The sequence below is a fragment of the Pinus tabuliformis genome, chromosome 9 (assembly GCF_031772625.1).
Source record: "Pinus tabuliformis cultivar Carrire ecotype Pingquan chromosome 9, CPIR1, whole genome shotgun sequence".
In the NCBI taxonomy this organism is placed as follows: domain Eukaryota; kingdom Viridiplantae; phylum Streptophyta; class Pinopsida; order Pinales; family Pinaceae; genus Pinus; species Pinus tabuliformis.
Genome location: NC_142307.1, coordinates 140,666,440 through 140,738,528, shown reverse-complemented (window position 1 = coordinate 140,738,528; position 72,089 = coordinate 140,666,440). Strand labels below are relative to the sequence as shown.

General features: G+C 38.1%; 1 protein-coding gene across 1 annotated transcript; it reads left to right on the top strand.

The window, feature by feature from the left end:
* Window positions 1–29,653: 29,653 nt before the first annotated feature.
* Window positions 29,654–30,273, top strand: LOC149147496 (early light-induced protein, chloroplastic-like). Its single transcript, XM_089441856.1, has 2 exons — window positions 29,654–29,791; window positions 29,980–30,273. The coding sequence occupies exons 1-2, from the start codon at window positions 29,654–29,656 to the stop codon at window positions 30,271–30,273; spliced, it is 432 nt and encodes a 143-aa protein (XP_089297982.1).
* Window positions 30,274–72,089: the final 41,816 nt, after the last annotated feature.

The following is a 72,089-nucleotide window of genomic DNA, read 5'->3' as shown; positions in this document are numbered from 1 at the left end:
ATATATTTTTAACAAAATACTAAAATCATAGAATAACCAATGTTAGAAACAATCATTTAAACTCAATTAAAATGAATGGATTAAAAAATCTATGGTTTATATTATATTATTAATTAATATTATTTTCTAAAGACTAAATAAAATCTATTTATAGTGTATTTTAATTTATATATGAATGGAAAATGGTGATATTTTAATTTCATATATAATCCCAATTAAAAAACAAATTTGATACATCATTCATAAAATACCCAAAGTAAAAGATAAAAGCATAGTGTGCAAAATTTAAGGAATAAAAAAAGCCATTAAATTACCCCGACCAAAAATTATTATTTTTAACTAGAATAGTACACATAACATAGAACCAAATATGCTTAAAATCATGGACCTTGGTTGGACAAATGTACTTGTATTAGTGCCTGTAGTTTCCATGTCAAATGGCTAGGCATTTGTGTATATTTTTTTTCGTTTGTTAGGAGTTGTTGTACTGTTGGAAAATGGTAAGATTTATAGATCAATTAGATGGCCACACAGTTTAGTTATGGGCTTTTATGCTAGTCCCATAGGGATGCACTGCAAGACTTTACAAGCCTCTTTTATGGTTATTTTTATCCCTGTAATTGATGGCTATGTTAGCAAGTACGAGCATTGAAACTTGAGAGTGATTCAGGTGAGAAAATGCCATTCAAAGTAAATATGAATTTATTGTCGGGCAGGACTCTAATGTTCTTCTTAGGGACATAATTCAAACTAGTTTAATTCATTATAAATTGTTGTAAATAGCTCAAATCCATTAAAATCAAGCGAGTGAAGGTCTCAGAGGCTTTAGAACCCTTGAGGCCACTCTGTTTCATCACCCATACGTTATATTTTTTGCAATTACTTGTTGAAATTTTTTCCATTTGATGATGGTAAATATTATGGAGTTACAAGAGACTTGATTCAAGTTAATGAATGACGATTTTGGATTAAGTTAAGACCTAGTGCATTTGTGACTCCCATGCCTAGATAACTAACAGGTGCATTAAGCATTTGGATAATTAACAAAAACAAATTCATGCACGCTGCTGGTGCATTTTCTTGTGATTTCCATCTCTATTTTTTATGATTCCCATCCCTGGATAAACAATTGGCAGTTTATGTATTACTCCCTCAATAAATAATAAATATGAGTTCCATCCATAACTCGTGTTTTCGATATCCCATGCCTTAATATTCCTATCATTAGTGGTGCATTTGCAATTTCCATTTCTAGGTTTTACAACCTCCTTGCAATTGAATAGTTTTGTTACGTGGAAGGAAGCCTCATGTCGAAGACACTCAGGGTTAGAAAAAACAAATGAAGTTGTATAGGTTTAAAGAAAAATATGCTTTAATTCAAAGGTCTAAAGAAAATAAATTGTCCCAAATTGCTGTGACGACTCAGGCCATACCCAAATTCATAACTATTAAATAGACATCATCATTATAAGTTGTATACACTAGCACTCAAGCTTAGGCACATATTGAACCTCCACTTCTCCATGAGGAAACCTAAATCTCTATGTGTGCATTATGAGGCATTTTAACTTCATAGACCACATCAAGTTCCATAATGTTGTCGTCCTCATTCATAATGGTGGTACTCATATTTTCATTCATAAGAGAGTGGTAGAATAAACCCATTGTTTTTAATGCCTAGGACACAAATTTTAAATCATGATCCCCAATTGAGGTATAATGAACTCTGGGGGAAAATGTGAAAATGTCAAACTCTATATCAGAGACTATCAACTCAAATCCCATTTATTTTCCATTGATATGGGTGGCTATGATATAATATTGGGGGTAGAGTGTCTATGCACATTGGGATCACTCATAATGTATTTGAAAGAAATCTATATAGATTTCTCTAAAGGGGGACATGTATACACCCTTCAATGGATTTTGGTAAGGTCCCTTGAAATAGTCAATGCCCATAGTATGGAAAAATTATTAAATAAAGGCCACTCTAGAATTATTTGCCAATTTAATTCCATATAAGTTATGGATAATCCATAATTTGCCATAAGAAATACTCTTAAATTTTCAATTGTTCCTTCGCAAAATCGTCATGTCTTTCAAACACCACAGACTAAGTCTATCCATTCTTAAAGAAAGCACTAACATAACATTCCCTTGATCCTAGGAATTCAACCACAAAATGTACGTTCTTATTAACACCCTTTTGCACAAATTGATATAAGAAAAAATATCACTCAAGAACTATTGAAGGTGGAGGTCATACAACCTACTACAAGCCCTTACTCATGAGTAGTAGTATTGATATTAAAGAAGGAAGGAACCTAGTGCAAGTGTCCTAATTATTAATGATCTTCTAGATGAAAAGCATGGAGAGAAGTTTTTCAATAATAAACATATGAAGGTCAATATGAGTTTTTTGTGATTACTTTCAATATTTATTAAACTTCGTCAAAATTCTAGAGCCTCACAAAAAAAAATTCAAAGCCTTTCTATGCAAGTTTTGCTAGTCTTCATTGACGATATTATGGTCTACAATAAAGCGTTGGAACTACACATAGAGAATGCTGATAATTCATTGAAACTCTTTCGAGATGACCAATTTTTTATGAAGCATTCCAAAGGTGCCTTTTGGGCTCCTAGGTTTGAATATCCATGATTATCTCCATCGTAAAATAGTTTGATTTTAAGGGGATTTTTAGGAAATAAATGATAATGCAAAATAATTGTGAACAATCATGGTAAACTTATAGCTCCCCTTACTGTACTTGCCAATGCTGCCTGTGTGTTTCATGACATGTCCTTAACCATCACTTGAGGATCTGTTAGCTCTAGAAATGTGTCTATTTACTAACACCTGTGAGTTCTAGTGTAACATAAATCATGATCCCAAAAATTTGTATCAGATACAGGTTCCTTTAGGAATAACTTTACCACTAAAAGGTAAATTGATAGGTCATCATGGCTAAACCAGAAAGTCAGGATGCTTATTCAAGTAAGATACCAGTACTTGATGGTACAAATTATGTATTTTGGAAAGTCAGCATGGAAGCCTATCTCATGTCCCTAGGTGTAGATGTTTGGAGTTTTGTATTAGTTTATTATATTGTCCGAGAAACCCCTCCTACAAATGAAAATGATAAAAATGTTAATGGGAACAATGAAAAGGCAAAGACTGCAATTCTCTTTGGCCTTAATCAATATGACCTTGTAAAATTAATTCAATGTAAGTCAACTAAGGAAGTATGCTACAAGCTCTAGAATAGTTATAAAGGAGATGAGAAAGTTAAGCAAGCCAAACTTCAAGCGATTAGAATGAGGTTTGAGAGCTTAAGAATGAATAAAGAAGAAAATATACCAAAATATTTTCTTAGATTAATGAGGTAGAAAATATGATTAGAGGATTTGGAGAAGAACTCATGAATGAAGTAGTTTTCTAGAATGTATTGATATCTCTTCCTATGAGATTCAATTCTAAGATCTCATCTACATAAGAGATATCAAACTTAAAGTCTCTTTTAATGAAGGCGCTACATGGAACTCTCACTTCCTATGAGATGAGAATAGAAAAAGAGAAGTTTGAGCAAAAGGAGGTAGAATTTAAACCCTCAATGAAGAATAAGGAACAAAAATATCACCAAGAATGTTCCGACTATGAATTTGATCAAGAGTTGGCTTAGTTTGCTAGAAAGCTAAAACATGGTTTAGGAAAGTATAAGGGAAATCTACCCTTCCAATTCAATGAATGTGGAAGGTTTGGGAAATTTTCCTCCAAGTTTCCTTATTGAGATAAGACAAGAGAGGAAAAGGATCAGAAGCCTAGAGATAAAGCTCAAGAATATCATAAGAAGAATCCTTTCAAGAAAAAATGGTCTCTACTCGAAAGAGGATAGTTTTTCATTAGAAGGAAATAGGAAAGAGTCTCCAAAAGATGAGGTTGATGAATTCTTACTCATGTCATTAGAATCTAAATCTAAATATAAGAACGAATCAAACCTCGAGGAAGAAGAAGATGAAAGTCTAGTAGATCTTGAAGGGGAGCTCATCAATGCCCTTGATGAATTAAAGATGACCTAAAGGAAGAAAAATAAAATAAAAGAGAAGTTGTTGTGAGATGAAGAAGGTATGAAGAGTTTGTTTACCAAAGTAAAAAGTTTGAGAAAGCTATTAAGAGTGAAGACAATCTAGCACAACAATTAGAAGAAAAGAAAAATAATTGTAAGAAGCTAGAAGATGACAGTAACCTCTCGAAACAATAATTGACCAAGAAATGGGAGAAAATGATTATAAAAATATATAAACAGGAAATTTTGTCTCTAAAACTCAAGCTTGATGATGCAAAAAGGGAAGAAGAGGTTTTGAATGGATTAATCATTGTTTGGGAAATAACTGCCATAGTTTAGAAGCAAAGATTAGCTCTGAGAACAAACCTTGATAAGTCCAAAATTGAGATGGAATTAGAAAAAACAATTGTTGAAGAAACAAAGAAACTAAACCACGTTATGAACAGTACAAGCCAAGGGAATTCGAACATGGATCTGATCTATTCTCAACATGGATTGCGCAGTAGAGGCAGGAAAAATAGTCGAGGAGATTTGAACCCGTAACTTGTTCAGATCTGAGCTAGTTTGTGTCTAGCATGTGGAGATAGTACTGAGTACTTGTGAGGTGTATTTTACTATGTATTGTTACATGTTCTCTATCATTATAATATACAGATAGTTGGGGGTTTTCAGTTATATGCTTTCCCCATTACATACTGTGTTGAAATGTGATTGATGTTTCAATGTGCGCATGCGATTTTTTTTTTAATTCCCCAAATTGATGATCAATGGTAGAGGAGGTTATGTATTATGCATGCATTGCACAAATAGTGTATAATCAATATAATCTCTGTGAATAAGTGTTATATTATTCAAATTTCTATAGAACAAATATTCTTCAATCAAAGAGTAAAAATGCAAAAAAAAGAAGTGAAAATTGAGAGAAAGAAGAAATCCTAAAAATTGCTAAAAAAAAGTTCAAAACAACAGTCACTAGGGTTCTAAATTTTTAAGCTACTCGAGTTGCCATTTGTTAGTATGAAGTTTCTTGGAAGTTGCACCAAAATCCTTCACTTATGTTAATCGTGACATATAACCCTGTTGTGCCCTACAACAACCCCCCATTTCATATCATTTTTATTGTTCAAAAAATTAACATATGGAATGGGTCCCTTTTAAAATTTTGGCATCAATGCTTGCATGTTCAAAGAAGGCCGCATAGTCAAACGAATTTTCATGTATTTAAGCCTTTTTGCGACATCAATGTTTCAAATAATAAATAATCTTTTATTAATGCGATAAAGCGATCGCAAGATCGCATATCGCAACAATATGAGAGATGCATTCAAATGACATTTTGGTTTCCGCCGATGCGATATCGCTATCGGCGATCGGCAATGTTACATGCACACCACTAACGGCACTTAACTCATGTCCCGACGCGACGCGATGTCGGCGATCGGCTATCGGCGATACCTCATGCGAAACCGCTTTATGATTTAAATCCCTACCCGATGCGATATCGCTATCAGCCATCGGCAGAATTCCACATACTTCGGTAAGGTACCCGGTTCCTACCCCCGATGCGATTTCGCTTATCGGCTGTCGGCACGATCTTTTGGTAATAATTGTGCAGCACCTACTCCCCGAAGCGATGCGATATCGCTCATCGGCCGTGAGCGATCTTAAAAGCCATCACTCAAAGCTTTAATTTTATATTCATATCCGGTTGACAAAGCGCAAATCCCAAAAAGCCGTTAATGCAAGGGATAAGGTAATGCGTGTGTATTTAAAAGATTTTACCCCTTCGATTAATGAACACCTACGTTTAACCGCCAGAATATCTGTTGCACGCTTAAGTGAGTCATTCACCCAGATAACGGTATAATCATCACATTTAATGGGTAGCAGACCTCAAATAACCATTAATTGCATCTGCAATATCCTCTCAGCAATTAGATCCGCAGCCACTTTTGGAAATTAATCTTGGCACGCTTCAAATGATATATCTATCCCACTGTGTAGCGTCATTGTTATTATGTTGTTACTATTTCTCTTGCAATTGTGTAGAATTCGTCTTTTGAGAGAAGCTTAAGCATGATGGGAAAAAGATCCAAGAGGGCTACGGGCTCTACTGTTATACCTATAGCAGGTCAAGCTGCTGCAAATAGCAAGAAAGGCCTCGTTTCAGACACTACATGCACTGGTCTTAACAAGACTACATGGCAGGGCACATATAATTTGCTAGAAGCTGAGCAACCAAAAGTTTCAGGGATAGTGGCTACTGCGGACCCACTCAAAAAGTCCGATGCAACTCTTAAAGAGTTGGCTGGTTCCTTTCTTCACAGAATAGCGGCCAGAGAACAAGTCCTTCCCTACACTGATGTAGTGCAATGGGCAATTGAGGAAATTCCAATCGTTGACAGAACGTTCCACACAACAGACGGAAGGATTTTCGGGTCGTTCAAGCCAGAGCACCTGAGGGAAATGTATCATTTGCCCGAGCCAGAGAAAATCTAAAACAAAGAATTCGTGGAGAAGTTTTCAGCTGAAAATGAAGTACCATCCGAGCCTATTCGGGATTGGAGGCAGAACCCGGCCAAACACAAGCACGAAAGCTCGGGTAAGTACTCCGTCGATTCCTTGGCTTCTCCCTATTGTTATGCGGGAATTATGAGGTGTAGGCTCTGGGGATTACATGATTCTCCCAATTTTGATATAGAAATGGTTCCCCTAATGGAAGCAGTTGTTAATGGTTTTATCATGGATTGGGCCACCATTCTTTCTGATAAATTGACTGTAGCTGTCTGGGATTTTAGAGCTAAATCTGTAGTTACCGAAAGGAAAATCCCCCCATTTTATTATAGCGCCTACATTATGGACACATTGTGCTTTAACTCTGAGTTTCCCATCCTCGGTTGGAGATGGACCACCCAAGACCCTTTGCCCATTCATTTGTATCATCAGAAATTATGGAAGTCCTCTTACAAGGACCATTTGTATCAAATTTGCAATGGTTTTATGGTTCCCATTCATTACTCCATTTTTGATCGGCCTATTCCCAAAATCTCCTATCTCGCTTCCTTCGACTTACCAGCTGTAGCAAGTTGGTTTGGAGAAGAGAACTTTACCTATATTAGGGTTTATGGAAGCCAAGCCAAACCGCATGTTCTCCCTCTATATGTTCCAGACAAACTGTTAGCCCGAGAGATCTCCTACCAGATTATGGCCGAGAGTGTAACCCAAACACTCAAGAAAGAGAAGAAAAGGGGTTGGCCCTCTTTTCCCTTAAGGATGGGTGTTTTTACTCTGCTTAATATTCAACATGCAGAAAAGGAGGCAACAAAGATGCAAGCTTTATCCCTACCCACTATGCCAGCCAGACTCTATGACCCACATAAAACTACCTACAATGCCCTAGAACAGGTCAAATTGACCAAGATTGACCATCAAGAGGACGAGTTTGATGACCTGTTCGTAGCTACTGATTCAATAGGCCAAACCAAGTAGCTTGCCAAGATGAGATACAATGATGAAGCTTTAACCGAATTCAATAAACTTAGGGAGCAGAGGTTGCAAACTCTGCCCCTAGATTTATTGTCATTAACCACAGCATCCTCCTCAAGCGAGCCAGGTCAGAAACATACAAGCCAACCTCCTGTTATAAATAAAGAACAAAAGAAACAACATGAGGAAAGGGAAGAGAAGCAGCAAGCAGAGAAGCAGAGAAAGGAGCAAATGGATAAGCAGCAGAAAGAGCAGAAGGAACAAGAACAGAGAATGCAGAAGCAGATGGAGGAACAACGGAAGGAAGAAGAAGAAGAAAAACAAAGGAAATAACTGGCAGATAGACAGAAAAAGGAATTAGCAGATAAGCAAAGAAAGGAGTCAGAAGAACAGCAACAGAAAGAGTTGGAGGAGCAAAAGAGGTTGGAACAAGAAAAGGAGAAGAGTAAATCCCAGACCTCCATAGATCCTAAATTGCTGAAACAATGGAATCAATTCGATTCCATTATCAGTGTAAAGGAAGGCTCCAAAGACACACCAGACACCACTTCTTCTCAGGTTCTAAGCGGAACCAGCGGCCCACCCATTTCAAAGGAGCTCGAGGTGATCACCAAAGACCCTTCCGATCAGATTGTGCTCCAGGTGGAAGATATTCCTCCCGTGGACGTTTTCTACAGCCCTAGGCTCAAAGCAGTTGTTAAGCGCTCAAGGAAGAGACGAAGGCTTGATCAACCTTCCATCTTTCCTGAGCATACAGTTACGGGAAATGTAGTCTGGAAGGAAGAATTGGACCCCTCCGACGATCTAACCAAGTTATCGCAGTACGCGGGAGCTTATTCTGCAGCGACTATTGATAAAGCATCGGAGGTAAGTCTTTTGTTAAAGACTAAGGACCAGGAAATTTATGCATTGCAAGCAGAAGTAGCTGAAGCACGAAACAAGGCAGCACAGGTAGAAGAACAGTTGCTTGCGCAACAGCAAGCAAACAATGTCTTAACCCAGCAACTACAGACTGAAAAACAGAGGATTGATCAGAGCGCAATCCAGAAGCAGAAAGAGTTAACAGAGGCATTGGCACAATTGAGAGCGGAAAACGAGCTAATGACGAAGTCAAAGGATGAGCAAATTGCTCGACTATTAGCACAGCTCGAAGATATCAAGGGCACTAAGAAAATCGAAGATTTCAGAGCAGAGGCAACTCGAATAAATAATGCATTAATCTCTCAGGTTAGACTCTTGTGCCAACAACTAACTGAGGCTGAGCCATTATGTGAAGCATCTGCAATGGTATGTCAGCAAATTGAAAAAGCCAGAAATGAGCTAGATCAGGCCGAAGAAACCATAACCTCATATCTTGATTGGCAAGATACTGATGAGGGAAAAGAAGCAAACTTGCCTAGGATCTATGAGCCATTCAAAGACATACTCTTCACGGAATGGAACACTCAGATGATGAAAGCGGAAAGAGCAGCTTCAAGGTGTAAAATGATTTCCAACAATATGATTGATTTGGTCAACAACACACTCTATTGGGCCAACATAATCTCTCAGTGTACACCTGGAAGCATAACTACGGCAAACATGATTGAACAAACAAGTTATCATGGTCTGGAGGAAAAGAGAAAGTTAATCACTGGAGTAAAAACTTTAACCTCCGACGCATATTGGCTCTTTCTAATCAAACCGCACACTCAAAGGTCGGCTCTTAAGTGTTTAACAGATGCTCTCAAGTGCCTAATCCCCGACTTTCAGGATGCCACATATGATGCCCAGCTCACGTCGCGTCTCAACACTCCACTGGAAGTACAGCCCATGCTTGCGATATGTTAGTTGAGGTTTAAAGGCAAAGAGCCCACCGAATGAAGCATTGCTGCCGACTGCCAGATTGCCCAGAAAGATGGAGAAATATTTATTGATGCCAATTTCATAGTTTTTCAGTTTTTCTTAGATATTTAGATTAGATATTTAGATTAGAATAGTATTTATAGACCCTTTCATTGTTTTGGAAAGGGTCGTAAAATTTTGTAATAGACTTAAAGGCTGAAGTTTGCACTACTGTGCTTCAGCCTATATTCTTTTGTGAAACTCGACCGATAGTCCTTTATTTGACGAGAAGGTTGTTTTATGCATCTGTGCACTATTGTCTCTTGTTTGGAATGCTTTCTGGTTTGAAGGAAGGACTGCGACATAGCGATTTATATAATGGAATGTTGAGCAGCTTACATGGTACTTTTATCTGCATCTGTCCTCTTTCCTTTCATATGAATTACTGTGTTATTATCTTTTTCTATTATTGAATACATGTATGCACTGTAACAGCAAATCTTCATTTCATTCCACTATTGGATGTTTTGTGATATGCTTTTCTTTTAATCATGCATGTAGCAATGATATGAATGACAATGTGTAGTAATTCGCTTTTATCGCTCTGCATAACTAATTATGCAGAGCAATTTTAAATGGTTTAAACATCTATGCTTTAGTGTTAGAGTCATCTATATGCCTGCCTTAAAGCACAGATTATCAAACGCTACGCTTTGAAAGATTGATAAGTCCCGGGATTAGATTATTAGATTATATATTTTGCTGATAGTTTTAGTTATTCACTTATCACTATCCTACCTCATAAGCTACTCGTCCATCCGACTTTTATCTATTATTGGGAAACTGGTCCCATTATCCCCAGTCGGAGCCACTATTCCAAACGGAAAAGGAGCTGCTTTCAAGGTCCGGACCGGGTGGTTTCCCCTTTGTTGTGGCAGCGAATTTCAAAGCCTCAACAAATTTGGCGCTAGAAGGAGGGCCTCAGCTGTGAATGGAACATAAGTCCAAACCTATAAGCCATTCCAAGAGCACTTCCCCCTCCGAATCCCCTCGATCTTCCCATTTGTATACTGGATCTCTGGTACCCGAACAAGAAGAAGAGGAATCAACTACCGCTGCTCAAACCCATCATACCACAGAACAATTGAGTCTTGAATCACCTGAAGTTCAGTCTCTAATCCATAAACTTCAGAGCTTCTCGATTTCACCATAGAAATCTGAGGTATCAGAAAGCAGTGCGACTTCGCAGTTCAACCTCACTCACCCTCTCACCAGACTTCAGAGCGAAAAACTCGGTATTGAACCCACTGAGTTTCCTTTACCTAAAAGGAAAAGAGCAAAGAAAGTTACTGAAGGATCTGATAGTGAAGGGCTTTCATCCACGTCCTCCATTTCATTTTCTCCACTGCAAGGTCGACCATCCACTCCCCCATTACAAATTGTCATTCACCAGGGATCACAAGCCTCAATATCCCAACCTATTCACTCCTCATCTTTAATCCCTTCCCATACCTCTGGAATCCCAACAGTAGTCTCAACCACTGTTGCTATCATAATGGCAGACCCATGGACTAGGCCAGGAGCAGTCAACATGCCTGGACCATTGCATGATCTACCCAATGATCCCGAAAAATGGCTGCCTAAATTCAATCCAGATGATGGGATCCAGTCTGAAGAACACATTAACAACTTTATGTTAGCAGTTAACCTAAAAGGAGTGACAGAGCAAGATGTTGTTGTAAGACTTTTCCCTTACACTTTACAAGGATCAGCAGGATCCTGGTATTTTTCCTTACCTTCTAGTTCCATTACCAGTTGGAATACATGCCAAGAGCAGTTTCTCACCAAATATGGAGATGACAAGTCCCTAGCAACTTTAATAAACGACCTCTCCAATTTGAGAATAGAGCACAGGGAACCAATAAAGGAGTTTAATGCCAGATTTAATAAACTACTGAATAAAATCCCTACCGCTTCTAAACCAAGTGAACAAATCCGAAGCGAATGGTATATCACTGCCCTACCTGCCAACATAGCCATTTTTGTAGATAGGGCTGGCAAACCTACCTTAGCTGAAAACATGAGAGAGGCACTTGCTGTTGAAAAGCGCATCAATGCTCTTGAAAAGAAAGCTTCTCTAGAAGATAGAAAAGCTAAAAAAGTCTCGTTTAAAGAAGATTCCAAGAAGAAAACCCCGAAGGACCCGTATGACATGGAAGGTTTACAAAAGGTCCTTAAAACATTGTCTAACGAAATGGTTGAGATAAAAAAGCAGGTGGCCGAAACTTCAAGCAAAAGACCATTTAGGACTTTTAAGAAAACCGAATCAAAGCCGCCCAATGTTATATCTAACGCTGATTCAGACCAAGAAGAAGAGGAAGAGGAAACACCTTCACAGACCGATGATGAAGAAGAAGTAGCTGAATGCCACGGAATGTGGGATTTTATACTCCCAAACTCTGATATGGAGAATGAAGAAGAAGCCTTTCTGGTTACTACAAGAAGTAAAAGTACTCCTGAACCCGCCCAGGCAACTTCAAAGAAGAGGAGTGCAGGCGCTACTACACCAAAGGAAAGAGTTCCCCCAAAGAAGCCACCTGTAGTAGTTTCTCAAAACCAGCCTTCAACTTCTAGTTCTCCTTCAACATCCAAGACTCTAGTGGTATCCGATTCAATGGAATATAACATTGTTGATGACATGAAGAAAACTAAGGCAAATATAACCATGTTTGAACTTAGTAAACTAAAACATCAACAAAAGCTACTTCTCAAAGAATTAAATGATGTTCCCTCTACTCCCCTTCCCAGTGCAAGAGCTGCCAACGATTCAGGCCAGCCTCCTGCAGGTATGGTTGAAATTACCGATTCAGTTTTAATCGGAGATAAATCAAACTCTCACACTCCACCCTTCCTGCTGACTTATGAGATTTATAATAGAAATCTGCACAACTGTTTAATTGATTCAGGAGCCTCATCTAATATAATGCCAGCTTCAGTTTGCTCTAAGCTGAACAATGAACCCCAAAAGTCTGCCATTCATATTGTACAGTTGGATAGGACTAAAGTGCAGGTTGTAGGAGAAATTAATTCTGTAACCATCAGGTTGTCAGCCGACCCCAGAATTGTTCAAAGGATTGACATCTTAATTGCTGACATACCTGAATTTTATGGTTTGATTTTAAGCATAGATTGGTCCGAAAAACTACATGGGTATATTTCCACTGACTGGTCACATATGTGGCTTCCCTACAAGGGAAAGCCAAATCAAATAAGGATCGATCGGGAGAAGCATATGACCCACACAGTTACTGAATTTGAGCAAGAAAACCAACCTGTGGCATTCAACAACAATATTTTGGGAAACTATTCGTCAGAATCATTCTTTGGCAACTTTGTTGCCCAACCATCTCCTTTTTCAGTTAATCATTTTACATCTCAGATTGAAAATTTTTCACAAACAGATAAGTCCAGATGTTTTAATGATGCTGAGAAAAATGTAAATATTTTAGTTAATACTTCTTTATTTTGGTCTTTATATTTTGATGGCTCTAAGTCCAGCGAAGGCTCTGGAGTAGGTTGCATTTTGGTTAGTCCGCAAGGAGAAAAGACAATGTTGTCTTGTAGGTTAGAATTTGAGTGTACTAATAACACAGCCGAATATGAAGCTCTGGTCCAGGGTTTATATAAAGCGATCGGCCTTGAAGTGCGATATCTAAAAGTGTTCGGTGATTCGGAAATCATTGTTAAACAAGTCAGAAATGCAATTCATTTCCTTTCGACTCACCTTAAGCATTATCAATCGCTAGTACAGGATCTTACCTCACACTTTTCAGCCTTTAACATTTCTTCCATTCCTAGGTCACAGAATTCAGCAGCCGACCTACTAGCCAATGTAGCTTCTAAGCTTCTACCTTCCGAAGACTACAGCCTTGATAGATTTTCTGTAGAATTACTTTTTAGGCCTTCAATTCCTGACAATATCACTAATTGGAGAGTATTTAACCATGACGAAGATATCTTGCAGTTTCTAACTTCGGAAAAATCCTATGACAATCAAGTCATTGAGGAAGATGATCACGATCTTCAGATGAAACAAGTGCCTCAAGAAAATTCAATTCCCAAACCCGTGGTGAAGCTTGAAGACCTTTATGATATCAAAGACAGGTTTAAACCTGTGGTTAATGCAAAGCTTCAAAGTTCCACTCTTAGGTTTGAATTAATAAATCTAGGCACTGACGATGCTCCTCAAAACATCAACTTAGGAATAGGACTTTCCCAAGAAGAAAAGGAAGCATTTATTAAACTATTGAGAAAAAACAAACAGGTCTTTGCTTGGAGATATGATGACTTAAAGACATATGATACATCTATTATCCAGCATACCATCCCTATGCTTCCTGATCAGAAACTAATTCAGCAGAAATTAAGGAAAATACATCCAAATTTGGAGACCCAGATAAAGTCGGAGCTTAATAGGCTTTTGAAAGCCAAAATTATCTTTCCGGTCCGACATTCAAATTGGGTCTCTAATATGGTGCCAGTTAGGAAGAAGAATGGCGACATTCGAATCTGTATTGATTTCAGGAACCTCAATAAAGCAAGCTTGAAAGATAATTTCCCGTTACCTACTATGGAACAAATTCTTCAATCAGTAGCAGGTTCTGAATTGATGTCCTTTCTTGATGGATTCTCCGGATATATCCAAGTTTTGGTTCATCCTGATGACCAACTTAAAACTACATTCAGAACAAAATGGGGAACGTATGCATATCAGAAAATGCCTTTTGGACTCATAAATGCAGGAGCAACATTCCAGAGAGCCATGGATATAGCCTTCAAAGGGTTGATTAATCGATCAGTAGTCGTCTACCTAGACGATATTACTGTTTATTCTAAAAAGAGATATAATCATTTGCATGACTTAAATCAAATCTTTCAGCGATGCAAAAGATATGGTATTTCTCTAAACCCAAAGAAGTCTTTCTTCGCTCTTGACCACGGAAAACTCTTAGGCTTTATAGTATCCAAAGATGGCATTTATATTGATCCTGATTGGATAAAGGAAATTTTCGAAATCCCTTTCCCACACAATAAAAAATCAATGCAGTCATTCTTGGGTCAGATTAATTTTGTCAAACGATTTGTTCCAGATTTCTCTCAAATTGTATTACCACTTCAGACAATGATCAAGAAAAATTCAGTCTTCAAATGGGGACCAGAAGAAAAGCAAGCTTTTGATGTTATCAAGCAATCAATAATCAATGCCCCAGCCCTGAATACTCCCAATTTTTCTAATCATTTTACATTATATACCATTGCGTCCGATGTATCCTATGCTGCAGTTCTCACGCAGCCAAATGCTCACAACTTGGAAGCACCCATTTCATTTTTTAGCTCAAATCTTCAGGGTGCCGAACTAAATTATTCCGATGTGGAGAAACAAGCCTTTGCTGTGTTCAAAGCAGTTAAACATTACAGGCCCTTTCTTTTGAAAACTCACACGAAAGTAATAGTCCCTTTCCCAGCGGTAAGGCAACTATTAATTCAAAAAGAACTGGGTGAAAGAAGAGCCAATTGGGTCACAGCACTTCAAGAATATGACCTAGAAATAAAGCCAGCAAAGATTGTTAGAGGTCAAGGTTTTTGCAGGATATTGGCAGGAGCATCAAACATTCCTGAATCAAGCGACATCGATCAGACTCAATCAATCAATTAGATAAGTGTCAATGATTCTGAATCTCAATATGCAGATTTAATATTTTATTTGAAGAATGGTTATGCTCCTCCAAAATTATCTTAAAAAAATAAAAGGGCCATTAGGTTAAAAGCGAAGAATTTCACTCTCATTGATGATGTGCTTTTTAGACAAAACTATGATTCTATCCTGTTAAGATGTCTTGAGAAACCTGAAGCTCAAAAGGTGTTACAGGAACTACATGATGGGCCAGCGGGAGGACATTTTGGGGCGGACACAACAGCCCACAAAGTCATCCATGCTGGATATTATTGGCCTACTCTGTTTAGAGATGCTCATGAATATGTAAGAAAATGCTTCAATTGCCAAACTGCTAGTGGAAGACAACGGAAATCAGCTTTCCCCCTGCAACCTGTCAACATTGAACAACCATTTGAACAATGGGGATTAGATATCATTGGAGAGATTACTCCACCATCTTCCAAACAACACAGGTATATCCTCACCGCTACCGATTATTTTACCAAATGGGTAGAGGCTATTCCTTTAAAGGCGGCAAATTCAGAGGCAATCATCGAGTTCATAGACCAATTCATCATTACCAGGTTTGGTGTTCCAAACGCTCTCGTTTTTTATAATGCTTCCTATTTCTCAGGAAATGCTATATATGATTTTGCTATTAAGAGGGGGTTTAAACTGAAATATTCTGCTAATTATTATCCCCAGGGAAATGGTTTAGCAGAATCTACTAATAAAAATCTCATCAAAATCATTAAGCGAACTGTTGAACAGAATCATAGAAACTGGCACAAATCTCTAGTGTTTGCATTATGGGTTGATAGGGTTACACAAAAAGCTTCTATAGGTTCCTCCCCATTTAATCTAGTTTATGGAAAAGAAGCAGTATTGCCTACCAATCTTGTTCTACCCTCTTTAGCCCTAATACAGTACATCGAAGAGACTCCTTCTTCCTCTATTCAACTTAGACATGACCAGATCCTCAAATTAGAAGAAGAAAGGGAGAAAGCGAAAATCACCCACGCCAAACATCAACAAATGATCAAAGCATCCTTTGACTTAACCTCATCCGATTCCAAACACTTTCAAGTTGGTGACTTAGTTCTCAAATGGGACAAGGCCCATGAAGATAAAGGTAAGCATACCAAATTTCAGAAAATGTGGCTTGGACCATTTCAGATCTATGAAAAGATAGGCCATTCGACCTTTTTATTGCAAGACTTATCAGGGGTGAGAGATTCTCTCCCTGTTAATGGCCTGGTCTTGAAAAAATTCTTTAATTGAGAAGGTGATCCCTTCTCCTTTTTGTAGATTTGTCTAGTTTGTAGGATCGATAGAAAATAAAACTGTAGAGTATCTCCATTGACCTTTAGCTTGGTTTTAAAAAGCTGTCTCACAAAATAATACAAATATTTGCTTTTAGATGGTAGAACCCTCAATCAAAAAGAATAATTTCTAGGGAACTAGATATCTGTTTGTTCTGAAATTACCACCTAACGTTTTGAAGACTCTTCTCGAAAGGTAAAAGGTCTGTAAATCATTCTCGGTTTTCAAAAATGGTCTCCAAAGGTTATTCATTTTAAGATAAAAAACTAACCCATTTTCAGCATCTTCAACTCTGCAACCTGTCATCCATTTACTCTTAAGGAGAAAATTGTTCACCCCATTCACTAAAGTTTATGGTTACTCAGAGTGTAATTCTAAAATATAGAAGATTAAAGATAAGAGGTCTTATTACAAGCCTGCTTACCATGTTCATAGGAAAGTAGTTTGACTGACATTACCAATACTGCCTATCATAACAGGGTAATGGCTTGAAATTTCAAGACAAGAGGTCTCATCACGAGCCGGCTTGTTCAGTTAAATTATTACCAGTGAATGGCATTGTCAATAGCTGGCCACCAAACCACGACAATGGCTTTTTATCTTATCAATGACAAAGAATGAAAAAACAGATAAAAAAAAAAATATGAGAACATATTTTAGTTTCATTCTGTTAACTACAAGCTTATGTGAATGGAAAAGCGAATAATACTATGGCTAAAAGGTATCCTTGTCGAGACTATAAACGTTTGCTGGCAACAGAGGCTCTACCTATGACAGAGGGGTTAATTATAAAAGCTGATATGGGAAAGTTTTTGTTTTATCATTATAAACCAATAAAGGCCTATTTTAAAGACTTAGAATGTATTTATTTTTCTCGAAACCAAAAGGAAAGAAGTTAACAGAATTCACTTGGTTCAGGACGCGCGAATATCCAGTTAAATTAGAAGTTTTCTCTTTCTGATTGGGTTTCTAGTTTTGAAAAGCTTAAGTGTTTGCATTACTTTCAGAGATAACTGGTTCTTCCAGCGAATCGCCAATTGTTGTGCCCTACAACAACCCCCCATTTCATATCATTTTTATTGTTCAAAAAATTAACATATGGAATGGGTCCCTTTTAAAATTTTGGCGTCAATGCTTGCATGTTTAAAGAAGGCCGCATAGTCAAATGAATTTTCATGTATTTAAGCCTTTTTGCGACATCAATGTTTCAAATAATAAATAATCTTTTATTAATGCGATAAAGCGATCGCAAGATCGCATATCGCAACAATATGAGAGATGCATTCAAATGACATTTTGGTTTCTGCCGATGCGATATCGCTATCGGCGATCGACAATGTTACATGCACACCACTAACGGCACTTAACTCATGTCCCGACGCGACGCGATGTCGGCGATCGGCTATCGGCGATACCTCATGCGAAACCGCTTTATGATTTAAATCCCTACCCAATGCGATATCGCTATCGGCCGTAGGCAGAATTCCACATACTTCGGTAAGGTACCCGGTTCCTACCCCCAATGCGATATCGCTTATCGGCTGTCGGCACGATCTTTTGGTAATAATTGTGCAGCACCTACTCCCCGAAGCGATGCGATATCGCTCATCGGCCGTCAGCGATCTTAAAAGCCATCACTCAAAGCTTTAATTTTATATTCATATCCGGTTGACAAAGCGCAAATCCCAAAAAGTCGTTAATGCAAGGGATAAGGTAATGCGTGTGTATTTAAAAGATTTTACCCCTTCGATTAATGAACACCTACGTTTAACCGCCAGAATATCTGTTGCACGCTTAAGTGAGTCATTCACCCAGATAACGGTATAATCATCACATTTAATGGGTAGCAGACCTCAAATCACCATTAATTGCATCTGTAATATCCTCTCAGCAATTAGATCCGCAGCCACTTTTGGAAATTAATCTTGGCATGCTTCAAATGATATATCTATCCCACTGTGTAGCGTCATTGTCATTATGTTGTTACGATTTCTCTTGCAATTGTGTAGAATTCGTCTTTTGAGAGAAGCTTAAGCATGATGGGAAAAAGATCCAAGAGGGCTACGGGCTCTACTGTTATACCTATAGCAGGTCAAGCTGCTGCAAATAGCAAGAAAGGCCTCGTTTCAGACACTACATGCACTGGTCTTAACAAGACTACATGGCAGGGCACATATAATTTGCTAGAAGCTGAGCAACCAAAAGTTTCAGGGATAGTGGCTACTGCGGACCCACTCAAAAAGTCCGATGCAACTCTTAAAGAGTTGGTTGATTCCTTTCTTCACAGAATAGCGGCCAGAGAACAAGTCCTTCCCTACACTGATGTAGTGCGATGGGCAATTGAGGAAATTCCAATCGTTGACAGAACGTTCCACACAACAGACGGAAGGATTTTCGGGTCGTTCAAGCCAGAGCACCTGAGGGAAATGTATCATTTGCCCGAGCCAGAGAAAATCTACAACAAAGACTTCGTGGAGAAGTTTGCAGCTGAAAATGAAGTACCATCCGAGCCTATTCGGGATTGGAGGCAGAACCCCGCCAAACACAAGCACGAAAGCTCGGGTAAGTACTCCGTCGATTCCTTGGCTTCTCCCTATTGTTATGCGGGAATTATGATGTGTAGGCTCTGGGGATTACATGATTCTGCCAATTTTGATATAGAAATGGTTCCCCTAATGGAAGCAGCTGTTAATGGTTTTATCATGGATTGGGCCACCATTCTTTCTGATAAATTGACTGTAGCTGTTCGGGATTTTAGAGCTAAATCTGTAGTTACCGAAAGGAAAATTCCCCCATTTTATTATAGCGCCTACATTATGGACACATTGTGCTTTAACTCTGAGTTTCCCATCCTCGGTTGGAGATGGACCACCCAAGACCCTTTGCCCATTCATTTGTATCATCGGAAATTATGGAAGTCCTCTTACAAGGACCATTTGTATCAAATTTGCAATGGTTTTATGGTTCCCATTCATTACTCCATTTTTGATCGGCCTATTCCCAAAATCTCCTATCTCGCTTCCTTCGACTTACCAGCTGTAGCAAGTTGGTTTGGAGAAGAGCACTTTACCTATATTAGGGTTTATGGAAGCCAAGCCAAACCGCATGTTCTCCCTCTATATGTTCCAGACAAACTGTTAGCCCGAGAGATCTCCTACCAGATTATGGCCGAGAGTGTAACCCAAACACTCAAGAAAGAGAAGGAAAGGGGCTGGCCCTCTTTTCCCTTAAGGATGGGTGTTTTTACTCTGCTTAATATTCAGCATGCAGAAAAGGAGGCAACAAAGATGCAAGCTTTATCCCTACCCACTATGCCAGCCAGACTCTATGACCCACATAAAACTGCCTACAATGCCCTAGAACAGGCCAAATTGACCAAGATTGACCATCAAGAGGACGAGTTTGATGACCTATTCGTAGCTGTTGATTCAATAGGCCAAACCAAGAAGCTTGCCAAGATGAGATACAATGATGAAGCTTTAACCGAATTCAATAAACTTAGGGAGCAGAGGTTGCAAACTCTGCCCCTAGATTTATTGTCATTAACCACAGCATCCTCCTCAAGCGAGCCAGGTCAGAAACATACAAGCCAACCTCCTGTTATAAATAAAGAACAAAAGAAACAACAGGAGGAAAGGCAAGAGAAGCAGCAAGCAGAGAAGCAGAAAGAGCAGAAGGAACAATAACAGAGAAAGCAGAAGCAGATGGAGGAACAGCGGAAGAAAGAAGAAGAAGAAAAACAAAGGAAAGAACTGGCAGATAGACAGAAAAAGGAATTAGCAGATAAGAAAAGAAAGGAGTCAGAAGAACAACAACAGAAAGAGTTGGAGGAGCAAAAGAGGTTGGAACAAGAAAAGGAGAAGAGTAAATCCCAGATCTCCATATATCCTGAATTGCTGAAACAATGGAATCAATTCGATTCCATTATCAGTGGAAAGGAAGGCTCCAAAGACACACCAGACACCACTTCTTCTCAGGTTCTAAGCGGAACCAGTGGCCCACCCATTTCAAAGGAGCTCGAGGTGATCACCAAAGACCCTTCCGATCAGATTGTGCTCCAGGTGGAAGATATTCCTCCCCTGGACGTTTTCTACAGCCCTAGGCTCAAAGCAGTTGTTAAGCGCTCAAGGAAGAGATGAAGGCTTGATCAACCTTCCATCTTTCCTGAGCATACAGTTACGGGGAATGTAGTCTGGAAGGAAGAATTGGACCCCTCCGATGATCTAACCAAGTTATCGCAGTACGCGGGAGCTTATTCTGCAGCGACTATTGATAAAGCATCGGAGGTAAGTCTTTTGTTAAAGACTAAGGACCAGGAAATTTATGCATTGCAAGCAGAAGTAGCTGAAGCACGAAACAAGGCAGCACAGGTAGAAGAACAGTTGCTTGCGCAACAGCAAGCAAACAATGTCTTAACCCAGCAACTACAGACTGAAAAATAGAGGATTGATCAGAGCGCAATCCAGAAGCAGAAAGAGTTAACAGAGGCATTGGCACAATTGAGAGCGGCAAACGAGCTAATGACGAAGTCAAAGGATGAGCAAATTGCTCGACTATTAGCACAGCTCGAAGATATCAAGGGCACTAAGAAAATCGAAGATTTCAGAGCAGAGGCAGCTCGAATAAATAATGCATTAATCTCTCAGGTTAGACTCTTGTGCCAACAACTAACTGAGGCTGAGCCATTATGTGAAGCATCTGCAGCAGTATGTCAGCAAATTGAAAAAGCCAGAAATGAGCTAGATCAGGCCGAAGAAACCATAACCTCATATCTTGATTGGCAAGATACTGATGAGGGAAAAGAAGCAAACTTGCCTAGGATCTATGAGCCATTCAAAGACATACTCTTCACGGAATGGAACACTCAGATGATGAAAGCGGAAAGAGCAGCTTCAAGGTGTAAAATGATTTCCAACAATATGATTGATTTGGTCAACAACACACTCTATTGGGCCAACATAATCTCTCAGTGTACACCTGGAAGCATAACCACGGCAAACATGATTGAACAAACAAGTTATCATGGTCTGGAGGAAAAGAGAAAGTTAATCACTGGAGTAAAAACTTTAACCTCCGATGCATATTGGCTCTTTCTAATCAAACCACACACTCAAAGGTCGGCTCTTAAGTGTTTAACAGATGCTCTCAAGTGCCTAATCCCCAACTTTCAGGATGCCACATATGATTCCCAGCTCACGTCGCGTCTCAACACTCCACCGGAAGTACAACCCATGCTTGCGATATGTCAGTTGAGGTTTAAAGGCAAAGAGCCCACCGAATGAAGCATTGCTGCCGACTGCCAGATTGCCAAGAAAGATGGAGAAATATTTATTGATGCCAATTTCATAGTTTTTCAGTTTTTCTTAGATATTTAGATTAGATATTTAGATTAGAATAGTATTTATAGACCCTTTCATTGTTTTGGAAAGGGTCGTAAAATTTTGTAATAGACTTAAAGGCTGAAGTTTGCACTACTGTGCTTCAGCCTATATTCTTTTGTGAAACTCGACCGATAGTCCTTTATTTGACGAGAAGGCTGTTTTATGCATCTGTGCACTATTGTCTCTTGTTTGGAATGCTTTCTGGTTTGAAGGAAGGACTGCGACATAGCGATTTATATAATGGAATGTTGAGCAGCTTACATGGTACTTTTATCTGCATCTGTCCTCTTTCCTTTCATATGAATTGCTGTGTTATTATCTTTTGCTATTATTGAATACATGTATGCGCTGTAACAACAAATCTTCATTTCATTCCACTATTGGATGTTTTGTGATATGCTTTTCTTTTAATCATGCATGTAGCAATGATATGAATGACAATGTGTAGTAATTCGCTTTTATCGCTCTTCATAACTAATTATGCAGAGCAATTTTAAATGGTTTAAACATCTATGCTTTAGTGTTAGAGTCATCTATATGCCTGCCTTAAAGCACAGATTATCAAACGCTACGCTTTGAAAGATTGATAAGTCCCGGGATTAGATTATTAGATTATATATTTTGCTGATAGTTTTAGTTATTCACTTATCACTATCCTACCTCATAAGCTACTCGTCCATCCCACTTTTATCTATTATTCGGAAACTGGTCCCATTATCCCCAGTCGGAACCACTATTCCAAATGGAAAAGGAGCTGCTTTCAAGGTCCGGACCGGGTGGTTTCCCCTTTGTTGTGGCAGCGAATTTCGAAGCCTCAACAAACCCTAACAAAAAAAATGAATGGTTTTCATTTCTCTTTAGATCTGAAAAATAAAATATCAAAACCCTACAACAAATAATATACAAATATAAATGAACATGTACCATAAAATGATATATTGAGAATCCAATGGAAATAGCAGAACTTTGATTCTATTATTGAAAAATAAATGTTTATACATGTGAAGAGAATTTATAGACTTGGATCTAGAGGTCCCCCTCTTTGGGATGGGTCCTTTGTACCCTATGCTTCAACTATTGATAAAACTCATTGTCTCTCATAGTGTATGTAATGGGTAAGAAGAAACGGTGATGGCCTGAACTAAAGATGGGAGCTCAAATCTCACAAGGCAATAATCAGGACGATGAGAATAGTCATGGTGAAGAATGAGGAGAAAACCATACTATTTATAACAAAATATTATGATAGATCTAGATTTAAGATAATAATAAAAAATGTTGGAATAAATCAAGATCTAACCGTTAGGAATATTTTATTGCATTTTAGAGAGGGAAATATTATTTAAAATTATCAAATATCTTTATTTAGAAAATTACTACAAAGATGGATAACAGAGACATAGTCCAACTCTAGCCAAATAATTGCACACTTGCATCCATCACTATTGGACAAGGAGCTTGCATCTAGAAGAAGGTAAATACTGCAATTTTCATCTTAATTCCAAGCCAAATAAACCTACATACATCACCCATTACGCCAGTTCCTCCATCGTACCCTTCTCCATAATACACAACAAAATAAGTGAGAAAGAAATAAGATTTATAATGCTCATGTATAAACTTATTATTACATAAACATTGTAAAATTTAAAAAAAATATTCAAATGTGGGAAAAGTTGGATAGTAAACTGCATTTATTCGCATTTATAAACCATAAGTAAAATTCTTTAAACTAACTAATTAATCTAATTCTGGAAAATCCTTATGTCTTTTAAACCTTTATTAACTAATTAAAATGCCCACTCCCTATGGACATTCAAAACCTACTCCCACCTGTTACAATAACCCTTTATAAAAAAATGGATAGACTAGGATAGAAATGGTTCAAAACGTGATTTACACGAACTCCTAAATTCTAGCACAAAGTTGAGAGTCACTACAGGTTGAATAATCTATGGTGATGGTGATGCCCTCTACTATTTCATAATTAAAAATCTAAAAATCTATTATTTCATTAGTTGGAAATGTTCCAATTTTTACAAGTGCGGTGCGCCGGTTGTTCGAGGATCTGCGTCTCAATGTTTATCCAACCACGTGAAAACATAGTCCGAGGAAGAGAAACCTCGACTTGGCTAAGCATTTACCGTTTATGCAAGTGCCAATTTTTACATTAACATGCACTGCACTGAACTAAATTGAATTGACATAAATAATAATGCAGGTGAGCACAAACTTTAAGGATGTGTTTGCTTATAGTGGGCCAGCCCTAGAAACCATAAATGGGAGACTCGCCATGCTCGGATTCGTCTCAGCTGTCGGGGAGATAGGAACAGATGCAAGGGAGCAGTTCCAACAACGCGGTCTCGGAACAATGAGTACATGAGATTCATCAAGAAACCGCTCATTGCACTGCCGACCTTGCAGTAGTTTGAGCAGAGTTGGGAGGTCTCTGCGAAAAGATCTCCGCACCGACAGAGTGACTCGAGGGTGAGTCGTGATGTTTGTTCTGGAGGCCTGTTGGGTGTGGAATCCCCCACATGGCAAGTTTTAGGGCTTAAACACCATTGTAAAGACTTAGCGAATTGCTAGTGTGGGGCGCGATGTTGTAATAGAGTTGTCCACCATTACTTTTGTAAATGTAGTGTCAGATTGAGAGAACTACCCATGGTCGGAAGACCATGGGATTGTATAAATGGATTGATGACAATGGAATATAAGGATAGAAAAGTATCTGAAGTGTAGATTTGTGTCTTTGGGTCATAGAGTAGGAGAAGGCTCTGCAGCTGAGTGCGCATAGGCCTAGTAGTATGCAGTTGAGTGCGCAGACCCCTGCAGCTAAGTGCCCAGGGTAGGTTGAGTCTGTAACCATTTGAAACATTAATAAAGAGAAGTTTTACCATATTTCTGTGTATATTTTCCTATTTTATGCATTAAAGTATATTGGGTATGAATTGCATGTTTATTGGTTATTTACTCCGCGAACTTATATGAATATGCTGAGTAAGTGAATATAATATAAGGTATCTATTTACGTGAAGATAACTAACTGTTATAAGGAGATAAGTAAGATCCATGGCGTGACTTGGGGAAATAGTGCAGATCACTGCTCCAGCAGTGTGAAAGCCCCACAGTCCCTTGTTAGGCCTACGCAAAGGCAAAGATAATAGGTTGCGAAGGCCATATAGGTCCAGGAATTATGCGAAGTAACATGCGTGAAGGTATTCACAGTTGGACTAAATCAAACCCCTCAGACATCTCAAGTGTGCAGAAACTTGGTTCCAACATGCCCCCATACTGCTTCGGGTGAGACCTCAGTCTACACTGCATGGACTGTTGCTGAAAGGGCTAGTAGTACATGGATTTGTTTGTCTAATTAAACTCCCAACCTGTGTCACGACCCAACAACCCAACAAGATGCATATTGAAGGTAGAGTTTTTGTGGAGAATTTTGATGGCTCGGGTGCTAGTATCACTGTTGGTTGGCATCCAAGTCAACCTTGTTTGACTTACGATGGTTACAGTGATGTGGAAGTGATTTGATGAAGTGTTGTAGAGGCGCCAGTGACTTCTGGAGGTCATGTAGAGGCTTGCGAAGCTTTGGAAGAAGTTTGAGAAATTTATGAGTTGAGGAAAGATGTTTCCCTTCATCCTCTACCCCAGTTGCATGGATGATGAGTCACTGGATGATTGAAAAGCTCCAGTCATTGGTAGGCAGTCCTATGGGAGAGACTGGGGAGATCTATTCGAATTTAACCTGTGTTTCAAGTGTGACGGAGTTTTTTCAGGAGTTTTTCTCTACATTCCTCACGCTATTAAGCTAATTTTGGCATTTTCGAATGTTCTTGATCAGAATTTTTCAGCATATGGTAGCAAAAGTTCGCGGGTCTGCTAGAAGTTGCTCAAAGTTGAAAATATCAAATGGATAGTGGTGTTAGTGGTTGATTTAGTAAAAAATCCTATCTTAACCAAATCTTAAGCGTGTGCAAAAATGGTTAAGTGATCCATAACATGTACAATTTACAATGTAATTAACATAGGAAAGTGATAAATAGAGGAAGGTATTAATTGGCTGGTTTTCTCGAGAACGTTAGAGTATTCCATTCTGAGGGTATCGAGAATGAGTATATACTGCAGCAACGACTCACATTATTTGGCCTTTTTTTATCGATGTATTGTGTGCAGAAATTAGAGATAGAGTTTAGAAGAAGATTTATATTTTATGTTTTGATTGTGGCCTAAAATTGGCAGCTTGTGGTGTGTTAGAGAGTAGAGATTGTTGTGACTAGAAGAGAAGAAATAACCCTCTTAAGGGATATTTTTTTTTAATTTAGATTTGATGTGTACGATGATGGTGTTCGTGGGTTTCTCATGTTGAGCTGATTGAGAACCGATTATAAAAAATTTATGAAATGTGGTTTGCATGGAGGAAGTGAAGGTGTTGAGGCTTAAGAGTATACATTGATTTGGCATGTTCAGTAAAAGGAAGATATTTCTCCATCCAGTTGGAGTTGGATAGTCCAATGGAATTTGGGAGAGGATCGTTGGTCATGGGAGCTTCGATCAGATATATTTCGATATATCCATGCGAGGAAACAATTTTCCGGTATGATGGATGCCATCATAATTTGAAGAGGGTTGATTCTTCTAGCTTATGGGTGTAAGCTAATCCATGTACAATTTGGTCAACGTATTAATAAAATAATTGAGCAGTGCAACAAAAGTAGGGTGGTGTTCTCCCGAAAGGGTTTTGAACATGAATACTTGTGTTCTTATGTGTGCATGCTTGTGTTGATGTTTCTCATGGTTATTATGTTTGAGTTTATTATTTCTTTCATATTTAGTTAAGGCAATATTGTGAATGTGCATGGTTATTTGATATTGTGGTAACAATTTAAAATTGATATAAAGGTCATCACTACTGATTCATCCTCCCTCAATACCCAATACATTTCCAACATAATTTTTTTCTTCTTGGTAGTCAGTCAGCAATGCAGAGCCCTAGACCAACTAGTCGGGGAGCATTGTGGAGATTTTCACACACTAAGACCTAAGCCTAACCCCCTCTGAATCAGTTTTTTGGCACACTCTGGTTTTGACCTCGAGATTGTGGAGCTTTTCAAGCTCCCTACAAGGACAAATTACTATTTCTCAATGTAAGTGATCGATGGGGGTTTGTGGAATCCTATCCGAGTGACCCTAAATCTAATTACAATATTTTTTTCCCTATTGCCCAATTGGGCTTAATCTATGTGAGTTAAGTTATAATTAATGTGGACTGTTTCAAGTCTTTCCTTAGTGGTTGTAACCAAGCGCTAGTTTTATTAGGGTGTGAGTGTGTGAATAATGTGTATGTGGATGTGTTTATTAAATCATGTTTTATGATGGCAATGCTACTGAGAAATAAAGTGCATAAAATATAAATAATAGTAAAAATGAATAGTAAAATAACAACAAACTGATGCATGCAATTCTCCACGCAAAAATCTATGAAACGACAAGAACAAATGAGGACAATACAAGCAACCCAAAGAAACGAAAATACCAAAAGATTTAATGCATAAGGGGCTAGGATCTAAGGCTAGCTCTGCTTAAATGATGCAAAAAAATCCAAGAAAAAACATAAGGGAAAATATTGGAAAATAACATAAATCAAATTGTGAAAAGAAGGATGCTCGGGGCGATCCTAAAGAATAAATTCAACACATGTCTCAAAAGGAAACAAATCATTCTAAAAATTACCTAAAAAGGACTACAAAATGATGGCAACAATGCTGGATAACAATGGCTAAATGTTCTGCGCACTAGATTCCTCAACTGAACAAATTGTCTCCAAAATGGAAGAGGTGTACTCTAAACCCTAAGGGGATTTTCCCTTCCTCGAAATGAGAAAACATACTAAGAGACTCTAGGGCTAGGGGTGAAAGGGAGCAAGAAGAAACCCCTCCTGACACACGTGCATAACTGTGGTCGAAATTATGAAAAAAAATTGTAGAAATAGGGGGCACAAGTTTTGACATGTTTAATGTGTCCTCAAGCATAAAAAGGCTCAAAACGTCTGTATGGGGTTCAATATTTTGTCAAAAAAAATGTTCTCCATCCCCAAAGGAATTTCTTCGTAAATTTATTGCAAACAGTGTCATCTCTTGCACGAATGGTACATGTGACCTACAAAAAAGACAAGGAAACCCAACAGAACAAATATTCTTCATTCAAAGAGTAAAACTCCAAAAAAAGAAGTGAAAATTGAGAGAAAGAAAAAATCCTGAAAATTGCTAAAAAATGTCGAAACAACATTCACTAGGGTTCTATATTTTTAAGCTACTCGAGTTGTCATTTGTTAGTATGAAGTTTCTTGGAAGTTGCACCAAAATCCTTCACTTATGTTAATCGTGACATATAACCCTAACAACAAAAATGAATCGTTTTCATTTCTCTTTAGATATGAAAAATAAAATATCAAAACACTACAACAAATAATATCCAAATATAAATGAACATGTACAATAAAATGATATATTTAGAATCCAATGGAAATAGCAGAACTTTGATTCTATTATTGAAAAATAAATTTTTATACATGTGAAGAGAATGTATAGACTTGGATCTAGAGATCCCCCTCTTTTGGATGAGTCCTTTGTGCCCTATGCTTCAGCTATTGATTCAACTCATTGTCTATCAAAGCGTATGTAATGGGTAAGAAGAAATGGTGATGGCCTGAACTAAAGATGGGAACTCAAATCTCACAAGGCGATAATCAGGACGATGAGAATAGTCATGGTGAAGAATGAGGAGAAAACCATATTATTTATAACAAAATATTATGACAGATCTAGATTTAAGATAATAATAAAAAATGTTGGAATAAATCAAGATCTAAAATTATCAAATATCTTTATTTAGAAAATTACTACAAAGATGGATAACATAGACATAGTCCAACTCTAGCCAAATAATTGCACACTTGCGTCCATTGCTATTGGACAAGGAGCTTGCATCTAGAAGAAGGTAAATACTGCAATTTTCATCTTAATTCCAAGCCAAATAAACAGAAGGTAAATACTGCAATTTTCATCGTAATTCCAACCCAAATAAACCTACATACATCACCCATTAGGCCAATTCCTCCATCTTACCCTTCTCCATAATACACAACAAAATAAGTGAGAAAAAAATAAGATTTATAATTCTCATGTATAAACTTATTATTACATAAACTTTGTAAAATTTTAAAAAAATATTCAAATATGGGAAAAGTTGGATAATAAACTGCATTTATTTGCATATAAACCATAAGTAAAATTCTTTACACTAACTAGTTAATCTAATTATGGAAAATCCTTAGGTTTTTTAAACCTTTATTAACTAAAATGCCCACTCCCTATGGACATTCAAAACCTACTCCCACCTCTTACAATAACCCTTTATAAAAAAAGGATAGACGAGGATAGAAATGGTTCAAAACGTGATTTACACGAACTCCTAAATTCTAGCACGAAGTTGAGACTTGCTACAGGTTGAATAATCTACGACGATGGTGATGCCCTATACTATTTCAAGTGCGGTGCGCCAGTTGTTCGAGGATCTACGTCTCAATTTTTATCTAACCACGTGGAAACATAGTCCGAGGAAGAGAAATCTCGACTTGGTTAAGCATTTACTGTTCAATGAATGACGGTAGATTTTTCCCTATGGTCTCCACATCCTTATATATAACACAATAACCAGCCCTGGAGTCTCATAACAGATCAATAGTGGCTATTCTTCTTTAGTTATTTCATATGTTCATTATCTTCTTGTTCTCAAAGTCCATATAAATTAGATTCGTTCTCATACATAGTGTTCATTATTATATTTCGATCATGGCCGCTGTAAATGCATCAATAATGGCGATGAATGGAGCATCTCTCCTTCAACAGAGGCCAGCAGAAAGGTCAACAACCAGCAGGCAGCTTCGAGTAAAATTCATGGTAGGGGTTAGTAATTCTGTCATTGTTTCTGTATCCACGAATAGAAGGTTTTATGTTATTCTATATATAACTTAATTTGGGTCATGTGCATCCACAGTCGGAGTCAAGGTGGTCACCTTCTACCCCTCCTGAGACGGTAAACGATTATGCAAGCGCCAATTTTTACATTAACATGCACTGCACTGAACTGATTTGAATTGACATAAATAATAATTCAGGTGAGCACAAACTTTAAGGACGTGTTTGCTTTCAGTGGGCTAGCCCCAGAAACCATAAATGGGAGACTCGCCATGCTCAGATTCGTCTTAGCTGTCGGGGTGGAGATAGCGAGCGGGAAAGACCTCACCGCCCAATTGGCCAGAGGAGGATTTCCACTGTTTATTGGAAGCGCGGTTCTCTTCACGCTTGCTTCTCTGATACCCATGTTCAAGGGAGTGTCCAAAGAGAGCAAATCACAGGAAATAATGTCTTCTGAGGCAGAGATGTTGTTGTTGTACATGCACGTAAACTAGCTGTGTTGGTGTACATGCACCTAGATTAGCTCCAGTTAACTTATTGCTTGCATGTGGCACATGTACACATTAACATAAGATAAAGCACACTTAGCTTTAGTTATTGCATGTACAACTAAGCTTAACTTAGTTTCTTTTATGCATGTATTCTAAAACTAATATTGTAGAATCAATTTTTATTCTTTTCTCAATTCTTGCTCGCTTCCTTCCTTCTCTTGCAAGATTGTTTATTATTTTGCATATCTAGATCTGTGTATCTCAAAAATCTTACATGGTATCAGAGCACAGGGATTTGTAATCAGTGCACAAGCAATTTTATTTGCAGGTTCAGAAGATTGAAGCAACAACAAAGAATGGAGTCTAAATTGGAGTTTCGACAATCGGCAATTCTCACTCCATATAATTATTTCAAATGGAAGCCAAAGATTCAACTTCATCTCAGAAGTAGAGGCTTATATCGAATAACCATGGAAACGAAAGTTGAACCAACATCGGCAATGGAGAAAACAAGATATTTCAATCGCATGGACGAGGCCTTCGGCATCCTATGTTTATCTATTTCTCCGGAATTGCTATTTCATGTTGAATCATGTTCAACTCCAAATGAAGTATGGAAAATTTTGGAAGGATTGTTTTGGAAAACAGGATGAAATGCAAGGTCACATTCTCGAAAATGAGTTGAACTCATTAGATCCGAGAAACTTTGAGAACATTCAAGATTTTTTCACAAGGTATAAAGCCTTGTTGGTTCAGCTGAAAGGATGCGGGATCGACAAATACAAGCAAGAAAATCAGTTGATTCTTTCCATTTTACCAAAACTTGGTCCAGAGTATGCAGTATTCGTCTCTACATTCCACACAGTCAGATCTGCAACTGGTGCAGCTTGGAAGATGCCCTCACTGGATTCTTTTATTCAGTCTTTGATGCATGAGCAAGATAAGCTCATCAAAATGGGCACACTTAAAAATTCCAAAGCGCATGCACTTACTGTGCATGCAAAAGGAAAGGCAAATTCCAAAGACCATCAGAAAGGAAAAGGGAAGAAGGATCCTGATCCAAGAAAGGGAGGACATCCCAAACCCCTTGATGGATCATCTGGCTCAAAGGAAAGGAAAGGAACGAAAGGGCAATCAATTTGCAATTATTTCCACCGTGGTTTTCATCCTAAATCTGCATGCATGAAGAAGACTATAGATCTTATGGCGCAGACACTCTAGCAACACAATCTTGGAGACCACATTCCTGAGAATGCTAAGAAGAAGTCTAGAGAAAAAGCACCAGATCCAAGAGGTAACGGGCATGCTTTGATTTCTCTTCATTCTGCACCACAAGAATGGATCATCGATTCAGGAGCTTCACATCATATGGCTTCTTCAAAGGAATTCTTTTCTTCTCTACATGCATACTCAGGTCCTCCCATTCTCATGGGGGATAATTCTGCAGTTGCAGCAACTGGACAAGGAAGAGTGCAATTCGAAGATGGAAGTTTTGAAAATGTCTTGCATATTCCAAGGGTTTCTGTGAATCTTCTCTCAGTGTATCAGATGACATACACAGGCAGCAGAAGGAAAGTGGAATTTACCCCAGATTTCGTGAGCATTTATGACATGCAAACCAATTTGAAGATTGTATCTGGCAAGGTAAATGATCAAACTCGTCTGTATACATTTTCTGATTTTGTTCCTCAATCAGATTCTATTTTTCTACTTACGCATGAAAATGAAGAAAGTAGGATTTCGCACGAGAGATTTGGGAACTTGAATTTGAGATCTATGAAACAACTTAGTAAGCAAGGGATGGTCAAAGGATTGCCAACCATTGAATTTTCAGATGGTGTTTGTAATGGATGTGCTCTTGGAAAGCATCCACAAGAAAAATTCGAGAAGGGGCATGCATGGAGAGCCTCTTCACCTTTGGAACTTGTACACAGTGATCTCATGGGTCCATTTCCGATGCTTTCAATGAGCAAAGCAAGATATGTGTTGTCATTTATAGATGATTACACGAGATTCACATGGGTTTACTTCTTGAAACTCAAGTCTGAAGTTTTTCAACATCTAAATATTTTCAAAGTGCATGCGGAAAATCAGTCTGGAAAACGCATCAAAATACTCCGCACAGATAATGGAACGGAATATGTCAACAAAGATATCAAGAATCTTTGTGATGAAGCAGCCATACAGTTGCAGCATACAGTTCCTTACACTCCACAGCAAAATGGCGTGGCTGAAAGGAAAATTTGATCTTTGAAAGAGATGGGTAATTGCATGTTGCATGAAAGATCTCTTCCGTCGAAATTGTGGGCCGAAGCTATTAATTGTGCCTCATACATCCAGAACATATCTCCTCATAAATCTGTTACTGGAAAAACACCTTTTGAGGCTTGGACTAGCATGCAACCTGAAGTTAGTCATTTCCGCATTTTTAGATCTCGAGCATGGGCCCGCATTCCTCCAGAGAAGAGAAAGGCTTTGGAGCCTCAAAGCAAAGCATGCATGTTTGTTGGATATTCTGATGAAGTCAAAGGGTACAAATTGCTTGATATCCACACTGAAGAGCTCTTTATTGAAAGGAGTGTAAAGTTTGATGAAGATATTTCACATGCACCAGTAGATGAACTTGTTACCAAATTTTCATCACCACTCATTGATGAGTATGCAGATGAAACTTCAGACCAGCATTCTGATGAAGATGAGTCTTTTCCTGTGACCCCTATTAGACCACCAATTTTTCAACATCGAGATCATACTTCTGCATGTAATTCGGAAGATTCTCGACCACCTTCAACACAAAAATGGTGCAGCATGAGTGATATCCTTGATGATCCTACCTCTATCCCTCTGTTTGAGGAAGCGCAAGCACTCTTAGCTATGGAGCCATCCATGCCCATGCATGCCTATATGATGCATGGATCTGATCCGCAAACTTATGCAGAAGCAAATGGGCATCCTGAATGGGAAGCCGCCATGGATGAGGAATATAACTCTCTCATTGAGAACCAGACTTGGGATTTGGTTCCGCTACCTTCAAATCGCAAACTTGTGAGATGCAAGTGGGTTTACCGGACCAAGAAAGCATCAAATGGCCAATTTAGTCGATATAAGGCACGATTGGTAGCAAAAGGTTTTCAGCAAGTACATGGTGTTGACTATGATGAAACTTTTGCTCCAGTGGCAAAAATGGATTCCATTCGGCTAGCTCTCTCCATTGCAGCAGCAAGAGGCTGGGAGGTGCATCATATGGATGTGAAGAATGCCTTTCTTCATGGTGATCTCGAGGAGGAAATCTACATGGAGTAGCCACCGGGATACATGCAGAATTCATCTCTGGTATGCAAACTAAAGAAGTCTCTCTATGACCTCAAGCAGGCACCTAGAGCATGGTATGCAAAGATGGATTCTTATTTGTTATCTCAAAATTTTGTACGCTGCAAATCTGATTCCAATGTTTATTTTCTGAAGAAAATTGACTCCTTGTTGATCATAGTACTCTACGTAGATGATCTTTTGATAACGGGTAGTTCATCTTCTGTCATTACTAACGTCAAAACTGCATTGCATAAGCAGTTTTCTATGACAGACATGGGCTTGCTAAATTTCTTCCTTGGACTAGAGATCCATCTTCCTGATTCTGGCATTACCATTTCTCAACCAAAATATGCCAGAGATATTTTGGCACGATTTCACATGAGTGACTGCAAGCCAGCAACCACACCTTTCTTATCAGGGATAAAGCTTGAGAATGGCAAAGACACACCATTGGTTGATTGCACATTGTACCACCAGCTTGTGAGAAGTCTTCTTTATCTGACTCACTCCCATCCTGATCTCTCCTATGCTGTCGGAGCAGTTTCCAGATACATGCAGGATCCCCATGAGTTACACTGGAACGCTGCAAAGCACATCCTTCGATATGTCCACGGGAAAATCACCTATGGGATTCATTATGCAGCCAATTGTTCTTTGAATCTCATCGGGTTCACAGATTCAGACTGGGCTGGCGACACCATTGATCGCAAGTCTACTTCCGGTTATGTACTTAGTTTGGGATCCGGCCCAATTTGTTGGTCAAGTAAGAAGCAGGTTGCCATTGCTTTATCATCAGCAGAGGCCGAGTATAGAGGAGCAGTCAATGCCACTATTTAGGCAATTTGGCTACAACATTTCCTATCTGAGCTTGGGATTAGTGTCCATCATCCAACTGTCATCTGGTGCGATAATCAAAGTACGATGAAGTTCTGCAGAGATCCAGTGCAGCGACAGCAGACCAAACACATCGAGATCCACATGCACTTCATTAGAGAACTCATTCATGATGGGATCATCGATCTTCAGTATTGTCCTAGTTCCGAGCAGATTGCTGACATCTTCACCAAGACTTTCACTGAGCAGAAGTTTGGATTCCTGCGAGATTGTCTTAGGGTGAAGGACACGACTGCCTAGCAGTTGTCTTTTCTCTACTTTTGCATTATATTTTGAGGGGGGTTTTTCTTCCCACTAGATTTTCCCTCTTTCCTCCTTTTTATGCATTGTATATGGGTACCTCAAATGGCCGTGTTGTTGGGACTCATTCATTTTGCATCACACTCACCTAATTTATGCTTAAGGGGGGGTGTTGGTGTACATGCACTTAGACTAGCTGTGTTGGTGTACATGCACCTAGATTAGCTCCAGTTAACTTATTGCTTGCATGTGGCACATGTACACATTAACATAAGATAAAGCACACTTAGCTTTAGTTCGCTTTAGTTATTGCATGTACAACTAAGCTTAACTTAGTTGTTTTTATGTATTTATTCTAAAACTAATATTGTAGAATCAATTTTTATTCTTTTCTCAATTCTTGCTCACTTCCTTCCTTCTCTTGCAAGCTTGTTTATTGTTTTGCAGATCTAGATCTGTGTATCTCAAAAATCTTACAGATGTTGAATGGACGTTTTGCCATGATTGGCCTCGTTGTGCTGGCCTTGACCGAATACCTCAAGGGAGGTCCTCGCATCTCATGATCATCATCAGCTCTGTACCAAACTTCATACCCCTCTTAGTGTAGGTTGTAATCGAACCCAACTTGTATTCACTCTGCTATCACGAGATGGCACTGTAACAAATTGTTTTGGCAGTTTATGATATATTTGACAAGTTCATTCACAATCAATCATATAAATATATTTCTGATCAGTACATCTTTGGCAGAAACTCTGATTACAATTTGGCACGCTAATCTTGAACAGATATTAATTGACACCAACCATTACCAGGTTCCTAACAGGTTGATCTAACTTGGAAGGATAAAAACAAGCATAGCGATCAGTAACACAAACAAACTTTTATTCATTTGGTACTCGTAAATTTCTAAATTCCGTACTAACTAAATATTAATAATTATTCCAAAAATACTAGTAATTATTCCAAAAGTGCAGCGAAAGAACTAAAATTTTTTAAATTGCAAAAATTGTATAAGGAATTTATTAGTACATATATGCCATATGTTATATGTATTTACATATCTAAATTTAAATAGATATTATAAAAAACAATATTTTAGTTTTATAAATTTTTATTATACATTAAGTTGTACATATTTATATATAATTATTTAATATATTTCTCTCTCTCTCTATATATATATATATATAAATTATTTCTATAATTTAGATTATATATATATATATATATATATATATATATATATATATATATATATATATATATATATAAACACTACTTTTGATATATTTTTAACAAAATACTAAAATCATAGAATAACCAATGTTAGAAACAATCATTTAAACTCAATTAAAATGAATGGATTAAAAAATCTATGGTTTATATTATATTATTAATTAATATTATTTTCTAAAAACTAAATAAAATCTATTTATAGTGTATTTTAATCTATATATGAATGAAATGTGGTGATATTTTAATTTCATATTAAATCCCAATTAAAAAACAAATTTGATACATCATTCATAAAATACCCAAAGTAAAAGATAAAAGCATAGTGTGCAAAATTTAAGGAATAAAAAAAGCCATTAAATTACCCCTACCGAAAATTATTTTTTTTAACTAGAATAGTACACATAAAAGAGAGTCAAATATGCTTAAAATCGCGGCCGTCGGTTGAACAAATGTACTTGTATTAGTGCCTGTAGTTTCCATGTCAAATGGCTAGGCATTTGTGTATAATTTTTTTTCGTTTGTCAGGAGTTGTTGTACTCTTGGAAAATGGTAAGCTTTACAGATCAGTTAGATGGCGACACAATTTAGTTATGGGCTTTTATGCTAGTCCCATAGGGATGCACTGCAAGACTTGACAAGCCTCTTTTATGGTTATTTTTATCCTTGTAATCGATGGCTATGTTAGCAAGTCCGGGCATTGAAACTTGAGAATGATTCGGGTGAGAAAATGCCATTCAAAGTAAATATGAATTTATAGTTGGGCGGGACTCTCATGTTCTTGTTAGGGACATAATTCAAACTACTTTAATTCATTATAAATTGTTGTAAATAGCTCAGATCCATTAAAATCAAGCAAGTGAAGGTCTCAGAGGCTTTAGAACCCTTGAGGCCACTTCGTTTCATCACCCACACGTTAGATTTTTTGCAATTACTTGTTGAAATTTTTTCCATTTGATGATGGTAAACATTGTGGAGTCACAAGAGACTTGATTCAAGCTAATGAATGATAATTTTGGATTAAGTTAAGACCTAGTGCATTTGTGATTCCCATGCCCGGATAAATAACAGGTGCATTAAGCATTTGGATAATTAAAAAACACAAATTCATGAAGGCTGCTCGGGAATTTTCTTGTGATTTCCATCTATATTGTTTATGATTCCCATCCCTGGATAAACAATTGGCGGTTTATGTATTCCTCCCTCGACAAATAATGAATATGAGTTCCGTCCATAACTCGTGTTTTCGATATCCCATGCCTTAATATTCCTGTCATTAGTGGTGCATTTGTAATTTCCATTTCTAGGTTTTACAACCTCCTTGCAACTGAATGGTTTTGTGATGTGGAAGGAAGCCTCATTTCGAATACACTCATGGTTAGAAAAAATAGATGAAGCTGTATAGGTTTAAGGATAAATATGCTTTAATTCATAGGTTTAAAGAAAATAAATTGTTCAAAATTGTTGTGACCACTCAGGCCATACCCAAATTCATAACAATTAAGTAGGCATCATCATTATAGGTTGTATACACCAGCACTCAAGCTCAGGCACATATTGAACCTCCACTTCCCCATGAGGAAACCCTAATCTCTATGTGTGCATTATGAGGCATTTTAACTTCACAGGCCACATCAAGTTCCATAGTGTTGTAGTCCTCATTGATAATGGTGGTACTCATATTTTCATTCATAAGAGAGTGGTAGAATAAACCCATTGTTTTTAATACCTAGGACACAAATTTTAAATCATGATCCCCAATTGAGGCATATTTGACAAGTTCATTCACAATCAATCATATAAATATATTTTTGATCAGTACATCTTTGGCAGAAACTCTGATTACAATTTGGCAGGCTAATCTTGAACAGATATTAATTGACACCAAGTGCCAGGTTCCTAACAGGTTGATCTAACTTGGAAGGATAAAAACAAGCATAGCGATCAATAACACAAACAAACTTTTATTCATTTGGTACTCGTAAATTTCTAAATTCCGTACTAACTAAATATTAATAATTATTCCCAAAATACTAGTAATTATTCCAAAAGTGCAGCGAAAGAACTAAAATTTTGTAAATTGCAAGAATTGTATAAGGAATTTATTAGTACATATATGCCATATGTTATATGTATTTACATATCTAAATTTAAATAGATATTATAAAAAATAATATTTTAGTTTTATAAATTTTTATTATACATTAAGTTGTACATATTTATATATAATTATTTAATATATTTCTCTCTCTCTCTCTCTCTATATATATATATAAATTATTTCTATAATTTAGATTATATATATAAACATTAGTTTTGATATATTTTTAACAAAATACTAAAATCATAGAATAACCAATGTTAGAAACAATCATTTAAACTCAATTAAAATGAATGGATTAAAAAATCTATGGTTTATATTATATTATTAATTAATATTATTTTCTAAAAACTAAATAAAATCTATTTATAGTGTATTTTAATTTATATATGAATGAAAAGTGGTGATATTTTAATTTCATATATAATCCCAATTAAAAAACAAATTTGATACATCATTCATAAAATACCCAAAGTAAAAGATAAAAGCATAGTGTGCAAAATTTAAGGAATAAAAAAACCATTAAATTACCCGGACCAAAAATTATTATTTTTTAACTAGAATAGTACACATAAAAGAGAACCAAATATGCTTAAAATCATGGACCTCGGTTGAACAAATGTACTTGTATTAGTGCCTGTAGTTTCCATGTCAAATGGCTAGGCATTTGTGTATAATTTTTTTCGTTTGTCAGGAGTTGTTGTACTCTTGGAAAATGGTAAGCTTTACAGATCAATTAGATGGCCACACAATTTAGTTATGGGCTTTTATGCTAGTCCCATAGGGATGCACTGCAAGACTTGACAAGCCTCTTTTATGGTTATTTTTATCCCTATAATCGATGGCTATGTTAGCAAGTACGGGCATTGAAACTTGAGAGTGATTCAGGTGAGAAAATGCCATTCAAAGTAAATATGAATTTATAGTTGGGCAGGACTCTCATGTTCTTGTTAGGGACATAATTCAAACTACTTTAATTCATTATAAATTGTTGTAAATAGCTCAAATCCATTAAAATCAAGCGAGTGAAGGTCTCAGAGGCTTTAGAACCCTTGAGGCCACTCTGTTTCATCACCCATACGTTAGATTTTTTGCAATTACTTGTTGAAATTTTTTCCATTTGATGATGGTAAACATTATGGAGTTACAAGAGACTTGATTCAAGCTAATGAATGATAATTTTGGATTAAGTTAAGACCTAGTGCATTTGTGATTCCCATGCCTAGATAACTAACAGGTGCATTAAGCATTTGGATAATTAACAAAAACAAATTCATGCAGGATACTGGTGCATTTTCTTGTGATTTTCATCTCTATTGTTTATGATTCCCATCCCTGGATAAACAATTGGCAGTTTATGTATTACTCCCTCAATAAATAATAAATATGAGTTCCATCCATAACTCGTGTTTTCGATATCCCATGCCTTAATATTCCTATCATTAGTGGTGCATTTGTAATTTCCATTTCTAGGCTTTACAACCTCCTTGCAACTGAATAGTTTTGTTACGTGGAAGGAAGCCTAATTTTGAAGACACTCAGGGTTAGAGAACACAAACGAAGTTGCATAGGTTTAAAGAAAAATATGCTTTAATTCATAGGTCTAAAGAAAATAAATTGTTCTGAATTGTTGTGACCACTTAGGCCATACCCAAATTCATAACTATTAAATAGACATCATCATTATAAGTTGTATACACCAACACTCAAGCTTAGGCACATATTGAACCTCCACTTCTCCATGAGGAACCCTAATCTCTATGTGTGCATTATCAGGCATTTTAACTTCATAGACCACATCAAGTTCCATAATGTGTAGTCCTCATTCATAATGGTGGTACTAATATTTTCATTCATAAGAGAGTGGTAGAATAAACCCATTGTTTTTAATGCCTAGGACACAAATTTTAAATCATGATCCCCAATTGAGGTATAATGAACTCTGGGGGAAAATGTGAAAATGTCAAACTCTATATCGGAGACTATCAACTCAAATCCCATTTATTTTCCATTGATATGTCTGGCTATGATATAATATTGCGGGTAGAGTGTCTATTCACATTAGGATCACTCATAATGTATTTGAAAGAAATCTATATAGATTTCTCTAAAGGGGGACATGTATACACCCTTCAATGGATTTTGGTAAGGTCCCTTGAAATAGTCAATGCCCATAGTATGGAAAAATTATTAAATAAAGGCCACTCTAGAATTATTTGCCAATTTAATTCCTTATAAGTTATGGATAATCCATAATTTGACATAACAAATACTCTTAAATTTTCAATTGTTCCTTCACAAAAATCATCAAGTCTTTCAAACACCAAAGACTAAGTTTATCCATTCTTAAAGAAAGCACTAACATAACATTCCCTTGTTCCTAGGAATTCAACCACAAAATATATGTTCTTATTAACACCCTTTTGCACAAATTGATATAAGAAAAAATATCACTCAAGAACTATTGAAGGTGGAGGTCATACAACCTACTACAAGCCCTTACTCATGAGTAGTAGTCTTGATATTAAAGAAGGAAGGAACCTAGTGCAAGTGTCCTAATTATTAATGATCTTCTAGATGAAAAGCATGGAGAGAAGTTTTTCAATAATAAACATATGAAGGTCAATATGAGTTTTTTGTGATTACTTTCAATATTTATTAAACTTTGTCAACCTTCTAGAGCCTCATGAAAAAAAATTCAAAGCCTTTCTATGCAAGTTTTGCTAGCCTTCTTTGACGCTATTATGGTCTACAATAAAGCATTGGAACTACACATAGAGAATGGTGATAATTCATTGAAACTCTTTCGAGATGACCATTTTTTTATGAATTATTCCAAAGGTGCCTTTTGGGCTCCTAGTTTTGAATATCCATGATTATCTCCATCCTAAAACACTTTGATTTTAAGGGGATTTTTAGTAAATAAATTGCTAAACTCACATGGACAGCAAGAGAGATATAAAAGATAAAACATGCAATACAATTTTATTAACAAGAGATTTACATTTATAGTACATTATGTGACTCTTGGGTTTCAGATCCCAAGGTCTCTTGGACTGCTTTGGTCTATTCGGCTTCCACACTAACCCATTTAGGATTAGGTGTCCAATATTCCCCCCCTTAATCCGAAGGGTTATGTATGAGTCCAAGAAGAGAGCTGTAATACAAAATGTGCAAAAAATGCATGGCAGCACTAGGCTGAATGTGCTCTATGAAATGTTGGTAAAAAGGGTGGTGGTTTAAGGATGACCACCAACACTGGAACGCTTAGTGCAGTTCCCGGAACTCTTCCACAACTGGCAAGAAACTGAAGTTTTCTGCTAGAGGAAGTGATCCTATTGTTTTAAAGAGGGAAACCTTCAACCATAAAAGGGAGGTCTCACCCCGCATAAAAGGTAAAACTTCAACCTGAAAAGGAAGTCTTAACCTGTGATGGTTTAAGGATGACCAACAACTCTGGAATGCTTAATTCAATTCCTGGAACTCTTCCAAAGCTGCAAGAAGCTGGTGTCTTCTGCTAGAGGAAGTATTCTCAATTTTGTTCCCAGAACTCTTTCAAAACTGGGAAGAAGCTGAAGTCTTCTGCTAGAGGAAGTGTCCCAGATTGCAAAGTGAAGGCATGTTCAAGCATCTTTGTCTCTGGCTACAACTCTGAAACTGCTGTGGCAGGTTGTGGCTCAGGCTCGCTTGATGTGACTTTGAAGCTTGTAGATGACCATCATTTCCCCCCCTGTCAGATACAAGGTGAGATGATGGAGAAAACTCAACTGCAAGTCTGTTCAATATTCTGGAACAAGTTCTGACATGTGTTTGGAATATCTTCTTGGCTGTTGATGCCCATTGCCAAGAAGTGATCCATCCAAGATGAATCTTTGTTCTTGCAGGATGTTTGTTTTTGAAGCACCTGTGTGAAGAATGGTTGGTTTTATGAAAGTGCTTACATGGATGAAGATCAAAACAGTGATCTTTCAGATGGCCAACTCGGTCAGAGTGTTGGCATTTCACGATCTTTTGTTGTTTTGTTGTTGTGGAAGAGGGGCAGAATCTGGAACAGCTGAAGCTGAACTGTCATGAGAAGCAGGTGAACTGTCATCAATGAATCCAACACTCTGAAACTGAATGGGCTTTGAGTAGTCTGGAATATGAAAGGACAAGTCCTTGTCATATCCAAGACCAGTTTTGTGCTTGTTGTGGACAAGCTGTTCCCAAGGTCTGATGATGGGCTTGGGAAGTGGAGACTGAGTTTCTGCATATGCATATACAACTGCTCCTTTATTTGAATGAACTGTAACATTATTAACATGCTGCTGATGGGTGGTTGTCTCAATGTTCTCAACAAAAACAGGCTCAGAATGGTGTCTATTTTGATGTAGCTCTTCTTGCGGTAGCTGTGATTCAATCTGTAAAAAATCAATCTTTTCCTGTGCATTATATAAGCATGTCTGAATTTCTGAGAGAGATCTTTTGCTGATTTGTAATGTGTCATCAACAGTAGATTGTATAAGAGTTTTCATGAACTCTAATACTTCACTGATTCTGGCCATTTATGCGTTAAAAATTGATCAAAACTACTACTTAATGCAGAAAAGTAATACCCACTCACAGTACACAACAATATCCTTTATAAGTGTGCAGCAAATGATCAGTGTGCAACAAGAAGCAACAGGTAGAATTTGAAGATGCTGAAATCGGAATACCAGAAAGCAACTGTAATTCTTTATTTCTCAAAATTTGCAAGGAGTCAACAAACTAGATAATGCAGATTCATTCTTATTGAAAACTTTTATATCTCAACACTTGATATAGACATATAATCTCAGTAATAGCACCCAATTTCCTTAGCTCATCAACATTGTCTCTTGAATATAAGTTTTTTAGAGTATCAAAAACTGCAGCAATGTCTCTCAAGCAGTTCCTTCTAAAGTTGAAGTAGGTCTTCCACCTCCAGCTATTGCAAGTACAGTTAAAAAACCATTGGTAGCAAAGAGAATTGTTGGAAATAAAACTGGTGAGCTTGATGTCAAAAAACGCTTACAACTAAGTCAAAAAGAAGATCTTTATGATCAACAAACCAGAAGAAATTTCATCTACTACAGCAGTACAGGATGCCTCTTGCTCTTCTCGGTTCACATATATGGAAAATAATTCCAATTCAAACTCGGATTGTGGAGCACATATCTCTGGTCATGTTCCTCCTGTAGCTAGAAAAGCGTTCTTAGCATGGACATTTTCCACACGAGATATTCAGGAACACATTTGCCACCCTTACAAACACTTCAATGCCTCATTCAACATAGGTTTAAACTGTTCAACAAAATTCCACGACTTTCACCACCGCCCCCACATGATAATTGAGGCTTACAATAGGAATTTATAATCAGGAGTCTCAGCGTATAATGAGAAGCACATACACAGGGAATAGATCAATGCTTGGAGTCAACATACATACCAAGATTGCTTCAACTCGTTTCTTTGGGCTTCAACTTAGATATAAAGAGCACATTAGCAATCATAATACAAAAGTGAACACCACAGCAATTCAGCGGCACCCAGAAGGCAATCAAAGCAACCAAAATATTCTAGGTTCACTCAACAGGAGCTTCCTGCATGTAAGCCACTTTTGACTCCAGGATGGGTCATAACAACATTCATGTTGGTTGGTGCGCTCTTCATCCCCATTGGAGTTATTTCTCTGGTTGCATCACATAGAGTTGTCGAAGTCGTGCACCAGTATGAGACAGAGTGCCAGCTTGATAACTTCTATCAGAACCATCATCGGTACGTTAAGAGTAGAAATGATGGTGGAAGCAACCGACCCCACTAAAATCCCCTTCACATGAATTTCTGAGCTAGGGCCGGTAAGCCACCAAATGAGAGAGATTGAAAGGACACTACACTTGAATGAGCTGAGGGAATCAGCTTAAAACATTAGAAAAAACAAAACCTTGCCTTTGGATTCTTATTGATGTATACAGCTTAAACTTTTCTGCGGGAAATTGTAATCACCGTGAACGAAACCTCCAAGTTAGCTGACATAAGTGCTGATGACTGCAGCAAATAGCATCTGGAGACTCGACAATGTATTAATTCTCGAGTCAGGCTTAATTCTCATTTCCAGAAGCTCTGACAAAATGATTGTCAACTCCACAATATTTATGGTAGAGCTGTTTGGACTAAAAGTCTGGTGCTCTAACAGATTTCAAATTTACTCTCTTGATCTATCCTTTAAAATGATTTGCTGGTGTTCGCCAGCAAGTCCATGAGATTATGGCTATTCGTCTGCTTAAGGGCCGAGCCAGCGCACCGCATTGACTTTCCAAAATTGTTGTGGGTCTCTACAACTTCAACCCTTCAAGCTCTGGTCAGGGGCAGACGAGCTCTGTAGTTTAATCTACGATTCTTGAGGGCAAGACAAGGGTTTGTACAAGCCTAAACCAATCGATATGGACAGATGCCAAAGTAGCGGATGACAGCGTAAGGAGTTACAAGGGCAGTGGGAGCATCAAATGAAAGAGCACACGTCCCACACAACTCTGCACTTCTCAGAAAACTGATTAAAGAAAGGTCCAATAATATAACGACGTTTATCCACGCATATTTGACCTCAAATCACATCATTTCCGCAAAACTATATGCGTTTTCATTGAAAAACTATAGCGTATAAATGTAACAACTTTAAACGGAATGGTGACTATACCACGTTTCCGCGTTCTTCAATTTGACAGCATTCTTTTCATGCGTGGATTGGAGCAGTGTTTTCCAGAATACCCTGCTTCTCCATCAGACTCCAAACCGGACCACGCTTAATATGACAGCGTTCAACGAGACAACGATTTTTCCTCCAGCAATCAACGGAGCCAACGCATGCGCTTTTCATGGACCATTCATGATTACAGCAAACGCAACATAATTACAGCAAACCAATAGTCATAATTACAACAAACGTATGGAGCAGAGCGCAGGTAATGGCAGAGAATGAGAGCGCAGGTGCAGGTACGGCAGACAAAACGCAGGTAATGTCAGATAGAGAGTCTTAAAATAGCCAAAGCCAAGTGCAGCGTATACAGTGCCAGAGGTCAGGTAGGAGAGGCAACAGATTTTTTTTTGGCAGAAAATGAATTAATAGAGAGTTACAGGTAATGGGCAGAACTAGCAGGTCTGCACATAGTAAAACGCTTTACAAGGTGGAAATTCTGCTCAATTCTGATTAGGTGAAAGGCAGAGTTGACATATATATAGAGAGACCACAAAACAAGTGGCTCAAATTGGAGCAGGACCAACAATCGCCCGCTCTGATACCATGCTAAACTCACATGGACAACAAGAGAGATATAAAAGATAAAACATGCAATACAATTTTATTAACAAGAGATTACATTTATAGTACATTATGTGACTCTTGGGTTTCAGATCCCAAGGTCTCTTGGACTGCTTTGGTCTATTTGGCTTCCACACTAACCCATTTAGGATTAGGTGTCCAACATAAATGATAATGCAAAATAATTGTGAACAATCATGGTAAAATTATAGCTCCCCTTACTGTACTTGGCAATGTTGCATGTGTGTTTCATGATATGTCCTTAACCATCACTTGAGGATCTGTTAGCTCTAGAATATGTCTGTTTACTAACACCTGTGAGTTCTAGTGTAACATAAATCATGATCCCAAAAATTGGTATCATATACAGGTTCCTTTAGGAATAACTTTACCACTAAAATGTAAATTGATAAGGCATCATGGCTAAACCAGAAGTCAGGATGCTTATTCAAGTAAGATACCAGTACTTGATGGTACAAATTATGTATTTTGGAAAGTCAGTATGGAAGCCTATCGCATGTACCTAGGTGTAGATGTTTGGAGTTTTGTATTAGTTGATTATATTGTCCGAGAAGCCCCTCCTACAAATGAAAATGATAAAAATGTTTATGTGAACAATGAAAAGGCAAAGAGTGCAATTCTCTTTGGCCTTAATCAATATGACCTTGTAAAAGTAATTCAATGTAAGTCAACTAAGGAAGTATGCTACAAGCTCTAGAATAGTTATAAAGGAGATGAGAAAGTTAAGCAAGCCAAACTTCAAGCAATTAGAATGAGGTTTGAGAGCTTAAGAATGAATAATGAAGAAAATATACCAGAGTATTTTCTTAGATTAATGAGGTAGATAATATGATTAGAGGATTTGGAGAAGAACTCATGAATGAAGTAGTTTTATAGAATGTATTGATATCTCTTCCTATGAGATTCAATTCTAAGATCTCATTTACATAAGAGATATCAAACTTAAAGTCTCTTTTAATGAAGGCGCTACATGGAACTCTCACTTCCTATGAGATGAGAATAGAAAAAGAAAAGTTTGAGCAAAAGGAGGTAGAATTTAAACCCTCAATGAAGAATAAGGAACACAGATATCACCAAGAATGTTCCAACTAAAGGGAAAATTTTAAGAACCCCCCTAAATTTACATGTATAATAAATGGGCGAATCTCCATGGTATATAGGAAAAATGGAAGGCGATTTTATCAATAATATGATATGTATACATAATTTTTTGGCGAATCTCTCACCAGGCATGGCGAATATTTAACTCAATTATAGAATCTTTTGTTTATTGAATACACAAATGAAATCATTGCATTTCTTTAAAATATCTTTTGAAATCAAAATTATCGAAATTACATATCGATAACCTAGTGGGTGTAGGATAAAATTCACCTGTGCCATTCACGGGAAGCATGAGAAAAAACCTAATACTATATATAAAACCAAGAAAAATTCAAATTCATCACTTCTAGGGACCTCGTAACTACTGTGCCAATACACAAGTATGTTCATGTTTGTAATTAGAAAAATTACCCAAGTTACAATTTCTTTACTCTAGCATATGTTGGAAAGTTATAGAAGGATGACTAGTGCAATCAATCCATTCCTTTTAGCCCTGGATGTGTTTCAGTTTAAAACAGAAGTATACAAATATACTTGTCCAATGTCTATGCTTTAACCATTCACCTTAAGATGTTTTTACAATATAATTTCCTAAGTCTATTTAATATCTCCATTATCATAAAAACCAACCTATATCCATCTTAACTCCACATCTACCACTCTTAGGGGGATGAAATCTATTTATATCTCTGAGCACTTGGTAGACCCAGAATCAAGATGGATCTAAGATGATAGAATTTCCCCTTTAAATAGTTTATGCTCACATGAATACCATGGTATTACCATGGGTCAATACCATGGGTTATCATAAACCTGAGCTTAAAAATTACTATTAGTAATTTATAAAAAATAATAAAATTAGTAGTTGATTTTTATTTTATTTTTTATTTTAACCAAGCTAAAATGTTTAACATACATTAAATTACAACAGCCATTTTTACTCTTGATCGGATCAAATATTTTTTCACTCTATGCTAGTTTGCATATCACGATATTTGATACCTCTCGGGGGTTAGTAGATCCATAGTAAAGATGGATCTATGTTGGTTTAATTCCCCCATTTAAATAGACTACATTCCAGGTGAATACCATGGGTCAATACCATGTGCCATTTTGGTGAATACCATGGGTCAATACCATGTGCCATTTTTATTTTTATTAATACTAATATTATGGTTAATAATATTTTTTTGCATGGTATTAATAACAAATCTAGTCCATGGTATTTGTCCCATAGTATTTTGCCCATAGTTTTCACCTAAATATAAAGCATTTTTTGAGTGTTCGTAAATATAAGGTGACTTATGGAGTAAATATAAAAAAATATTTTATTTGTTTACCATACCTCTCGTTTATTTATATTTTTATTAATTTACCATACCTCTTTTACAAATATGGTATTTGGCCCATAGGATTCACTTAAATAAAACCTCTTTCTTGAGCCTTCATAAATAGAATGAGGGTTATGGACAAAATATAAAAAGAGGTTTTATTTATTTACCATGTGTCTAGTTTATTTATATTTTTATTTATTTACCATACCTGAGTAAGTATAAAAAGACATTTTATTTATTTACCATACCTCCACTTTACTTATATTTTTATTTGTTTACACCCTTGCATGTATATAAGGTGACTTATGGAGTAAATATAAAAAATGTTTTATTTATTTACCATACCTCTCATTTATTTATATTTTTATTAATTTACCATACCTCTTTTATAAATATGGTATTTGGGCCTTTGGCCTATAGGATTCACTTAAATAAAACCTATTCTTGAAAATGGGCGAATGGAAGGTTGTAACTCCTAATTTCAAGGGCTAAATTTACCTTTTTTACCCTCTCCCTTAAAATAAGGTGGGCTATTTGAGGTGATTTGTAAAAATGTACTATGATACAAAATATTCGCCCACTAAAAATTTAAAACCCCTTAATTTCGCCAAAGGGCGAACATTCGCCTCTAAAATTTTCTATGTCCAACTATGAATTTGATCAAGAGTTGGCTTAGTTTGCTGGAAAGCTAAAACATGGTTTAGGAAAGTATAGGGGAAATCTACCCTTCCAATTCTTTGAATGCTGGAGGTTTGGGAAATTTTCCTCCAAGTTTCCTTATTGAGATAAGACAAGAGAGGAAATGGATCAGAAGCCCAGAGATAAGCCTCAAGAATATCATAAGAAGAATCCTTTCAAGAAAGAATGGTCTCTACTCCAAAGAGGATAGTTTTTCATTAGAAGGAAATAGGAAAGAGTCTCCAAAAGATGAGGTTGATGAATTCTTACTCATGGCATTAGAATCTAAATCTAAATATAAGAACGAATCAAACCTCAAGTAAGAAGAAGATGAAAGTGTAGTAGATCTTGAAGGGGAGCTCATCAACGCCCTTGATGAATTAAAGATGACCTGAGGGAAGAAAAATAAAATAAAAGAGAAGTTGTTGTGAGATGAAGAAGGTATGAAGAGTTTGTTTACCAAAGTAAAAAGTTTGAGGAAGCTATTAAGAGTGAAGACAATCTGGCACAACAATTAGAAGAAAAGAAAAATAATTGTAAGAAGCTAGAAGATGAGAGTAACCTCTCGAAATTGACCAAGAAATGGGAGAAAATGATTATAAAAATATATAAACAGGAAATTTTGTCTCTAAAACTCAAGCTTGATGATGCAAAAAGGGAAGAAGAGGTTTTGAATGGATTAATCATTGATTAGGAAATAACTGCCATAGTTTAGAAGCAAAGATTAGCTCTAAGAACAAACCTTGATAAGTCCAAAATTGAGATGGAATTAGAAAAAACAATTGTTGAAGAAACAAAGAAACTAAACCACGTTATGAACAGTACAAGCCAACGGAATTCTAACATGGATCTGATCTATTCTCAACATGGATTGCGCAGTAGAGGTAGACAAAATAGTGGAGGAGATTTGAACACGTAACTTGTTCAGATCTGAGCTAGTTTGTGTGTAGCATGTGGAGATAGTACTGAGTACTTGTGAGGAGTATTGTACTATGTATTGTTACATGTTCTCTATCATTATAATAGACAGATAGTTGGGGGTTTTCAGCTGTATGCTTTCCCCATTACATAATGTGTTGATATGTGTGATTGATGTTTCAATGTGCGCATGCGATTGTTTTTTTTAATTCCGCAAATTGATGATCAATGGTAGAGGAGGTTATGTATTATGCATGCATTGCGCAAATAGTGTATAATCAAGATAATCTCTGTGAATAAGTGTTATATTATTCAAATTTCTACAGAACAAATATTCTTCAATCAAAGAGTAAAAATCCAGAAAACAGAAGTGAAAATTAAGAGAAAGAAAAAATCCTGAAAATTTCTATAAAAAAGTTTGAAACAACGGTCACTAGGGTTCTAAATTTTTAAGCTACTCGAGTTTCCATTTGTTAGTATGAAGTTTCTTGGAAGTTGCACCAAAATCCTTCACTTATGTTAATCGTGACATATAACCCTAACAACGAAAATGAATGGTTTTCATTTTTCTTTAGATCTGAAAAATAAAATATTAAAACCCTACAAAAAATAATATACAAATATAAATGAACATGTACCATAAAATGATATATTGAGAATCCAATGGAAATAGCAGAACTTTGATTCTATTATTGAAAAATAAATGTTATACATGTGAAGAGAATGTATAGACTTGGATCTAGAGATCCCCCTCTTTGGGATGGGTCCTTTGTACCCTATGCTTCAACTATTGATTCAACTCATTGTCTCTCAAAGTGTATGTAATGGGTAAGAAGAAACGGTGATGGCCTGAACTAAAGATGGGAGCTCAAATCTCACAAGGCAATAATCAGGACTATGAGAATAGTCATGGTGAAGAATGAGGAGAAAACCATACTATTTATAACAAAATATTATGATAGATCTAGATTTAAGATAATAATAAAAAATGTTGGAATAAATCAAGATCTAACCGTTAGGAATATTTTATTGCATTTTAGAGAGGGAAATATTATTTAAAATTATCAAATATCTTTATTTAGAAAATTACTACAAAGATGGATAACATAGACATAGTCCAACTCTAGCCAAATAATTGCACACTTGCATCCATTGCTATTGGACAAGGAGCTTGCATCTAGAAGAAGGTAAATACCACAATTTTCATCTTAATTCCAAGCCAAATAAACCTACATACATCACCCATTAGGCCAATTCCTCCATCGTACCCTTCTCCATAATACACAACAAAATAAGTGAGAAAGAAATAAGATTTATAATGCTCATGTATAAACTTATTATTACATAAACTTTGTAAAATTTAAAAAAAATATTCGAATGTGGGAAAAGTTGGATTGTAAACTGCATTTATTTGCATTTATAAACCATAAGTAAAATTATTTTAACTAACTAATTAATCTAATTATGGAAAATCCTTATGTCTTTTAAACCTTTATTAACTGATTAAAATGCCCACTCCCTATGGACATTCAAAACCTACTCCCACCTGTTACAATAACCCTTTATAAAAAAATGGATAGACGAGGATAGAAATGGTTCAAAACATGATTTACACGAACTCCTAAATTCTAGCACGAAGTTGAGACTTACTACAGGTTGAATAATCTATGGTGATGGTGATTGCCTCTACTATTTCATTATTAAAAATCTAAAAGTCTATTATTTCATTAGTTGGAAATGTTCCAATTTTTACAAGTGCGGTGCACCAGTTGTTCGAGGATCTACGTCTCAATGTTTATCCAACCACGCGAAAACATAGTCCCAGGAAGAGAAACCTCGACTTGGCTAAGCGTTTACCGTTTATGCAAGCGCCAATTTTTACATTAACATGCACTGCACTGAACTAAATTGAATTGACATAAATAATAATGCAAGTGAGCACAAACTTTAAGGACGTGTTTGCTTACAGTGGTTCAGCCCTAGAAACCATAAATGGGAGACTCGTTGTGCTTGGATTTGTCTCAGCTGTCCAGGAGATAGGAATAGATGCAAGGGAGCAGTTCCGACAACGCTGTCTTGGAACAATGAGTACATGAGATTCAACAAGCAACCGCTCTGTGCACTGCCGACCTTGTAGCAATTTGAGCAGAGTTGGGAGGTCTCTGCGAAAAGATCTCCGTACCGATAGAGTGACTCGAGGGTGAGTCATGATGTTTGTTCTGGAGGCCTGTTGGGCGTGGAATCCCCCACATGGCAAGTTTTAGGGCTTAAACACCATTGTAAAGACTTATCGAATTACGAGTGTGGGGCGTGATGTTGTAATAGAGATGTCCACCATTACTTTTGTAAATTTAGTGTCAGATTGAGAGAACTACGCATGGTCGGCAGACCGTGGGATTGTATAAATGGATTGATGACAATGGAATATAAGGATAGAAAAGTATCTGAGGTGTAGATTTGTGTCTTTGGGTCATAGAGTAGAAGAAGGCTCTGCAGCTGAGTGCGCATAGGCCTAGTAGTATGCAGTTGAGTTCTCAGACCCCTTCAGCTAAGTGCGCAGGGTAGGTTGAGTCTGTAACCATTTGAAACATTAATAAAGAGAAGTTTTACCATATTTCTGTGTATATTTTCCTGTTTTATGCATTAAAGTATATTGGGTATGAATTGCATGTTTACTGGTTATTTACTCCGCGAACTTATATGAATATGCTGAGTAAGTGAATGTAATATAAGGTATCTATTTACGTGAAGATAACTAACTGTTATAAGGAGATAAGTAAGATCCATGGCGTGACATGGGGAAATAGTGTAGATCACTGCTCCAGCAGTGTGAAAGCCCCACAGTCCCTGGTTAGGGCTACGCGAAGGCAAAGATAATAGGTTGCGAAGGCCATATAGGTCCAGGAATTACGCGAAGTAACATGCGTGAAGGTATTCACAGTTTGACTAAATCAAACCCCTCAGACATCTCAAGGGTGCGGAAACTTGGTTCCAACATGCCCCCATACTGCTTCGGGTGAGACCTCAGTCTGCGCTGCACGGATTGTTGCTAAAAGGGCCAGTAGTACATGGATTTGTTTGTCTAATTAAACTCCCAACCTGTGTCACGAACCAACAACCCAACAAAATGCATATTGAAGGTAGAGTGTTTGTGGAGAATTTTGATGGCCCGAATGCTAGTATTGTTGTTGGTTGGCATCCAGGTCAACCTTGTTTGACTTACGATGGTTATAGTGATGTGGAAGTGATTTGATGAAGTGTTGTAGAGGCGCCAATGACTTCTGGACATCATGTTGAGGCTTGCGAAGCTTTGGAAGAAGTTTGAGAAATTTATGAGTTGAGGAAAGACGTTTCCCTTCATCCTCTACCCCAGTTGCATGGATGATGAGTCACGAGATGATTGAAAAGCTCCAGTCATTAGTAGGAAGTCCTATGGGAGAGACTGGGGAGATCTATTCGAATTTAACCTGTGTTTCAAGTGTGACGGAGTTTTTTCAGGAGTTTTTCTCTACATTCCTCACGCTGTTAAGCTAATTTTGGCATTGTCGGATGTTCTTGATCAGAATTTTTCAGCATATGGTAGCAAAAGTTCGCGGGTCTGCTAGAAGTTGATCAAAGTTGAAAATATGAAATGGATAGTGGTGTTAGTGGTTGATTTAGTAAAAATTCCTATCTTAACCAAATCTTAAGCATGTGAAAAAATGGTTAAGTGATCCATAACATGTACAATTTACAAAGTTACTCAACATAGGAAAGTGATAAATAGAGGAAGGTACTAATTGGTTGGTTTTCTTGAGAACGTTAGAGTATTCCATTCTGAGGGTCTCGAGAATGAGTATATATTGCAGCAACGACTCACATTATTTGGCATTTTTTTATCAATGTATTGTGTGCAGAAATTAGAGATAGAGTTTAGAAGAAGATTTATATTTTATTTTTTTATTGTGGCCTAAACTTGGCGGCTTGTGGTGTGTTAGAGAGTAGAGATTGTTGTGACTAGAAGAGAAGAAATAACCCTCTTAAGGGATTTTTTTTTTAATTTAGATTTGATGTGTAGGATGATGGTGTTCGTGGGTTTCTCATGTTGAGCTGATTGAGAACCCATTATAAAATATTTATGAAATGTGGTTTGCATGGAGGAAGTGAAGGTGTGGAGGCTTAAGAGTAGACATTGATTTGGTATATTCAGTAAAAGGAAGATATTTCTCCATCCAGTTGGAGTTGGATAGTCCAATGTGATCCGGATTTAAACAGGAACGCAGCAAATTACAGAGATAACCATATACACAAAGATGCAGCGGAAATAATACTTCATTTCATTAATGGAAAATACTGAAATATGCTTACAGACAGAAATAGAAATAAACTAGCTAGGGCGATGGTAGCTTATCTCTGAGAAGAGATGTGATGGCTACATGCCTCTGAACTGTTCCGAACTATATTACAATGAGGCTCGAAGGCCTATTTATTGTTGAGAAACAATGGAAAACCCTTCATATCCTGAAACCTAACCCTAGAAGATGAAACGCCAAATTGTGGGCCCCGTTTGGGTAAATTGGTACATCAATTTCCCGGGGTCGTAAATTTGGCATACGATCTCCGTTTGATGCGTACAATAGCTCGTTAGAAAGATCTATCCGAGCACTACCACTTTGGGAAGGGCAACATTGATCCATGGACCCATGTTGCCCCCAGATTTCCCAAAAAACGTCGTTTAGGGCCTCAAAACGGCTCCGGAAGTTCAGGACCCGAAAAACTGCTAAAAATAGTAAACTGTGCTACAATTTAGGAAACTGAAAAGACTGAAAGAGACAGTTGTGGGGGTCCAAACGGGTTGGTGGGTGGCCACCAACATCCACCTGGATCATTCCTCCCCCCTTAGGAAGCAATGGTCCCCATTGCGTTGAGTTCCTCCATCTGCTGAACTTGTCCTGCAATCTCTGATGTGTCCAGTGATGGTGGGAAGCATGGTTGCCAATGGTCCACGTTGAACATTTGGTGCAGGCGAAAGAATGGAGGAATGCTGTGCTCCAAAGCATTGTTCCCCATAGCCTTGGTACTGCTGTAAGGACCATGTCGGAGTGGTCTGAGCTTCTGATGGGTTCTGGTAAGACGTTCTTTCTGTCGATGCAACCAGACTTTGTTGCCCACCTGAAACTTGTGTGGTACCCATGTGGGTGAGGAGAAGTTGTTCCTGTGTTTTTTCATGACCGTATCCCTTTGCTGCTGCTGCTGCATGGAAGAATCCTTTGCGGGGGCCATGGATGTAGCAACGATCTTCCCCATACAGATGAATTTCCTGGTCTGTGATATGAGCTTGCTGCCTTTCTTGGTAGTGATCAAGGATGTGGCAGTAGGTGGGGCTACCTCTGGTATCCTGTATAATGAATCACTCAAAGAAATAATGACTGCACGAGGCCTTGACTCATACACAGCATGTCGCCTCCACAAGTATGGTTGGCCTAATAATACATCACAAACATCCAGAGGTGTAACATCACACAATACCTCATCTGTAAAGGGTTTGATGCTGTAGGGAAGGCGGCACTGCTGGCGAACTTTCAGATCTCGTCCTTCGTGAAGCCACCTGATACTGTACGGCTGCGGGTGTGGTGTAGTCGGTAGGCCCAACCGCTTCACGACCTCTGCTGAAATAAGGTTCTTTTGGCTGCCACTGTCGACAATGAATTGTAGCGGCGAACCCTTCACCCACATCTGTGAGTGGAAAAGACGCTCCCCTTCCTCTGGATTTTCGGGCTCATCTTTCTGGATCTTGGCGGTGGCAACAGTGGCGTTGGGATCCGCATCAATGATCTGCTTCCCTTTGCCATTCCCCTTGTCGGGTTCTGGCTCAGGATCGGAACATGCATCTGACTCGGAAGCCTTCAACTCGGCCACCAGCGACTGCTTGGTCCGACACTCACTTGTGTTATGAGTGGGACTCTTGTGGAACTCACACCACTTTCCTGTGTCCTTCTTCAGCTTCGTGGTATTGTTCTTTTCTTGCGGCTTCGACGGGTTGTCTTGGGTCACCCCGCCTTGGCTTTGTCCTTTGGGCTTCGGATTTGCAGATCCAAAGTCTCGCTTCTTCTGTTTGAACTTTTGCTCGATTTTGACAGCGTATCGGTATGCTGTGCCGAGTGAGGAGATGTTCAAGAACACCATCTCTTCCTGGATGTATCTGTGCAGACAGCCACGGTATTTGAGTACCAGATGCAACTCAAATCTTTGATACCCAATTGTGTGCGAAGGGTATGAAAAATGTTTGTGAACTCCGGCACATCTTGGTCTCGTCCCTGCCGCAGTGTGGTCCATTTGATGTATTTGTCCTCATAGCTTCCGACAGGGTAGTACTGCTCTTTGATGGCATCCCGGAAGTCATTCCAAGTGGGTGCGGCTGAAAATAGTGAGCCTGTACTTTCATCCTTCTGCTCGCAATAGGTTTCCCACCAATCCTTGACGTGGGGGGCTGCTTTGAGAAGGGCAAAAACAATCCTTTCCCGACTTGAAAATTCATGCACAGAAAAATACCCATCCAGCAGATTTAACCATTTATCTACGGCATCTGCGTCTATTTTACCCTCGAAGATGGGGATTTCAAAATTCACTTGTACCTTAAACGGTGTGGCGTTTCCAGAGTCGCTATTGGAAGTCGATGCGTCGCCTCTGGGTAGCCGCTGAAGGATCTGCGCAAAGCTATCCATCATCGCGTTCCTTTGCCGCTCGAGCGCTTCTTCGAGCAAGATTTTGATAGGATCTCCTGCTCCCTCGTCTTTCTTCTCATCCGCCATGGGAGGCCGTCGAGATTTGCGAGGCTGGTCTTGCAAAGGTTCGACCAGTTCAAGCCCTAACTCCTTATATCCCGACCTCGTTGGGGACATGCAAAGAAAAACAGAGAAAAAGCAGACCGCTCTAATACCACTGATCTGGATTTAAACAGGAACGCAGCAAATTACAGAGATAACCATATACACAAAGATGCAGCGGAAATAATACTTCATTTCATTAATGGAAAAAACTGAAATATGCTTACAGACAGAAATGGAAATAAACTAGCTAGGGCGATGGTAGCTTATCTCTGAGAAGAGATGTGATGGCTACATGCCTCTGAACTGTTCCGAACTGTATTACAATGAGGCTCGAAGGCCTATTTATTGTTGAGAATTGGAAAACCCTTCATATCCCGAAACCTAACCCTAGAAGATGAAACGCCAAATTGTGGGCCCCGTTTGGGTAAATTGGTACATCAATTTCCCGGGGTCGTAACTTTGGCATACGATCTCCGTTTGACGCGTACAATAGCTCGTTAGAAAGATCTATCCGAGCACTACCACTTTGGGAAGGGCAACATCGGTCCATGGACCCATGTTGCCCCCCAATTTCCCAAAAAACGTCGTTTAGGGCCTCAAAACATCTCCGGAAGTTCAGGACCCGAAAAACTGCTAAAAATAGTAAAATGTGCTACAATTTAGGAAACTGAAAAGACTGAAAGAGACAGTTGTGGGGGTCCAAATGGGTTGGTGGGTGGCCACCAACATCCACCTGGATCACAATGGTAGTTGGGAGAGGATCGTTGGTTGTGGGAGCTTCGAGCAGATATATTTCGATATATCCATGAGAGGAAACAATTTTCCGGTCTGATGGATGCCATCATCATTTGAAGAGGGCTGATTCTTCTAGCTTATGGGTGTAAGCTAATCCATGTACAATTGGTTCAACAGATTAATAAAATAATTGAGTAGTGCAACAAAAGTAGGGTGGTGTTCTCTCGAAAGGGTTTTGAACATGAATACGCGTGTTCTTATGTTTGCATGCTTGTGTTGATGTTTCTCATGGTTATTATGTTTGATTTTATTGTTTCTTTCATATTTAGTTAAGGCAATATTGTGAATGGGCATGGTTATTTGATATTGTGGTAACAATTTTAAAATTGATATAAAGGTCATCACTACTGATTCATCCCACCTCAATACTCAATATGTTTCCAACATAATTTTTTTTTCATGGTAGTCAGTCAGCAATGCAGAGCCCTAGACGAACTAGTCGGGGAGTGTTGTGGAGATTTTCACACACTGAGACCTAAGCCTAACCCCCTCTAAATCAGTTTTTTGGCATGCTCTGGTTTTGACCACGAGATTGTGGAGCTTTTCAAGCTCCCTACAAGGACAAATTACTATTTCTCAATGTAAGTGATCGATGGGGGTTTGTGGAATCCTATCCCAGTGACCCTAAATCTAATTACAAGATTGTTTTTCCCTATTGCCCAATTGGGCTTAATCTATGTGAGTTAAGTTATAATTAATGTGGATTGTTTCAAGTCTCCCTTAGTGGTTGTAACCAAGTGCTAGTTTTATTAGGGTGTGAGTATGTGAATAATGTGTATGTGGATGTGTTTATTAAATCATTTTTTATGATGGCAATGCTATTGAGAAATAAAGTGCATAAACTATAAATAATAGTAAAAATGAATAGTAAAATAACAACAAACGGAAGCATGGAATTCACCATGCAAAAATCTATGAAACGACAAGAACAAATGAGGACAATACAAGCAACCCAAAGAAACAAAAATACCAAAATATTTAATGCATAAGGGGCTAGGATCTAAGGCTAGATCTGCTTAAATGATGCAAAAAAATCCAAGAAAAAACATAAGGGAAAGTATTGGAAAATAACATAAATCAAATTATGAAAAGAAGGATGCTCATGGCGATCCTAAAGAATAAATTCAACACATGTATCAAAAGGAAACAAATCATTCTAAAAATTACCTAAAAAGGACTACAAAATGATGGCAACAACATTGGAAAAAAATGGCTAAATGTTCTGCGCACTAGATTCCTCAACTGAACAAATTGTCTCCAAAATGGTAGAGGTGTACTCTAAACCCTAAGGGGATTTTCCCTTCCTCGAAATGAGAAAACATACTAAGATACTCTAGGCCTAGGGGTGAAAGGGAACAAGAAGAAACCCCTCGCGACACACGTGCATAAACGTGGCCAAAATTATGAAAAAAATTGTAGAAATAGGGGGCACAAGTTTTGACATGTTTAATATGTCCTCAAGCATAAAAAAGCTCAAAACGTCTGTATGGGGTGCAATATTTTGTCAAAAAAAATGTGCTCCATCCCCAAAGGAATTTCTTCGTAAATTTATTGCAAACAATGTCATCTCTTGCACAAATGGTACATGTGACCTACAAAAAAGACAAGGAAACCCAACAGAACAAATATTCTTGAATCAAAGAGTAAAACTCCAAAAAAAGAAGTGAAAATTGAGAGAGAAAAAAATCCTGAAAATTGCTAAAAAATGTCGAAACAACATTCACTAGGGTTCTAGATTTTTAAGCTACTCGAGTTGTCATTTGTTAGTATGAAGTTTCTTGGATGTTTCACCAAAATCCTTCACTTATGTTAATCGTGACATATAACAGCAGATGGTTTGGTGACAATTGACCCAAAGTTAATACCCAGAAACCGGCTGAAGACTTTCAATATGGTTTGATCAACTATTAGGCAAAGGATTTCCCAACCCAAGTGAATAAAAGTGTCGTGTTCAAGAGTGGATACAAAGTATGACAAACAGGCTCATTTTTTTCTCTTTTCCCCCACCATTTCTGGCAAGTACCTCTTTATTTTTGACAAGCTTGAGGAGGATAACATTTGCTTGATTATAAGCTCATCCTTCGGATGAGTCCAACTTAGTTTAAATTCAAACCCTAAGAAGGAGTGGTCTGTTCCTGTTTGTAATTGAACAGGTTCTTTACTCTTAAATTTTAACGAGTCCAGTATAGGAGAAACTCGACGTTTTTCAATTTTAGAGAGTCTAAAAAAACTTAAGAAAACTCCATGGTTGTCCTTTTTCGTAAATTTGTGTCTCCCAAGCCCGAAAAAGTACAAAATAATACTTGAGAGAACCGCTTGATCATTACGACCATGGAGTACTTTTCGTAATTAGTGCCTCTGATCCGAAAAAAAGTAAAAAATGCATCAATGACACATCATTTTATAACCAATATCGAATTTGAAATGATAAAAATCCGGCAATATTTTCATGTTTTTACGGTCAGAAAAAGAGTTGTAAGTGGACTATCTTTTTAGTTCCGTTTTAATGAGTTTAAAAAGAAAACTCGGTGATCTTTTCATTTTTTAGGAGTCAGAAAAGAGCTTAAAGGTGACTCTAATGTTTTTTCGGCGAAAATGACCGATTTTGCCTGAAAAATCCGTTATCCTACGCAAAAACTCAAACATTACTCATACTTGTTTAAAATGGATAAAAATGTTGCAAAATTTACCTTTTTAAAGTGAAACATAAACAAATTAACAACTCATTTATTCAAAAAACCTATAAAAAGGGATTTTGTAAATTCATTTTTACCGTTTGAGTTTTGGGTGAGAAAATAGAGCTTTTGGTCAGAAATTTCCCGTGAAGATTGCAGAAAATTTGTCTGTTGGAATCAAACGCCGTCTCCGCCAGGTAATCTACATCATCCTACTCTTTAATTTCATCCATTTCAAATTTGTTTTTAGGTTTTAATTTCCTTTTTTAAGGGATTTTTAGGCTAGAAACCCACACGTGGGGGCCTACAGGCACAGCACAGGTAACCTGTGGACCCCGACTTTTTCATAATGGGAAAAAAGTCAAGGGTCCGCACCTGCCGTGGATGCAAGGTGCGGACCCACGCACTGTCTCTAACAGAGAGGGTGCAGTCCTCGCAGCAAGGGTTTTTAACCCTAAATTTCTCAAAATTCACCCAAAAACTTTGCTTTCAGACATTCTAATTTGCCTTTTTGTTGAATGTAGATTATACATCATGCTTGATTGGTGAGAACGGGAGCATGAGGATGTAGATCTTGCCGTGATAAATCATCAACCTTCGATTGATGCATTGAAGGGATGCGGCTTATACAAATTCTGGGCCATACCTGGCATGAGGGCCCAGGTGGACTTTTTGCAGTGGCTGGTAGACAGGTGGAGCATACAGGACCAGTGCTTCTTCATTGATGGTTACTAGCTCGAAATGGAGCCAGTAGACATTTACTTTTTGAATGCTTTGCCTAAGAGAGGTGAACACTTGACTCTATTCGGGATTAGGCCAGGTGGCCAGTTTGTCGATAGCCTCCGGCTAGAGTTCTGTAACAACCAGACTAGAGACAAAGGGATAGATATCAAAACCATATCCCTTCCTGAACTCAAGGTAATTGCGTTTACTATTACCAGGCTCTGTGGGAGCGCAACACTACATGTAGCCACTGGATCCCAGATGCGGATGGCAGTTGACTACTTTCGAGGCACCATCTTCAACTGGTGCGATGCTGTGTTGGCTAATATAAAAGGCCAACTGACTAGAGCCAAGAACGGATAACTGAAGACCTTTGGATATGGTGCTTTAGTCATGAGCTTTGGTCTAGAGAGGGTCCCAATGTTGGTCCCACAGCACCTCGTTGTTGGAGCTCGACTTCCTCGACAACCCAAACTGATGCGATGGGTTGCAGTTATGGCCCGTCATCCTGAGGAGGGGACAGAGGTCGTTCGATTCACTCCTGAGTATTTCCATTGGTTTGAAAACCAGTTTTTGCTATTTAGGACTTTCCTTACGCTGGGGTAGATTTTCGTGGTGACCCAGACATGGCTCTTCCACCAGGAGAGCAATGGGATGACTCAGGTAAAATCATTTTCAACATTTTTCTAATTTAATTTTTTTTTTGTTTTTATATCGTCCCAAAATTGATAGTAAAAGTTTCAAATGCAGATGTAGGTCCACGGCCACCAGCCGCTCTCCGACCTTACGAGAGGAAACAACCAGCTGCAGCGGCACCAGCCCCACAGGACGAATCAGCGGAGACCTTGGCTGAATTGGAGAGCCATATAGAGCATTTGACAGGAGACATTTCGGAGACCAGCCTAGATGACATTCCTCTTCGACTACAGCACTCTGTGATTGGGGTCCCAGGACCTTTCAGGAGGTTCCTTTATAAGGTGTCCCGTACAGTGGTTTCTTATCAAGATCATCACCAGTGATAGGATGATCGCCTGTTGTAGACACATATGACATTTTTGCATTTTGTACTATCGATTTTGCCGATCATAATGTGTTTTTCAACCTATGATCGAGGATGATGTATATTTTGACACACTCCTATGTTATACTATATCACTATTACCGACTTATCTTGTAAAACATGTTATGGAATGTTTTTAAATTTACTTGTATGATTATTGCAAATGTCTACTTAACATTCGAGAAGCAATTGCATCTGCTAATGTATTTAAATATCTTGGAATATGATGATACTCAATATAATCAAATTCACTTTCCAAGAGACGCACTCTCAAAAATAATCTCAATAACACTGGATTTCTAATGGCATATACTCTATTAAGTTGTAATACAACGAGTTCAGAATCTAACCTCACTATCAAACTCCGAATCCCAAATGAAATAGATTCAGATAATAACTAAATCACTGCACTATACTCGGCAATATTGTTCGTTGTTTGACTAAGGCTTACCCCATGCATAGATACCAACTCGTCTGAGGGCGAATAAATAAGCCAAGCTGTGGAAGAAATGTTATATGTATTACGACAAGCACCATCAGCAAAACCAATGTATGTTTGGAGAGGCGTCGACATCTGCAATATCAAGAGTAAAACCAAGATAAGCAGGAATAATGATGAAAAACACTCTCTAAGCTAAGCACACTTTTTAAACTAAAACACACCAGCTAGAAAGAAAACTAACCTAACTAAAAATCTCCACACCCAGATTTAAGCATAATACCTCTTCAGGTAAAGATCATTTCTGAGTTTACCTAAAGAGACCCCGTCGATGTCTACCAATTCATAGGCCCCTTTTTCCAGCTTTCGCTTGACAACATAAGGACCATGCCACATAGGTACGAATTTTCCAGCGCCTAATTTATCATTTTCTTGATCGTACAATAAGACTAGGTCTCCTTCTGAAAAAATTCGAGTAACATTTCGATCATACTGAGCTTTAATACGTTTGGCATGAGTTTCAATCGCTAATGTAGCATCACGTTGATTCTCATCTAGCTGAGCCAAGTATAAAAAACATCTTTCCTCTTCAGAAGTGGCTGGAAGTAACTCGATGTCCATTTGCAATGACGAGATTTCGCATTCAATGGGTAACACAGCTTCCAAACCATAAACTAGTTGGAAAGGAGTGAACCCTGTTGATGTTTTTACTGATGTTTGATACGCCCAAAGCACTGAAAATAGCATGTTATGCCAATTCGACCTGTGAATCCCAATGATTCATCGGATCATGATGACTAGAACTTTGTTGATGGCTTCAACCAGACCATTAGCTTGTGGATAATATGGAGTTGAGCTGTCATGACACAAACCAAGTTGGCCTGTAAGTTCAGTCATCATAATGTTTCGAAAATGACGCCCATGACCAGTGATAATCGCTTATGGAACACCAAACCTAGCAATTATATGATTGAACATGAAAATCGTAGTAGTTTTAACGTCTGCCTCAAATGTAGACATCGCCTCGGCCCACTTGGTAAAATAATCTACCACAAGGATGATATACGCATGCCCCCCAGCTGAGTGAGGGTTACATGTAATAAAATCGATACCCCATTTTGCAAATGGACCGACAACAATTATAGGGTGGAGAGGAGCAGGTGGAGTGCGCATCTTTCAATCAAAAATTTGGCAGTTGTGGCATTTTCGGACCACGTTAATACAATCTTTAAACAAAGATGGCCAGAAGTAGCCAGCGTGCAATATCTTTTGGGCTGTGGAAATCCCAGAAATATGACCGCCACATGCTCCAGAGTGACAGTCATTCAGAACCCTTTCAGCTTCGTCATGAGTTAAACAACGTCGAAAAACAGAGTCTGCCTCATGGCGATAAAGAGTATCTCCAATAATTCTGAATTGTTGGGATTGGAATCGTATTTTTCGACGTTCTGACCTTCAAATTTCTGGCCGAAAGGATTGGGTCTGGAGATAAATGTTGATATCCCCATACCATGGATCTAAAGTGTTGATTAGAAACAAGGATTCGTCCGCCATGGGCTCCTCTGCCACAATTTTCATGTCAGCACGCGGGAAGTCACACATTAACTCCGCAAAAACGAAAGATTTCTTCGACTTAGACTTTTCAAATTCCAGGTCAAACTCCTGTAGGATCACAATCCATTTGGAGTACTTTCCCCCTAGCAATTGCTTGGTTAAAATATAGATCGTACCAAATTCATCTTCCGATGGTGGAATGGGAGGCGGCGAGATACAAGAAGTAGTCCTAGTTGTACTTGGGGGGATGCAATAATGGTGCATGGGTCAACGCATGTTTTCATGCATCAAAAGATTTATCAGCTATCTCATCCTAATAGAATGGAGTATTCTATTTCAACAAACGGGTAAAACCCTTTGTGATCTTGGCGTAGTTAGGAATGAATCGACATAAAAAGTTTGCTTTCCCTTGCAAACTTTGGGGTTGGCGAAGACTTGAAGGAGGAGGCAATTTGACAATAGCTTCAACATTCGAGGGATCGACGCGAAGGACGGCTTTTGAAACAATAAACCCCAATAACCGACCCGTTTCTATACAGAAAACACACTTGTGTGGATTCAACCTAATTCGATAATGCCTACACCTCATAAAGATTGCTCGTAAATGGATGAGATGATCAACTCGATGTAATGAATGAGCAGGTAAATCATCGAGATAGGGTTGCACAATGTGCTTGATGTCATCAAACGCGTAAGGCATGGCCCTTGGAAACGTTTCCCCAGCATTCTTGAGCCTAAAAGGTAATTTGCAATAAGAAAATGTCCCCCATGGACAAATGAAAGCCGTTTTTGGTTGATCAGTAGGTAGAATATTGATTTGATTGTATCCGTAAAAACCATCCATGAAGGAGAATATTTCACTGCCGGCACAATCATCAATGATTTGATCGATATAGGGAGTTGGGTAATTGTCTTTTGGACAGGCTCGATTAATGTCCCTATAATCGATACATATTCTTATTGTCCCTTACTTTTTATGAACCAGAACAATATTTGATACCCAATCCGTTAACGGAATCGGATAAATGGAACCTGCTTTGAGTAATTTTTCAACTTCTGCCTTAATAGCAGCAGCTTTTCACCGGTGGATCTGACACAAACGTTGTCGGACATGTTTAGCATCTGGGTAAGTTTTGATTTCATTAACAACGATTGCTGGGTCAATTCTTGGCATTTCCTCATATGACCAGGCAAACACGTCGTGGAATTCTTGAAATAGGGCCTTATATGTTTGAATTTCATCTTCCGTACATGAGGCACCTATATGAATGTTCTCAATAATTCCAAGCTTAACCGAACTATCAATAGGAACAGTTCGAGAAATGTTTCCCAAATTTAACTCTGAATCAGGATTTTTCATGGGATTCTTAGGTACATTGACATATTCAGTCGTAAAAATAGATGAAAAATCATTTTCAAAATGATCACTCTCGGGTAAAAACAAAGATCTATGATGAAGATCTTCCCATGGTAAATCATCAACACATAGGATTTCACGAATTTTCTCATCAGTGTGAACAAGTTCGGAAAACGTTGTTGAATCCGAGTTTGATGTTGAAAGTGATTTCTCATGGACCACATTCATTAAGTCAATTTTGGTTAAAGGTGGGTCGGAAAATGACTGCACGGCCTGATACGCAATTTCATATGGACTCAAAGGCATAACATCATCAAATGAGTCTATCTCAGATTCAAAAGGTACGATCCAAGGATCATCATAAACAATAGTTTCTGACGAAATCATATGAATGGTTGCAGTAGAAGATGATGCGTTGATAGGAGGAAAAGGAAAAGTTCCCAGTAAACCATAATCTTTTACTAGTCCTACTCCAACATCCTTATACGGGATAGTTGTTTTGCCGACATGCTGAATACTTTCAGAAGAGGCTGGGTCAGACGAAAAGTAAGTCAGCTGGTCTATAGTTATGATCTTTCCATTATGAGGGAACTTTATAAGCCGAAAGACCGATGAAACGACAGCTATCATAGCGTAAGACCAACTCTGACCCAAGAGAAGGTTGTAATCTAGAGGGGCATCAACCACCTCCACATCTAGATTAACCGTTTTGCCTTCAACCCCTATAGGTAAATCCTGTAGAATTCCAAAAGGATGGAACTCATGGCCATCAAAGTCCTTTAGAATCATAGGGGATTGATTAAGTGTAGGAGAACCAAGGGATCTCCAACACTGTATCGACATAATACACGTTGAGGCTCCCTCATCAATCACAGTCCTATAACAAGGTTTGTTTTTTACTAACACTGGGATCTGGAAAGCCATTTGATGAGGTAAGCGCGGTGTACTATTTTCTAGATCGAAAATTATAAGGTTCGAGTCCTGAACATCAACAGCTCCTATAGCCGACAATAGTAATTTACGCTGTGCTGGACATGATTGCAGCACTTCCAAAGCCGACATTGATGAAGGTGAAACAACTAAATCTTCAACAATGTTATAGTTCTGAGCCGCTCTCGCATGTGGATTGAAAGCCGACTTTCGAAGTATACCCTTGGTGAGCGGTTTGATTACTAAGTTTGGGTTAGGCTTCTCGGTCTGTAGTGGATCAGAACCGGGAGATGAGGTTGATGGGTTAGAATGAGAAGATTCTTCTTCTTTACCATCAACAGGACTTTTACTTCCATAATCATGCGATTGAGTCCCAATCCTAACATGGGCATCATCATTAAGGGTTCGTTGGAGGCATTTGAGGAAGAAACTATCATCTTACTGTCTTGACTAGGAGAAGGATCCTTCAAAACAGCAAGCGTTTGGGAACCTTTGACAATTTTCGCAACCTCTGCATGATGGGGGCAGTCTCTTGTACAACGCTCTTCATCACAAATGAGACAAAGATAATGAGGTTTGCGTTTCTCATCAGTTGATTCTGCTTTTTCTAGTTTCTCTTTCGAATTTTTATCTGTTTTATTTTTCTTCTTCCCTTTCTTCTTACCGCCGTATTTTGATTTGGCTGTAGATGACTCTACAACATGAATATCGGCGGAAATTTCCGAGGAAGAATCTCCTGTCGGGGAATCTGGTAAAGTTATGATCGGAGAAGAATTCTTCGAATATTTCTTCTTACTTTTGGTATTAACCGTACCAATCATACCATCAGTGGCATGAGACCCTGAAGGAGCTGCAACGATTTGATTTTGTTTAGGAAGATTGGGCATTTTCTTGTGTAATGTACCTGACTGCGTATAAACTAAGTCAAGGTACTGAGCTTGAGCAATTACTTGCTCCTCAGTAATGACTCTGGCCTTAGCTGCATCCTTAGTGATCTTCGGTAAAAAAGATTTTACAAACCATTCAGCTAAGATCTGATCCGGAATTAAAACTTTCACTAAACGTCGTCGACGTCTCCATTCATGAATGTGATCTGAAATGTAAGTGGACGTTGACTGCTTTAATGAAGTTAATAATTTCATGCCATTGTCATATCTGATTGGAAACTGAAAATGAGTTAAAAACGAAGTAGCTAACTGACTAAAGCTATAAAAAGTGGCTCGCGGTAACTCAATGTACCACTTGGCCACAAGGCCAATTAGAGTGCGTTGGAAAAGCCTTAAACAGATTGAATCATCTGAAATGGAGTTAGATGCACACCATAGGTGATAAGTCATCACATGGTTCGACGGGTCCTCTCCTGATTTGCCTCCAAACTTAGGAATATCACTAGGCAACTTATTCGGCATTGGCGGCCAAAACGGAAGATAGTTAATTGGATCGTTCGTAAAGCATGACAAGTCAGGAAATTCCAAAGTTGAAATAAACGGTAACTGATGATTAGGGTCCTTGAAACCCTGGTTCATGAGACTAGCCTGAGGAGGAGGATATCCAGGATAACTAGGGATTGGAATTGCATTTGGGATGTTATATCCTCTCGGAAAACCAGGATTAACTGGACTGTACTGGGGTTGTTGAGGTTGTTGATATATATACCCAGGGTATGGTTGATACTGATAGACTAGCTGCTGCACAAACAACAGGACCGAATTGGTACTGTCTCTGGTATGGTTGATAAGTAAATTGAGGTTGACTTGTGACAACCGTACTTGGACTAGGTTGTCCTATACGCATTTGAACCGAAGTCTGAATGGTGGATCCAGACTGAGGTAAAGATGTCTGAGGACTTGATACAGGAACAGTAGAAACCGGAGCTGTCGATACTCTAGAAGTAGGTGGGGTAGGTTGAATAGATGTTGCAGCAGTTGCAGCAGCCGTTTGTGGCGGAGTACGAGGCGTACTAGGCCCAGGCTAAGAAACTGCAGAAGGTGCAGAAGTTTGAATAGTAGACTGGACGGGTTGTTGGGGTGATCCAGAAACCAAGGGTTGTCCAGTTTGAGATGACAACTATACATTCGGTTGCAAGACCTGTTGAGATTGAGATGGATCCCACACTAAGTTGATTCCAGGGTACGGACCCATAACAGGTTGAGAATATTGAGGACCATAACCGGGTTGAGGGTAGGGTTGATAATTCAAAGGTACATTTCCAGCTCCTTGGACATATGATTGACCGGAAGGTGGTTGGAAACCTTGGTTTGGGTACTGACCTTGAGGTTGATAACCTTGAGGCACGTACTGATACTATGGTTAACCTTGAGGTACATATTGATACTAGGGTTGACCCTGAGGTACATATTGAGTCTAGGGTTGACCTTGAGGAATGTACTGTCCCATAGGTATGTACTGTCCTTGAGGTTGCCCCCCAGGCGCAAATTGGGTACCTTGAGGTTGCCCCCCAATCGATAATTAAGTACTTTGAGGCTGCCCCCCAGGTGGTAACTGGCCACCTTAAGGTTGAGGATTAGGAATAGTACCTAACATCATGAGAATATCTTCTACACTCAACGGCTTAGTTCCATTATTTCCAGTTAATAACCCTTGTTCAATAGGTTGAGGAGATGCTCCCGAAAAAGTACCAGTAAGTGACTGATACCCAGAGGGAACAGAAGGACCATCGTATAAAAAGGTTTCTGGATATTGAGAAAACATGGATGATTGTCTTGACATATTTAACAGAGGATAGTAAATCCTAGGTGTTGGGTGAAAAGGAATACGAGGTGGTGAAAAAATTAGTCCCAGGTTTTCCAAAAAATTGGTCAATGAAAGATACCAAGCACTGCTCCTAGGTGGACTGTAAAAGATCGATTCACGCTCCCTAAGTTCTATAATAGGTTGATTTTCAGGGATAGAGATACCTTCTTCTTCCGAAGTAGCAAGTTCTTCAATAGCTATAAGTCCAGAAGGAAGATTTTGGGTAATTATTCTTTCTACCCTGGGTGAACCAGGACCACTAGAAGATGAAGAGGAAAATCCCGATGTTGGCATAGTAGCAAATTCAGTTTCAGGTTCGGATATATCAGGTTCCTCACCTAAATCACTAGTAGATGAAAAACTACCAGTAACTTCGGAAACAGACACAGATTGTGGATTATAATCTACTACTAAAGCTTGATAATCTGGATGTACCACTAAAGAAGACTCTCCTTCTTCAGGTGACCCAACTCTACTGTCTCTAGGAGTTACAAGGGCTCGTAACCCTTCAGGCTAGCTCGGTGAAAACTCAGGAGGTTGGCGCCGAAGTCTACGAGACTTCCTCGGCAATTCAGCCACGATTAAATATTTTAACTACTTCACACGCAAACAAAGTAAAATCTCAATGAAAACCACCTAAAGCCTCTAAATAACCAAACAAATTTTGAATCACACGCCTAAAGAATCTATGAGATCAAGCCACACACAAACAGTAACTTTCCGTACTGAAAACACTAGTTGGTGATGAAAATCCAACGTTGCGGAGTTCAATACAGAAATGGTGGTTGGAACAGTTACCCCAGAAACCTGCTTAATAAATAGACTGGCACAAGTTTCTCCACTAAACCGTCTCGAGTGAAGAGAACCCCCCAGAAAATCCAAGTGATTCTAGCTGACGTCTGCTCCAGGTACAGTGGGATCTTCCCGCCACTGTCACCTTAGGAAGGAATCCTATAGAATATGGTCACTATGGTTACCAACGGAAACAAATATACCTGGGGGAACAGTCTACGATCCGATACGCATGCAAGGGAAGAGTAACAAGCTCAATACCCTTGAAGGCTCCTTGACATAATCCAAGGTTTACCAACAAGTGACCCCAGGCACCTTGATAATGGCTAATACGAGGTTTACCGTTTTTAATACGTGAATATCTGGCATCGATCCCAATGAGGAAGGATTGATTCCCACACTGGTTTGGACACGATCTCGTGATTCTCCTTTAAGAGGAGCTTTCCTAGAGCATAGATGTAACAATTGTATTTTTCTCCTACCACAAGATACAACTACTTGTTTGTTTTACTATCTTGGAGAGTTAATTACTCCCTACTCCAAGATACTAGCCCAAGCTAAGTTGGTGTAATAGAGCCCTAGAAATAAAAAGATTACTAGATAGATTTTACTTTAAGCGTTATTTTTATTAGTTTTTGTTTAAGTCAAGAGGTGCGGAGATGAAACTTATGGTGTGAAGACTTGACTCGAAATCACTAAAAAATGCACTTAAGATGATAAGAAATCTTTTCCCTTCAATGAATTTCTCGCTATGAAAGAGTTTGAGAATGCAAATACTTGTAAACACAAATCTTTTCCTTAACAAACAAATCAAAAGAAGAGCTTTTTGTCTTTTCCAATGCACTCAAAACGAGACAACTAGTTATGTTCACAGAAAATTCCCTTTTCTTTTAAACACTCAAATACTACAAAAACAAACTTTTTCCAAAAGAGATTTTTTATTTTTTATAAAACACTCAAAACTATGGAAAAATCTAATCTTGAGATCTACAAATTCTAAGAACTATTTGAAGTAAAAGCTTACAAGATTTATTTTCAAGGATGTTTTACTTAGCTATAAGAAAACTAAGGATTAATTTGTCCAGAATCACAAATCAGTCAAAAAACAACCAATTTTTTTTTTCTTTTCTAAAAATGAAATCCAAACTTTTAACACAAGTTTTTTCGAAGTTTCGCAAAGAGAAAACACAAGATGGATTCCTCAAGAAAGGTAGATTTTGTAAATGGTCAGACTCATAAGAAGGCCAGTAAAAACCAAGGTGATCTGAGGCTTCTAAGGCTTCTAAGCTTTGAGCTACTACAAGACCAAAATGAAAACCAAGCCCAGTAACCAAAACTTCTAGGAATTTCACCTAAAACCCTAACACCAATGGAATTAACCTAAGAAAAGTTCCTCACAAGTCACATGCAGGTCTGGGCAGAAGATAACAACACCTAAAAAAAACTAAGCTGACTGAAAGGGAAAATCTTAAGTTTTCCAAAATTTTGACAGGGTCCGCAGACCACACAGGTGTGGTACCGCTCTGTGTGTAAAGCAAAAGTGCGGATAGGTCTGCACTGTGTTACAAGCCGAGGGTACGGTCCTCTCCCAAAGTTATGAAAAACAAAAAATAATCTAAGATCTACTAAATCTACCCAATTCCACACACAACAAGCCAAAAACAGAAATAAAAACACAGTTTCTCAAGTCAAAGTAAAGCAAATCAAGTCCCCAGTATGGTCACCATTTTGTCACACAGAATGAGTCATTCTTGCGGACAAGATCGACCTCCCTAGTATCTAATGATATCTAGTGACAAGCAAGCCAATCAAACTCTATCTTTCTCTAAATATGCAATTTATAAACAAAGGCAAACAAGTGTTTTAGGCCTACCTTGGGTCCAATGCAATTTTGTGGAAGCCTCACTCCTTTGATCCAAATGAGCTCCCTTGTAGTGAATCTGCAAACAAAAACAAGCACACAAATTAAATAGCACTTGAAAAGCCAATATCATAAAGCATACTTATCATGATGATCAAGGAATTCATGAAACAAATGACATAAGACAATTTGTTGAGAAAAATGAATTTGATTGTATTAATTCAAATCAAAGAAGAACTTTACAACCTGTGCCTTTATGCTGTACAAGCTCCTCCCAGGGTCCAACAAGAAGTCTCCTCTACTTTGACAAGTTTCACTCTCTTCCCAATGAAGCCAAAAAGATATGTGATCTCTCCTCTCAAGCTTAACTAGGAAGTCTCAATTCCACCAGCATTTACCTTCAAAAAATGTTCAACTTCTAACCTCCCTAGCAACCCGCCCAATACCTTAATTTATAGTGCAATGGAGGGAAGTTACTAGGTCCACCTTCAAAGGGATAAAGCCCTCCTTCAAAGGGATAGCTCCTCTCATCAAGGGATTAGCTCCTTCTCTTTTGGGATGCGTGAACCACCTAAGAACGAACCATCCACGTCAAGATTCCTTCTAGAATCATCTAGAATTAACCCAAAGTGAGTTTTTTAGAATAAAATTGCGCCTTTTTTACTTTCACAGGAGTCCGTACCCACTCCTTTAGAGACAGAGCGGGCAGATCCGCAGGTAACATGAACAGGGTGTGCGGGACCGTAGGCAACAGTGAGAGAAAGTGCGGAACTAGAACTTTATTGATTTTTAAAGGTCTTTCTCTCATTTTCAAAGCTTGACATGAAGAGCTGAGGTCTGAGACTTTCTTGGGAGGACAGTATGAATGATGATAGACCCATGCTGACTGCAAATAGTCATGGTGACAATATTTT

Excerpts from the sequence above, each read along its gene's own strand:
- LOC149147496 (XM_089441856.1), top strand. The coding sequence starts at position 29,654 with ATGGCCGCTGTAAATGCATCAATAATGGCGATGAATGGAGCATCTCTC. Across the intron at positions 29,792-29,979 it reads GTAATTCTGTCATTGTTTCT|GTGAGCACAAACTTTAAGGA; the intron begins GTATCCACGAAT and ends ATAATAATTCAG.